Raw genomic sequence first — 72,089 nt, 5'->3', positions numbered from 1 at the left:
TTGGGATTTACTTGTATCATGTAGTGACACTTTTTTTGTGAGAGTTTGTTGGATGCACAAGCAATAATGAATTTATATTGTTTGGGTAGATGTGAAATAGTAAGAGGCAGGATCTCTGGTTTCAAACAAAATTTCTTCTATTTGACAAGACAGGAACATAATTTCTCTGAAAAATACCCCTAGTGTATGGAACCATTTTAGTTTAATGAATCCATCACACATCAATAGAATTAGCATACGCATATCATCCTGTATACAAATCACTATCAAGTGACACATTACAGACTTCTAAACAGATTTTTTAACATAATTTTACAGTTTCAGATGCATGCATACATGCATGAGGTACAATCCAGAACTCTGCACACAACACTGCCCCCCTCCCAATTGCAACATAGATGCAGTGGGTATGAACTGCCTTTGGGGACTAACGTTATCTCTGACTTTTTCTTGGCTGATGAGTAGAATACGAGAGGGCAGAACTGAAGTGCCTCTGACCAAGCCTGTGCCCACTGGTAGCTGACAGCTCCAAGAGGACTCTTTCAGCCAGAAAGTAAAATCTATATCCCACCTACCCCACCCCAAGGTTGTCCCAAAACCCCGAAGAATAAAAACATGACAAAGTCGGGAGACTTGATCCAATAACGACCTAAGCAGAAATCTCTCAAAATCACAGAATCATAGAATACCAGGTTGGAAGGGACCTCAAGGATCATCTGGTCCAACCTTTCTTGGCAAAACCATGGTCTAGACAAGATGGCCCAGCACCTGTCCAGCTGAATCTTAAAAGTGTCCAATGCTGGGGAAAAGGCAGGAAAAGAACTGAAATGAAAACGAATGTATCAGATAACAGAAATAACCTGTCCCTTAGATTAATTATTGACTTTGTAGGGGGGTGTTTATTATTACTGATTTTAGTCTTTGATGGTGCAAAGATACCTGTTTTCTCAGGATACATAATTATAATAGCATCAAAAAATAGTAAAGAATGCATTATATTTCCCTTATCCTGCCTGGAGCAGAATGAGAATGCCTATTTTAAACTGTGCAGGAGCCCGTAAAGAAATTAGTGGTAAACTTATTTTTAGTAGCAGTATTAGCAGTCACTGGAATGAATAATCTGTTTTCCTCTGGTTTTAACAGTTAACTAAAATTCATAAGCGTTCTAAAAATCAAACCCACAGTTTATTCAATTAAACTGTACACATAAAAAATATCCATCAGCTGTCGACAGCATGAATTTAAATTGGAAGCAGAATAAATGCAGTATTTCAGATGCTGGCAGGCAGTTCTTCGTACACATGAGGGCAAGCAGCACACTAAAAAGTATTTCAATTTTAGCTACTAGATTTGAGTGAAACCCAAGTAGCTGAGGGAATCCGTTACACACGGATAGGCCCATTGCAATTCAGGAGAAGTCAGTGACACATGTACTCCTGAATCACTAGGAGAGTAACTTTGATGAGGACAGATATCAGATATTCAGTTTCTGTATAGAAAACTGAAATAACATATTGCCCTGTCTTTTGATACAAGGAGACAAAAGCACACGACAAGTTTTTGGTTTAAAAGAAGAAAAAAAGAAAAGACAAAAAATCTTGTTTTGTTTCTATGAATATTTGCATCATATTAAAAAAAGGACATGAGAGCATGCCAAGTAAAAGTCTTGAAGTCAGACTCTGGAATACAACTAGGAACTCTCACAAACTCAAAGGATATGGGTATGTTTTCATAAGATTATCATAATTAGGTCTATGAGCCACACATGTGAGGTCCTTCCATCAAGTTACTGTCCCTCTTCCCAGGCCTTGATATTTTGCATGGCAATCTGAAACAGTGCTCCACAAACTCTCTTTGCTTGACAGGTGTAACAGCAGAGCTGCGCAAACTTAAAATACACACTAGTAAGATCTAGTATTTGACAACTATTAGAAAACTATATATATTTCTGCTCTGTCACATATAATGAATGATCACTAAAAGTGAATGAAGGGTCTGTTGTGTTTTATTTTTTGACAGAGAAACAGAAAAAAGAACCTGACATGAAAGCACATTGTATATTTTCCAGTTGTCATAGCAGTCTGGCCAGCTTTCTTAAGTGTTTGTTAGTTAGCTACTGGTTAGCTAATAAAGTCACCTGCTGATTAAATCGGATTTAGATAAATTTCTTAAATATGTTTTAGATGATTAAGGAGCTGCCTGGATGACACAAATGGATTTTGATTAGCGCAGTACTAGTAGCTGCCCACATTTTAGAAGTAGTATAAGGAGTATAAAGTATAGGCTATGTTTGAAGAAAGAACTATTTCTCTCGCTTTTTTCTTTCAAACTGTCTGGAAAAGAAATCAGAGGGAAGGTCTGTGGCACATCACACACTTTTGATGCAAGTATTCGAGGATTTATTTTCACAGAAAACTGGTGATAGATTAGAAATGCAAGTAAATTGATATTTGTAAATTTAGTTTTTTAGTTTGTGGGTAATTAAACAAGATTTTTAATTTTTTAAAAAATGTTATGTTTTAATGAAAGTAAAGGTAATTTATTTCTCTGTGGCTGACATTTTCCCATGCTGTTGTAGTGAGGGGAAGCTGTATCTATCTCCCTAAAACACTTGGCATGTTTATACCAACATTAGTGATAATTCACCAGCAACTTTGTTCTTTCCTTCCATGTCTTCCTTACCATGATATGTTCTATGTTCTTTTAATAGTGGAACTAGAATATGCACTTAAACAAGTTGATTGTTAAAATTATGTTAGTTTTATTGCAGAATGTCTTTCACATGATAATGAAAGGGTTGATTATTTTTGGTTTTTATCCAAAGGTATTTAATATATGTAATCTCATAGTAGTCCTCAAGGTAACAAACTATTAACTCTATTTCATGGATGGCAAGCCAAAACACAGACGGGATAACACCAATTTGGTCCAGGTTTCCAGCATGGTAGGGATCTGACCTCAGTCTTGCAAAGTCCTAGCCTAATGCACCGACCACATTTTTGCCTTTTGGACACCAGAATAACAAAAAGGCACTAGAAAGAAAGCGAAACAAAATGTTTTATAAAGTTATTTCACCAAAAATACATTGTACTTTGAAGGAGGATGTGTTTTACTGCTTTTCTTATAAATGTGACACTTTTAAATTTTCTTCAGTTGTGGATATTATTTTTAAAAATGTATTATTATCAGTTGAAGAGTATGTCACTTTTTGTCACGCTGACTTCACCACAGAAAAGTCACTAGAAAGCTCTAAGAAAGCTTCAAGATTATCTTCTTTAATTTTCTTGGCTAAAAGGACTTGAGCCCCTCAGTCAGCATGGCCTATTGAAGTACATGTGCTGAGTCACATGAAGAGCCGTCTTCCCTCCCTGCCCCTGCCTTGCAAGCACCTACTCTTGGTGCATCAAGCTTTCAGCACCATGGATTCATGGGTCTGAGAAGAGAAGAGTCACCAAACCAATGTTATGAAACACATGTAAGAACTGTCTTTTACTTTTGGAGCAGCTCTTAGAAACACATGACCAGTTCAACAGAATGCTGCAACTGGGAGCAACAGCTGAGGCAGGGTACAGGCAACTGCTCAATGGCAACAGGAGCTGGGCAGCAGAAGGCAGCAGAAGTTGCCCACACCGGTGAAGAGGGAAGCTTCTGAGCCCTACGTTTCCTTTTCACATCTAGCAAATCTCTTCTGAGCACGTTCAGAAACTTTTCAAAGGCTGAGTATTTCACCAAGTACGGATGGATTTTCACAGAAATGGCAAAACATGTATTTCACACAAAAATTTCCCTCCTCCTGCCAAATTGCAAGCTTCTGCTTTGTAAAATGTAAATCAAAGTGAAGTCAGACCTTCCATTTTCAAAATCTCTTTGAATTTCCCTTGACAGTTTCCGACTCTTTAATGAAATAAAAATGAATCATCTGAGAACTCCTGACCTATACTGCAAGTTTGTTTTGGTTATTAACTGTTTTTAAGATAACTGGGTTTTGTTTTCTTCATGCAGCCAGTCTGTCAAAATTAAGTCACCATTTTTCCAGTTGTATTAATGCAAATATTTCTTGGAGAAAAACATTTAGAAACAGGGAAAAAGTAACCTTCCTACAGCTTTTGTGACAGGCTGCTTTCACAATACATCTCTGAGCAAATTAAAAGTCAAATCTTTAAGAAAAAAACCCCTTCATTTACAAAAAGATACATTAATGAAAGCACAGACACTCTAAGAAAATAAAATCATGTACACATTCATTATGGGTAAAGAAAATCTGCCCGTACATACATTGAGCACTTAATTCAGAAGGCAAGAAAAAGGGACAGGATGCAAAGTCTCTCAGCCTTTGAAACCAAACATTTGGCATTAATGGGATTGCAACAGAAAAGGGATGTAGGGAAAAAAACATTTAAAATATATTAACAAGTGGAAGTATACAATAGATATAAGATAACTGAATAGACAGATACTGAAACATTTACTGAGATGTTCACTCAAGGGACAGAATTTTTTATTTGGGATAGAAAATAGCAAAATAATTTTCTGTGGTGTTATTTCGTATCAGTTTAACTCACATTAATTAAAACACTACGAAAAGGGAACAGTTAATTCAACAAAACAATGCTGTTTCTCTCTGCTTCACATTATATCAGAATGCTCTCTTTGGCTGTAGGAAAAGTATTGAAGAGTCCAACTTTCTTCACAGTTTGGGAATATGATCAATCAATAAACAAGTATTCTTCTATCACTCTATGCTTTTCAAAGTACCGAACAACATTAATATTTAATGTATGAAAGAGATAAATACTGTTAGGGATCCAAGATGGGCAGAGGTTATGTTATTTTCTAAAGACCACATAGTAATTTAGAGGCAAAACTAAGCTGCAAATTTGTATAATCTTGTGTCCTTAGTTTAGGTTTTTTTTGGAGGGGTGTGGATTTTTTTTTTTATTATTATATGTATATTTTAAATTAAGTTTTATATTTTAGTTCTTTAGTTCTAATTTTCCCTTGGCCTTTGATGTAAATCTACTGTAGAGGTATTTGTAAAGAAATTTTCTACTAGACACCAGCCTGAGAACTGCTGAATATTACTTCTTCTGTCATGTATCATCCTTCAGCATAAACCCCAATCTCCCTGCTCTTCTTTCTTTCTTTCCTTCCCTCCTCCTCTCTTCCATTTCAAAAATAGGAATGACAATTGAAAATACTTTATGTTCTTTTCCCCCTTCTTTTCATACCAACATATTTACACTGTCACTATCCTTCTACACTGCATTTTCTTCCATAACGATCACAATTTCATTCTTTTATCCTGCTATAGTTAAGTACTTTTGAGGCTCATCTAGCTCCTATTAAAGTTAATGGATGCCTTGCCATTAACTTTGATGGAGGAAAGATTAGCCTCTAACCTCTCTACCCTATTTAGTTCTTTCAGGAGAGAATTCAACTCTTAACTCATTCCTTATTTATACAGCTACTACATACATATGGTATATTCCCTCCATTTCATTTCCAAGTGCTCTCCTAGTTTCTTTCTCCATATCATAAATTTATTTTTACTTATTTTTTTTTTATATTTCAAAATGTGTATGTGAAAACACGTAAACATGTTCACGCCACAGTTGTTTGTTTCTCTGTGGTCACATATGGACATAGAGAAACTTCTCTGCTAATACCAGACAGCTCTATTAACTTCCAGGGAATTGTACAGGTACAACCAAGGGCAAAATTCTAGACTTTAACAGAGCTGAAAGCCACAGTAGAGTAGTTTATGGCAAATACGGCGTAGTAACAGATAACATTACAGTACGGCTTTCCTATCTCTTATTGTATGTATCCATAACAATTAATATCACAGCTGTCAGATAAAATTGGCCTGGATAAATCATTTTCCCCAATCAATAAACACAGTGGCACGTTCATGCTGCTTCACTCTGTCGGTATATCTTACACACACAAACTTATTTCACCAGGTACTTTAGGGACAGTCTTAGGAATGTGCCAAAGACATCAGGGCTCATCTCGCTGATGAGTAGCACTGACTACAGTAGGCTGAATTCACATAAGTAAAGTCACTGAGTGTGTGTTTGGAAGATGTGGCACTAAAGGTGCTTTCAACATACTAGTGGAGTAAAACAAAACTAAAAACAGTAAAACAATAGATTACAGTAGACTCAGTCATGTATGTACATACATTTTTGCAGATGTAGGGTTTATTGTTTCCAGGTGTAGAGGAGCAATGCTGACCACTGAGCAGAACTGGACACAATTAAATAATATTAAGAATATTTTAAAAATGTACCAAATGGGATGTTTAAGTGTAAGAGTTCTTTTCTTAATGCACTACTGGGATTTCAGAGAATTTACACAGTAGTTATTTACTATACTGAGTGTATAATGTGTGATGCAGTATTGACTCTAGGGGTAGCAGTAGAATTTCTAACTGAACACTCAGGTTTCTTATTGCTTTTATCCTTAAATAGCATTTAAGTATCCATAGTTATTCAACAAATTAAAATTAATTTTTCTTCACTTTAAGAAAACAATAACAATCAGGAAAATTTTTCCCACATAACCACAAGGACTATATTTTGTTTATGTGAGCAGAATTGAAGTTAAAGTATTTACAATGTGCTATTGCTTCTGTTCCCTTTTCCCTTTTATCTACTGGCATGCCTACATCACAGAACCTGTTATGAAGATGTGTGAGTTAGCTTGGCCTAAAGCTGTCCATGTTTCCAGATCAATGTACATTTTTGGGGTCTAAAAATGCATAGCCACTTAGTTCAGGAGCCCCGCCACACTAATCCCAATTCCAGAGCTGCCTGAGATGTTGACAGGTCAGGCATTTTTGCATGATCATCATTGAATCACAGAATGGTTTGGGTTGGAAGAGACCTTAAAGATCACCTAGTTCCAACCCCCCTGCCATGGGCTCAAAGCCCCGTCCAACCTGGCCTTGAACACTGCCAGGGAGGGGGCAGCCACAGCTTCTCTGGGCAACCTGTGCCAGGGCCTCACCACCCTCACAGGGAAGAATTTCTTCCTTGTATCTAATCTAAATCTACCCTCTGTCAGTTTAAAGCTGTCACCCCTTGTCATATTGCTACATTTGCTGATCAACAGTCCTCCCCATCTTTCCTGTAGCCCCCTTTAAGCACTGGGAGGCCACTTTAAGGTCTCCCCAGAGCCTTCTCTTCTCCAGGCTGAGCAACCTCAACTCTCTCAGCCTGTCCTCACAGGGGAGGTGCTCCAGCCCCTGATCATCTTCGTGGCCTCCTCTGGACTAGCTCGAGCAGGTCCATGTTCTTCTGATGTTGGGGGCCCCAGAGCTGGACACAGCACTGCAGGTGGGGTCTCACGAGGGCAGCAGTAGAGGGGGAGAATCCCCTCCCTCGACCTGCTGGCCACACTGCTCTTGATGCAGCCCAGGACACCGTTGGCTTTCTGGGCTGTGAGCGCACATTGCTGGCTCACAGTCAGTTTTCCATCCACCAATACCCCCAAGTCCTTTTCCACGGGGCTTCTCTCAATCCACTCCTCACCCAGCCTGGGTTTGTGCTTGGGACTGCCCCAACCCGTGTGCAGGACCTTGCACTTGGCTTTGTTGAACTTCATGAGATTTGTCCAGGTCTCTCTGGATGGAACATCCCTTCCCTCCAGCGTGTGACCGTACCACACAGCTCGGTGTCATCGATGAACTTGCTGAGGGTGCCTCAATCCCATTGCCCATGTTGCCAACAAAGGTGTTAAACAGAGCCAGTCATAACACCGACCCCTGAGGAACGTCACTCATCACTGCTCTCCACTTGGACATTGAGCTGTTGACAGCAACTCTTTGAGTGCAACCATCCAGCCAATTCCTTATCCACTGAGTGGCTGATGTGTCAAATCCATGTGTCTCCAATTTAGAGACAAGGATGTCGTGCAGGACAGTGTCAAAGCTTTGCACAGGTCCAGGTAGATGACGTCAGTTGCTCTTCCCTTATCCACCAGCGTTGTAACTCCATTGTGGGCCACCAAATTTTTCAGGCAAGATGTTTTGCTGATGATATATATGATGTGTCTGTGTCATTCATAACACAAGAAAATTCTGGAAGCTAAAATTGAGGCTCATATCCACTGTTCTTGAAAATAAAAGTCCACATGGAGATTATCAATAAATACCCAAGACAGAGTGAGCTACTGGGTGAGCTGGCTGGTGAATGAAATGCGAGTTGAGGAGGGAGGAAGATGGGCCTGACATTACCTCCTTGATCAGCTAGTACTTTTAGAAATACACAGCTGAAGAAACCAAGACACCAAAATTTGAGCATCGTAACTAACCCCAAGTAATCCACTATGAAAAGTAGTTAGACCTCTATAATACGGCTTAAAGTGTCTCTCTGCAGTTGGAAGTCTTCCCCTTCGGTCTTCAACTAGATATAATTTTCTTGGAAAATTAGTAGCTGTAGAATCATCCATCTCTTTCTGTTGAACAGCTCTATTTATAATTACAAACTCGTGGCCTTTTCTGGATGAAATATTCATGTAAACTCAACTGCCAAGCTGCACTTATGGCACTTATGGCATAGTAAACTGCAAAACATTATCATATTAAAAGCAATTCAGCAACATGCTTCATGCCAACTTAATAAAAATGTCATTTTAAATATTGTTTAGGAGCACTAGTCTATTTTACAATGCAGGATCCCAAAATGTGTTCAGGAGCCAATATACCTTGAGAAAATGAAATCAAAGTAAGAGGCAAAGGGTTGAACCTGGGTAAATAATTTTCAGGTACTGGCAAAGTGTTTTATTTAGTGAAAAGCATCTATTTTTTCCAATGGTTTCCTAAGACCTACTATAGATATTCTACACTTTTGTATGTTAGGCAAACTTGTAACTAGTTGTTAGACATATGAAGTAAATACAGATAACTGAAGATTATTTAGATGGCACTTAAAATGAAACACAGTAATATTTACAAATTTATATGCATATATAGCAACTTCAAAGATTTGTAAAGACTGTAGAAATCTTTTAGATCTGGTAATTACTCAAACTGAAAAGATTGACTATTTTTAATAAAAGAGGTAATATGTAAAACCAAAGAAGTATGTATGTAACAATAAAGATCTTTTGCACGGTGCAAAGGGATTCACAGATTTATAGGGTCACATATCAAGCTTCATTAATGCAATGTTCAGAAGTAGCATATTATATTTATTCCTATTCTGAGAGTACTAATTGTTAATAGCAATAACCTGAAATCAGAAATTCTGAAAATGAAGATTAAACTGTAAGACTGGATAGTGGAAAAAACGTCTCTAACTCAGAAATTACTTTTCAAGTAACAAGGAGTTATCCTGTTGTTATGAAAAATAGGGCAAATTCGAATGAAAACAGAATGATTTTTCCTTCCACCAAAATAAAAAAAATAATTAAAAAATTATCCAGACTAAATGAAATATTTCTCACTCTTTTAACAAAAGCAAAAACTGTTCAAATGAATGTAAATCACAATTTACAACATGATAGTAAATCAGCCCTGGGACTTACTTTACTTAGTAGCTAGTGCATAGGGTCCCCAGTCTCTGCTTTATTAAATAAATATTTTTTACAACACAGAACAGTACAAACAGTAGAGAATGATGTGAATCACTCCACGTATTCTCAAGGAATAGTCTATATTCAGAATCTCCTATGAGGTTGCTGCTGAAAACTTGAATAGCAGAAAAATGAACTAAATCTACCTTTCACCTCCAAGCTAAGTACACCCTTAGCTGTTTTGCAAACTACCTGGGGTTCTGCAAAAACCTGCTGGTTTTGTCAATACTCACCCTGTTCACACCACACAGCCCACCTTAATAATCTTTTCAACCACAGACACTGTGCTATTTTTTTTTTGCCTTTCTTTGCCATCCTCACTCAATGTGTCCTCACGATCAAATTTTGCCTTTTTTTTTTTTTACTGTAACACAAGTGACATGCTTAGAGCTTGCACAGATTTATGCTGATACTAACAAAACTGAAGATAATCTTTGTCTATCTTGATAAATTGTTCTCTCCCATAAAAAGAAAAATCTACAGGAGAGTTGAAGAAAAAGGAAAAGAATCAAAAAAATCCTTTTTCCTCAATTATCCCATATCCTTCCAATGGGGATATGAATGAAGTTGTGTCTAGGGGGGAATAAACCAAGAAAGTAAATGAAACTAAGAAATTACTGACTAGGTCCAAGAAGCTTAGTATAGGAAGATGCTCTCCTCATAGACTCCAGCAGTTCTGTACTAATTTTTAAAATAATTTTCTTTCAAAGCCAGCGAGAGCTCTATTCCCTGCTTATTTGTTAGCAGAGCAATTATTTGTCCACAGGGAAGCCTTTCCTGCTCAGGGTGGTGAGGACGGCATGCAATGTGTCCTAACATATATTTGACAATATTCTGATGTTATTTTTATAATTGCTATGTTCCAACATGTTTTATCTGTAGGAATTTTATTTTAAAATGTTTCAGTTATTCAGTTCCAGTGGATAATTTCTGGATGGGAAGCATTTCAGATGGATGATAGAAACTCTTAATTTTTAATAGCACACCTTCCTAATTTATGACAAATAACTCAACTTTCTCTTTTTTTCTCCCTAAGAAAAAGATACTAATTGCTGAAATGAGGCTTTACTACTGATATTTTACTGTATAACAAAATAATATTTTCTACATGAATATTTTGTCTATAAAACTCTTTCTAGTTTAATTACTTCAAATTAGTTACTACCATTGCAGCACTCAGTAACGCACAACAGCTTTCTCTGCAGCAATCTCTGAAATTGCCGTATAGATGTTACTTGACAGCAGAAAAAGTTTACTACAATTATAAAGTAACTCCAAGGATTTCAGTATATTGCAGAGTGCTGTAGAATTTCTTTGAGACAAATACAGTGCAAAATGTATACAGTTCTGTGGTACTGGCTGAATGCCTTTTCAGATACTCCAACAATATTGCAGTACTTAATCAGTAGAGAGAGATTGTATTGGCCATAAAATCCAAAGAGCATGGTCTTCTAACTAGAGCACGATATGTTTATTACCAGAAAAGAAAAATATATTTAGTCTTGGTACTCCACATTATGGAGAGAAAGAATGATTTGCAATTACCTTTAGATGTTTGAACCATTTCATTTTAACTCTGGAATATACTAACTAGGTAACAGAATCAGTGTATATAAGGAGCGGGGGGCATAAGCAGGCTAGGTTAATGCATACTGTAAAGTATTTATATACATATATGTGTGTTTGTCAGTAATAATCTACAAAATTTGCTTACAATTATGTTTCCACATAGATTCAAATTTTTCAAAATAATTTTCACACTAAACTCACAACAGCATTCCATTAAATGCCTATAAAAATCTCAATCCAGATAACTGTGATTAAACTATGGATTAGATTACATGCAAAGTATTGGATTTGCATGACAAGGTTTTGGTAGTGGGGGACTACAGGGGTGGTCTCTGTGAGAAGCTGCCAGAAGCTTCCCCCGTGTCCGACAGAGCCAATGCCAGCCGGCTCCAGGATGGACCCACCGCTGGCCAAGGCCAAGCCCATCAGTGATGGTGGTACCAGCTCTGGGATAACAGATTTAAGAAGGGGGGGAAAAAACCCTGTGCAACAGCAGCCAGGAGAATGGAGTGAGAAAATGTGAGAGAAACAACCCTGCAGACTCCAAGTGAGTGAAGGAGGAGGACGAGGTGCTCCAGGCGCCGGAGCAGAGGTTCCCCTGCAGCCCGTGGTGCAGCCCATGGTGAGGCAGCTGTGCCCTGCACCCAGGGAGCTCCATGGGGGAGCAGACACCCACCTGCAGCCCGGGGGGACCCCACGCTGGAGCAGGGGGATGTGCCTGAAGGGGGCTGTGACCCCGTGGAGAGCCCACACTGGAGCAGGCTCCTGGCAGGAGCTGTGGCCCCATGGAGAGAGGAGCCCATGCTGGAGCAGGTTTGCTGGCAGCACTTGTGACCCCGTGGGGGACCCACGCTGGAGCAGCCTGTGCCTGAAGGGCTGCAGCCTGGGGGAGGGACCCACGCTGGGGCAGTTTGTGAAGAGCTGTAGCCTGTGTGCGGGAAGGACTCATGTTGGAGAAATTCACAAAGGGCTGTCTCCTGTGGGAGGGACCCCACACTGGAACAGGGGAAGAGTGTGAGGAGTCCTCCCGCTGAAGAGGAAGGAGTGCCAGGAACAACATGTGATGAACACACAACCCCCATTGCCCATCCCCCTGCACTGCTAGGCGGGAGGAGGTACAGAAAACTGGGAGTAAAGTTAAGCCTCAGAAGAAGGGAGGGGTGGGGAGAAGGTGTTCTTAAGATTTGGGTTGTTTTCTCATTATCCTACTCTGATTTGATTGGTAAGAAATTAATTTTTCCCTGAGTCTGTTTTGCCCATGACAGTAATTGATGAGTCATCTCTCCCTGTCCTTATCTTAACCAACGAGCCTTTAGTTATATTTTCTCTCCCCTGTCCAGATGAGGCAGGGAGTGATACAGTGACTTTGGTGGGCACCTGGTGACTGGCTAGGGTCAACCTACCACACAAAGTAACAAAAGATTGAGATATCTAATTGAAATTTACCAATAATTTTTTTAAGCAGGTTGTCCAACATATTCACTGCATAAATTTGAATGCAGAAGTGCAATAGCAATAGCATTTTTTTTAGGCCAAGATCATAGTGTCCAATATTGAACTCAGAAGTAGATTACTTTAGTGCCCGTCCTTATTATAATATATACCACTCTCATGGTATACCATTATCCTCTCCACATCCTTTACTCTGGTTGCTCAGTAGAGGAGCGGGTTCTGCTGTGAATGACTGCTTACAATACTAATAGTCAGCATCAGCAGGTGTTACATCAGGCTGTTCTGATTCAATCCAGAGTTTTATAAAAAAATTATGTGATTTTCAGAGTCATCAAAAAATCAGCTTTAATCCTCATTAACTTGTTAAGGAGACAACTATGCATCCGCTTTACTCAGGCCATAAGGATTAAAGCTGCTCACACTTTGAGCTCTGAAAAGATAACTTTAGAGACGATGCACTTTGACTTGGAAGGGTTCAAAAAGATTTAAGAGGAAATTATGGCTGAATGCTTTTTAAATTTCATATAATTTTCAGGAATACTCAAGGACCAAAACCTAATGAGGTCAACATAAAAATTGTTGTTCACTTTAGTGGGTTTTTAACCAGGACTCAATAATTTATTTTTATAAAATGTCATATCACACTGAATGCATAACTCAGTAACAAGACAATAGGGAAAACTCCATTATTAAAAGTACAATCTTTCAAATAAAGTGATGAAATTATTTCCTTTTTGCTAATCTTTACTGTTCATTTTAGAAGGATTGGCAATATCTTCTCTGAGTTTATTAACTTTATTATGACTCCAAGGAGATGAGTATGCTTTTCAACACAAATTGTCCTGTGTATACTCACTACAGGTTCTTGATTATTGGGTTAGTAAAAAATGTTAGCTAACACAGTTATGTGCTCGCTGTAGACATAACCCAAATGAAATGTCTACAACTTTGTAGAAACTTCTAGCTGGTGAATACATATTTTCTATACTGTTTTCTGAACATATCTAAGTTACAGATGCTGGGTTGCATCAACAAGGACATCACCAGTAGAAGTCATTATCCCACTCTACTCAGCACTTGTCAGGTCACACCTGGAATACTGTGCTCAGTTTTGGTCTCCACTAAACAAAAAAGCTGTGGACAGGCTGGAGAGGGTCCAGAGAAGGGCCACAAAGACCATCAGGGGACTGGGAGCCTGCCCTGTGAGAAAAGGCTGAGAGAACTGGGTTTGTTCAGCCTTGGGAAGAGAAGGCTTAAGGGAGACCTTATCACCATGTTCCAGTATTGAAAGGGTGGCTACAGAGAAGTTGGCGTCTCCCTTTTTACAAGGAGTCACATGGAAAAGAGAGGGGTAATGGGTACAGGTTACTCCCGGGGAGATACCGACCGGACACAAGAGGAAAATTGTTCACAATGAGAACAATCAGCCACTGGAAGAATCTCCCCAGGGAAGTGGTGGATTCCCCAACATTGGACACTTAAGATTCAGCTGGACAGGTGCTGGGCCGTCTTGTCTAGACTGTGCTTTTGCTAAGAAAAGTTGGACCAGGTGATCCTTGAGGTCCCTTCCAATTTGGTATTCTATGATTCTATAATCTCTTCTCACTGAAATTGTCTTCAAAATGGTAGAAAGGCACATGAACCCCAGGTGTGCAAACCCTGTAGGGTTCCACACTGCAGTGCAAATGGAGGTAATGCCAGTGGGCATAACTTCTGGGGACTTTAACATAAATTTTATTTCTTTTCTTGTTTTCTTGGGTGTTTGGTTGCGGGGTTTTTTTTTTTGACATTACAAATATAAATACTGCAGCTCTAGATGCCTATTCACCAGAGCAGAGTATTTCAGCAATAAGCTCCTGAAACTCATCAGCCTCCTGACTTTCCCACAGAAAGCTTACATTTTACCTGGGGCCTGACTCTATGATGCAGACTAAGTCTAACATAATGATAAGAATAAATCTAAATAACACCTTCCAAATCACTAGGCCTTTAGGAAATTCGCACTTCTCTTTGTGTGAAAAAGCCAACAGACACACTCAATAAAATGCTGCTTTACTGACAAAACCAGTAAGTTGTTAAGTTCTCTTTCCAGGCATAACTCACAAGAGAAAGGTACTTGTCTACATACAGATAGAATATCATACTCTCCTCTGTTGTTACTGTTTGATCGTAATAGAGTCATAACAGGGATTAATTTATATCTTCCTGCTCAAAATTTATCTGTTTCTCCTTTTAGGTTGGGTTTTTTTTCCATAATTGAGAAGAAACTCTGGTGCTGGTGATGATGTCAAAGTTGCTATACTGCCTAGTAAGGTCTTATAGGACTGTATGTTCATGTCATCATCCAATAAAATTGCTCCCTGAAATCTTAAAAAATTTGCTTCTAGACGTGATAAAAGTAACAGCTCAAATAAGCAGTAGATCTATTTAAAAGCATATAAAATGATTACGTGATCTGCAAGGCCAGATGAACCAAAGGTATTCCCCTTCTAGAAATAAACTGCACAAATTACTAAAGTGTCAGCATTAGGCACCTAAAATTAGGAAACATCATGATTCAGATGGGCTACTTTCACATACCCAATTCAGTTCATAGTGTCCCTGTGATAAAACCCCAGATTAATATTTCTGCAGAAAAATTGCCCTCAATCAGTGCATAACATGGGAATAAATCACTTGGTGATGCTTATTTAATATTATGTTTTTACCCCCACTGTTTACTCTATGGTGTCATGCCTTGTTTATTGTAGGCTGTTCAAACCCCGTAGACTAAATGATTAATTTCTTCAAAACCTTTCTATGATACTCATCAATGAAGTATTTAGGTTCTTCACAACACATTCATAACAACTCTCTGAGATAAGTGCATATTGTTATTCTTACTCTAAAGATAGCAGATGCAATGCCAGAAATCTAAAATCTGATTTAGTGTTATATTATGCTTTATACATCCAAGGCAGAGCAATTTACTTCAGTTGCAGCTGCAAGGTCTCAGCACTGGTATATATTACAATCCCAAGTCAGATGTCCAGAATATACACAGCTAAGGTAAACCCCTTATCAAGTGTGGGTTTAGTAACCAGCATAGCATTACTGTGTGTCAGGAGCATGAAGAAAACCAATTCTCCAGGTCACTAACCATGAGGACATCTTTTTTTCTTCCTGCAACACTCTGCCTCATTCACTGAATCCTATTCAGCTGCTGAAATAAATGAGATGGGATCTAAACAGTTTTCTTTCTACACAGGTTGCTGGGCCACAAACTGCTTGAGAATTGGAGAGTTTTCTAGATGAAATCACAACATTCTGCTGTTCTGCTCTTGCCTAAGCATCCCCTGTAGGTAGTTACCTGTCACAGGATACTGGGATAGATCAGCTCTCTGCTTGGACCCCAAAAGTATCTTCTTTTTTTTTTTTTTCTCTTCATCAAACCCCCTTTAAATTCTCTTATTGCATACCATTTTCTTTAAAACTGTATACTTCCTTACAAGTGTTGGGACCCATCACATAGATCAAAGTGCTGTAAACTTCTTTGTGGACCAGTTCTGGAAAAAGATCCAAAACTTCCACAGTGGGTTTCAGGTATGTACTGACAGCTGAAGAACAGGGAAGTTCAGCTATTTCATCCACTCTGCTTAGGGGCTACAGAGGACACAGGAGGGACACTTTTCCTGCCCGTGTCATCTAACTCTCTCCTGGCAAAACCTACACAATCAAAAGTTGCAGTTGCAGGAAAACTCTTGTTTGGCTCCAGGGCTGGATCATACCCACTGTGAATAAAACTTCTACAAAGTTTGCTGCAAAAATGAAATCTGAGAAAACTGAATTTACCAGAAGGTTTTAAAGTGGATTTAATTTTCAGAGTTTCATATTAAATCTTCTAGAATACTACCCTGGATATAACATCTACTCTTCCTCCTACCTACTTCTAGGAATATTTGAGGATGGCATTATGAGGTGGCAGATCATCTTTCAGTCTCATTCTGGACATGTATAGTATTTTTGCTGGCATCTTTTGAACTACATTCAGACTGAGGCAGACAGTTTCCACACGCAAATTCAGAGTAGTTAAAGAGTGATATGGATGTGTGAAAACTAGGTCTTATGATGAAGCTATTTAACGTTGATTTTTGGGTGGTGCTTCCTGCTCCACTTACACAGTAAGGATGCCATACATTTGTCCATGCACCTGGCCTCTCAGATTGTCACTAAATTATATTAAAGTGGACATTTAAATTCACGTTTATCAATATCTAAATGCCTTCATGAAGATTTTAAGAAAATATATAGCAATTCCCAGTTGAAAATTCAGCTTAAGAAAAAAACCTGGAATATCAAGAAATCTGAAAAAGAATAAAATTTTACTTAAAATGCTGAATATTTCAGAATAACTGGTGTAATAAATCAAAATTGTGTGGAGGATATCAGAATATCACAGAAGAATATATCTACAAAAGCACAATATGTGAAATTTGACTTCCAAAACTGCAGGGGAAAGAAGAGAGAAAGAAAAGAAGAAAGGACAATTTTCAGGTTAGTTTGTTATAAAAAACCCCACGTCAGCTAATCTTTCTTGTCCCCTCAATATGTATTTAATGATTTATATTAAATGAATAGAATTGGATTTTTTATTTTTTGTGTTTGTTTTCTTTTTTCTTTACAAGAGAGCTTAAAGTTAGGCAAATATTATTCAGGAACAATTTTAGTTTAATTGATCTTGAGATATAAGAATGAACTGGAGGATCTCTTGAGACCACTCCCAGGTCTAATCGTCTATGATGAGTACCCAGAGACATCTGTAACTTGATGCAACTTATCAATCATAAAATAAAAAAATGTGCAGACTTCATAATGACCGTTACAGCACTATTTCTCAGCATGCAGTCATTTCAGTACCGGTATGTTATTTAATTGTAATGTGATCCTCACTCTAAAAGAAAAATGACACTCAGATGCATGAACTTTTGAAGTTAAAGTGCAGAGACACAGTCTGGGAATCTCCTCAAGCCTATTGTTTACTATTGTCAATATTCCCGCAGCAAACATTATTATTATCATGATACAAAGCACTAAATGTTTGAAGGACTGAGATTTCAGTAAGTCACCATATGTCCAAATAAATCATGTAAGACAAGCATAAGAAAGGCAAGATATCCCAAGTCTTACAACAAGCAATAAACAACAGAATTTATGCAAAGACTAGTGTGCAGGCGAGAAAATTCATTCATTCTTTTTTATAATTCCATACATTTCCTCACACATTTCATGTTTCTTGTTGACACAAAACATAGTATTGTTTTATCTCCTTGTCTATGCATTCTTTTATAATATAAAACTTTCCCTACCTCAGTAATATCAGCTCAATCTATCACTTCACCCTAACGCTCTCATCAAAATCAGGCAGTCTCACTCCATTTCTTGTTTACAGTATGTCACTGATTCATGCATCTTAACCTTCCTTCAGAGCTCAGGGAGCATTCCTATATCTGAGCAGAATTTTAGTCCCTTCAGTCACTACACAGAAGAACAAAGCACACTGTGCAGATGCCACAAAAGAAACGCCAAACAACGTGCCACTGATCTCACACTGACCTCGCTTGCTTGCTTCCTTCATGTTTCTTTACTGACTTTCTGTAACTGTCTCTGTAACATTCGCTTCTCTGCTTTCATAACCCTATTAATTAAGGCAAGCTCAACTAAGTACCCACTATATATCCAGAACCAATAAAAAGTACGTGTGAAGTCTGAAAAGAAAATATTCGGGAATATATTTCAATAAACCCCAGAAATCACATTGATAACAAACGCTTACTCATCTATCACCGCTTTTGGGAAACTGAAATTAATTTTCATGCACACATAGTTTACAGAGCAAGAAAAAACACAGCATTTAAGAAGTGTCTAATTAACATAAATGAACAGCTAATTGCGAACAATAAACATTAGATGAAGAGAATGAGAATGCAAAAAGAAGTGGAGGATGCTAATTTGATCACATAAATCCCTGATCAAATATTTCAGGGCAGCTAACATTAATAGGAGCAAACATCTATTTGCTGCAAAGTTTTCTCAGGTCTATACAGATTTCTTTCCTACAACAGCATCTTACCCTAGCCCTGCATCTTACAAAGTAAGCAGACACAGGAAAAAAATGATTGGTCATTTAGGAAGAAAGCTTCTGTTTGTATCAAAATATCTATATGACAAACAAAAAGGTAAAATAACTGAAAAAATGAAACACACATGAAACTTAAAAAAATATTATTATTACAGATCTTACTGTGGTGTGCTGAAGTCTCTTCAAGTATTGTCTTATATCCCAGCTCAAACCCTCTGAAAATGTTTGGTTTTGTTTGGTTTGTTGTTTTTTGGTTTGTTTTTTTTTTTCATTTCAGTGTTTCTTAGTATTTCCCAGAATACTCTAGAGGTATTCTCCAGACTACCTTTCTTTCAGTGTATCTGAAAACTGTTTCTTTTCCCTTAAGGCAGCTGTGAAATAGCACGCTATAAACCTTATCCAAAAGTTTTGGAAGATTGAGCAGATCACAAAGCAATGTTTCATTTTCATTTTGTCTTAGTCCATTAAGGGATTACTAAATCAGTAAGCTATGTGTAGCTAAATTGCTGAGGGGTTTCCCAATTAAATTCAAATTTTTACCTCTATTTATTACTTGTAAATGTTCTGTCTAACATTTAACAGTTAATAAAAATCTCAGACAAAACAAATGAAGAAATAAAGAAATGGTCAACACTTTGCTTGACTCAAGAACAGCAAAATCCTTGAGTCAAAATGCTCTTTAATACCATGTTTGCAAATCACGACTATGTGCTAATATATTATTCCTATATTTTTGCCATGAGATCAATACCTCGTATCTGTAGGCATGTTAGCTAATGTGCTTACCTGAAACATTAAAATACCGTGATTACTTGAAAGAGAGAGAAAACTACTTTCTCATGTGTTAATACGTGATAAAAAACTGATAATGAAATACTGATTTTTTATAATACAATCAAAGCAGAGACATTTATGGTGTTTAATGCTGGTTCTAGTTACAGGGTATACCTAAATATGTAACAATAGGGGTGATACCCACAGCAATTCAGATATTCATAAAAAAAAAAATGCAAGCCAGCTTGGCACGTATAAATGGACATGCTTTCAGCAGCTGAAAACCATAAACATTGCTGGAAGTAGCACCCCATGAGATTTTAAATAGCTGCTAAGCTATTACTACAGTCAAACACAAAGGCAATCAATTTGGAAGCTTTTCCGGGAGGAGTGTTCTGCTCAAGGTTTGGGATCTCAAACACGGATCTGCACAACCCCCTCTGCCACGACAACAGTTCTGCCATCACCTGGTGGTGCATCTCTCCCTGGCGTGCTTTGCGCTGGCGTGTCTGCACGCCTCCCAAGTCAAGGCTCACTCCTGTTTTATGGGGATAACGTACTCATTTGTGCGTAGGTATGTATACACACACACACTTTCCCACCCCCCACTAGGTGCAACTGAGTGGGATATAGTACTTCACAGTTGTGTTTTTAATGCTCTGTAGCCCACAACTTCATCTGTTCTCATAAATATTATGTCACATATTTTACAGATAGCTCACATTAAAAACATTTTATAATATAAATTATTAATGCAATTCTTATTTTCTTTACCTGTCCTGTGTGTATGTATTCACATCTCCACAGAAGAAAAAAAATTAACAACAACTTAAAATTAAAAGCATCTATGTTTTATCTTAAACAGCTTTGCAATCTTGTTGAGGATTTTGGTTTTTTAACATCATGCTTTTTTCCAAATCAATATGTATAGAATCACAGAATCACAGAACCATCTAGGTTGGAAGGGACCTTGAAGATCATCTAGTCCAACCGTTAACCTAGCACTGACAGATCCCAACTACACCATATCCCTAAGTGCTATGTCAACCCGCCTCTTGAACACCTCCAGGGATGGGGACTCCACCATCCATATAGTTTACCAGGATCAAAAATTGTTGTGACGCTAACATTTATTGCTAAAATAAATATGTTCACTGTTCTCCACTGAACAGCAGTATCTGAAACACCCCAAACCATGCAGACAACAGGAAATATGGATGGTAATACAGACTATAACATGAGGTAAATGTGAACTTTTAATTAGTTTCAACAATGTAAAAATAAAAGTCAAAATCACAGTTAAAAAGCATAAGAAATACTCATCTCTATCCGTGACCATTTGTAGGTTATTCTAACATGAATCTTTCTCAGCTCCACATGGTCATACTGCCTTACAGCAGTGTGATGTATGCACACTTTTTCATTTTTTTATGTGAAGGTTTGAAAATTTCATGTCGAATATTTTTTATTTTAAACATGCAGCATCGATTTAAAGGTGAGTATAATTGTTTAGAGTTGCTCAGGAGGAGATGAATTATTTGGCAGATTGAATTTAAAACTGTCAAAACTGCACAATAAGTGTAGTTTATCAGATGGGTATCAATACTGGATGCATTGTGAAAACAGGAAAATTTTGGAAGTGTAAATTTCTATTTTATATACACCATTAGATTTTGAAGGCACAACTATCCCACTGCACTCCTGTCCCTGGGATCTCCTTACATCCTGCTTCGTTTCAGCAACAAACTGAAAGTTAACTGCAAACAGAAACCAGATCGAAGTTACATGCTAAATGTATCTATTTAACATTTGGCTAAAACACCGGAAGATAACTCAGAAAATAATAAAACGGTACAATATTAAGAATAATTTTCTCTCTAGCTTTTGTCTCTTTACGTGAATGTTTAAGTATGTGTATAAATAGACAAAGGGTACACAGAAAGTTCATCTATGAATATCAGACTGCTCATGCATTAATTATATATATATATATGCCTAATCCCTTCTTGTTAAATAAGAAACTTGACAAGAGGCATCAGAAAAATTCATACTGACCTAGATGTGCTAGACTGCTTTGTTTGGTTGCAGTGTATTGCAGAAAGCCACTGTATATGCACCCCAGAAACAGCAGACGATATGTGCAGTGCCGTAAGGCAACCACCAATCAGTTGCAGGGACTTGTAAAAATCTTGCCCTTCTTATGCTATTGATAGATCCTGACCTTATTGCTGATTCTTAAGCTGTTTTAAAAAGGTTGCAGAAAAGATTTGACACTCAGTCCAGAGGGTGGGTAGATGACAAGCTACTGAAGCAAACTGATAGCATGAGAACCAAAATATAGAGGTCAAAATCATAAACTATTTCCTGAAAAATATCTACTCATTTGGTCATATTAAACATAACCTTGAAGGTCTGTTTAGTAGAGTAGAGCAAAAAGGTCAGAATGCAAAAATCTTGACGCTCTCCTGTGTTCATGTTTTTACTTAGTCTAAGGTCAGGTTTATACTGCTGTTACTGGTAGCATTACTGCTTTTCACATGCCGTATTTAGTGAAAAAATAAAAAATCCCCACAACAACCAGAAGCCACTAACAATATATGTTAAGTATCACTGAACTGCATAACTCTCCGACTAGGTTTCAAATGGAAACCGACTTAAATGAACTTGCTGCTGGTCCTAGAAAGTATTGCGCAGTAACTCTTGAGCAAGCACAGTGAAGTTAAGCTACAGCAATACAATACATTGAGCAGAGCTTTTTTCCTCCCTGAGCAGCAAATGGTTATGCAGCCCGTGTGGCACAGAGCGCTGTGTCTCTCTGAGGAGTTCTCGTCTGCAATTTAATACTCTAAGTGTCATGGGAACCTGTATGTTATTAGACAAGTAGTTACAATAATGTTTAAATTAATTCATATACCAGTACAAGTTCCTGTGAGTGTAATTACATACGTGTGGACAGTGTTTAGATGAATGTGTCCCATACCTGTCCACACCACCACTGTAAATATCAATGAGATTACACAGAGTCACACATTAAAAGGCAAATGGCTTACCCACTTCCACCAATGCACCACTACAGCCTTTCACCTTCCCCCTCCTCCACATCAGCTAACACTCTCAAAGATGTGTCCTGGCAGTTAGTAGCCACAAACAAGCTCTGAAGGCTGTGCCATGGTCTTAACAACAAGCCCTAACCCTGCCTGGCAACTTCTGATAAATAAGTTGTTAGAAGCCATCGGAAGTTGGATCAATGCAAAGAAACATCACCCCAAAGAAATATGCACAGAAATTTTGCAAAGCAGGAAACTGCTGAGAGAGAGATATGGCATTGTCAGTGTGTTACAGCATCCAAGCAGCTGCGCCTGGGCCTTGGCAATACCAGTGAAATGTCAATAGAGTTACTGCAAATGTTTCAAAGACTCTTAGTATTGCAAAAATAACTATGAATGATACCATCTAAAAATACAGAGTAATTCACGCTTGTTTCCCCTTCCTCACCCCACCTGGACTCCTTAAGTTGAATTTACACATTCTATTTGTGTTTGGCCAGTTCAGGGGGCCACTTGAACCTTTTCTTTGAAACATTAATAACTCTGTGTTCACAGGATACTTCTCTGTCCTTTTATAATTAATTGTATAGCTCAATTACTTGAAAAAATGAAAACTAGCAGGCTCCTATTTGGACTGTACAGAATGTAATATACACAAATCCTAAAGATTTGTCTTCCACTGTGCAATCTCTGGATCGTACCAAAAAGCACATGTGCCACGTAGTTACCTTGAATTTGATGGTTTTGTACTGGATGGTGGTAGAATTAAAAATGTAAAGATTAAGGTAAACATTCACCTAGAAAAACTGTGAACTGAAGTGCAGGGCTCTCAATCTGTTTAAAAATTAAAAAAAAAGTAATTGTCAAGTGACTGCGTAAATGAACTAAAGATTGAACAATGTGAAAATCTCTAAGATATTTTTTCACTCCCAGCTTCCAAGTTTTGCTTAGAAATAAAATAGTGGAAGAAAAAGAAAATGGTAAAAAGTGAGATCAAAGTTTTTGTATCAAAACATGAATATTTTTTAAGATGTCATGCATTCCTTTATTAAGACAGATTTCAAAATCCATCTACTTTCAGGTCTTTGCGTGATAACTGGAACTTTTAAAGAATTCTGAATTACACTGAAAATATTCTGCACAGCTCTATCCAGAATACTCATGAGTTCTGATTCTGTCTCTTCTATGACAGTTTTTCTCTCTACACCTTTTGGCAAGTGATTAAGGATGAAACTTTGTCTAGTAAAGTCAAAGGGTATTTCAGTGCTGCTTTAAATGAGACCAGCATTTCCTAACCTGATCATTCCCATACAGTAAGGCAATCAGAAATGTTTGAAGTGTAAGATCGTGTAACCTAATTGCAATTGACATATAAAATCATACTCTAAAATGCAACATTTTCAGTCCTAAACTCTAGTTGCTCTAGTAAATAGGTACTTCATGATCATCAGAGATCACCAGTATTGTTTTTCTTAATTACATTTGCAAGTAATTAATGCCATTGCTGCATTTCTAGATTTGTAGTATTCCCTAGATGTTCCTATACTGAGTAAAAGGGGAATACTGTGATAGCATAATCTAATTGCAAAGTCAAATTGTAAAGATTTTTAATAGCAACCACTCTATAGCACTTTTAATTTTCTGTCTGCTTCATGAGCATTAAATAATTATTTCTCATATTACCCATGTGAGTAGATTACACCACTTCTGTCTCTAAGCTTGGTAGCATATATTCTCATTCTGCTGTAATGCTGAACATGTCACGCTTGAGAGGCATGTATTTCAGATGCAGAGGCTGACTACCGGTGTTTCAAATGAGTCCTGTTATTGGGTTGTATAGCGTCTTTCTAGCATCATCCATGGAAATTTGTTACATGATCTACCTGCAGTACCAAATCTGATTTCTGTATGCAGAGGTTTGAATGAAGATCTTTTCAAATTAGCAGATGAAAACATAGGAAATCTGATGCCATCTGCTTTACTCTCTCTAAATTTTATTAGTTCATATTCTAAATACCTGCTATCAAATGCATATTTTATAATGTTATCGCTAGGAGCCAAATTAAGGTCAAATTTGATGCCACAAGAAGAAAGAAATGTAAGAACATACATGAAATAATTGCCACTATATGAAAAAGGACAAGCCTTCTTGCACTCCACTTAAAACATATTCCTTAGAGGAAAATACAATGCTCTTTTGCAGACCAAGTGAGGGAGGATATATCTTTAATCTTTCACAAGCCAATGACAATTTTATTAGCAAAGGGAGCTATGCAAGACTACCTACTTTCTCTTGGAGCAAAACCTTTTTGAACCAGATACTACTATGTGAACTTCATAATAATTTGCTATGACACGGGCAGATTAACAGAATACCACTAGCTGCCCTGAATCCTAACAGGAATATGGGCTGTAGCAGCTCAATTTATGTATGGGAAGGTGGGAGACTCACAGAATGGATTATCTCCAGGAAGTCTGAAAGTTTTTCTTCAGCACAGCTGAAATTTTCCTGAGAAATGTCTCACAAATAAGTAAACAAGTAAACTTTTTTTTGTCTGCCTATTTCAGTTCTTATATAACCATCATTTCCCTAATTATTTTGATTTCAAAATCTTTAGTCCAATTTCTAAAATGACAGATTTTAAAGAAAGGGAGCCACTGTAATCATTTACTTTGACTTCCTGAACAACACAAAACACTGGATTCCTTGAATATTTTTGTGTGTGTGTGTGAATACAGAATGCTTTACAAAAAAATTCTGGTCTTGACTTAAAACTACCATGAGAAAAGTTCTTCCAGCGCTTAATTCTTTTACTGACTGCATCTGGGCTTTTTTTGTTTTTTACTTTTCATTTCCAGTTAAATTCAGTTCCCAAAAGTTCTTATTGTTGCTCTTCTTCTGGGAATGCTGACGGGGACAGACACATATATAGATGAAGCACAGGCACCACATAGATGAAGCAATGGATTTGACAACCATTTTGGAATTAATATTTTCAGCTTTCACGTAGCTTTAACAACATAGAAAGGATGGAAGATATGCCCCACACATGCAAGTTAGTGTTACAAATGATTTAATAAACTGCTTACAACTTACATTGGTAAAATCCAAATCAAAAGGGGCAGATGGTTAATAGAACAAGAGAAAGTTCTTGATTGAGCTCAGTATGTTTTTCCTTGAGATCTTACAATATTTAAGTATATTTTATGGCATTGATAATTTGCCTTTTTAAATGCTACAAGCATTCATTCTTGAAAATTGGCTTAGGAGCCCTTTGTTTCTGTTCATCAAAGGAAAATTTCTATCACCTGGACAGAAGCCTAGTAAGCCTACTCAGGTGAAACCTGAATTTTTTTCTGTCTATTTAGATAACCACCCCAGTCATCTTTCAACAGAGTCTGCCCTATTAGGTTCAGACAAAAATAAATGAATCAGGTTTAGAGGGTGAGTTAAGAAAAATCAAAATGAAACAAGATTTACTATGTGTTCTAGTCCTATCAAAGAAAGAACCTTGAAAAAAGAATTTGAGGAAATTGTTATTAAGAGGTTAATGTGTTTTTCAGACTCTTAAATCATATTGCCAGTAGACTCAATGAAATGACAAATTGAACTATAAAGAAACATACAAGAAATCATTCTTTAAACTAAATATTGAATAACCAGTTCTCATTGCTTTCTGCAGTATTTTTGTAGACTTGAAAGATTCCAGTACATACTCTGGATCACCTGTATCCTATGGGAGTTTAATAAAAGAAAGGATTTCCTTCTCAATTTTTTAATGCTTGTCTGAGACAACTGTCTGAGCTCTGATACTCACGAGCCATTTTAATTTTATCTATCCATCACATTTATTTTTCCAACAATGATCAATATTAAAGATGTAGGAGACCTTTTCTATGAAATTAAATTAGAGCAGGTGGAATGCAGGAGGAAGGAGGGGATAAAATTCGAAGCTAAATCATTATTGGTTTAAACAAATACAGAGATAATTTCTCATATACGTGAGATATGCAAGGCCTACCTGTATGAAATACTATACAATGGGAAACTTTTCAGTATATTATACTTTTAGGTCTGCTTCCTATTCCATTTTTCTACAATTACTTTAGAACAAGCAGAATACTCAAACACGTCAATACAACAAAATTTGGCAAAGTAACCTTATTGTAGAAAACTTTTGGCAAAGAATAATAATAAACTATTCAAACCTTAATGTACTTGAAATCTTCTGAGCCCATTCAGGCCACCTGTATAACACTGTCTCTTCCCTTATTTCTGACTAATGACATAAGTCTTTACTTGAAAAACAAAACTCTTCTGGTCTCTCATTTGTCTTCTATCAGAATTACGCTGCCCTCTGCATTCCACCTGTCCTTTCAACTCAGGCAGTCTCATATGTTTCGTATGTTTTTAATTTCTGTTCCTCTTCTGTACTCTTTTTTTTTTTTTTTTAAACTCCCAGCTCTGTTCCTTTTACTCTATGTTTTTGTGCTCACTGTTGTTGAGTCCTGATTCCACAATGTTGTGCTAATTAAAAATGACAAAATTCCTATGAGATTCATGATGAATGACAATGCCTGATAGATAGGTAAAATTAAAGAAAGAAAGTCTAATTAGTTTGATCAGGTCCCTGCAGGATTCAGAATCAGGGGTGCTATTAGGGCATAGATATCCCCTAGTGATGTTTCTCATTCCATGAGTAGAACAGGCAGGTAATGCAGCTCTGGGACTGTTAGTATTGGTGGCAGCTTGACAAGTACCTTCTCCAAAGCTACCATTGCTCTGTGCTTTTGTCAAGGCTGTACAAAGCTGTAGTGTGGACAATTTATGATTTCTACAAAGAAATCAATATGAAAACATTTTATATTACATGAGCACATTCTATATTTATGGCTTTTCAATAGAAGGACTCAATCATTACTTTTAAAACTGGAGTTTCAGGCTCAAAGTACTGAAAATCACAGTTATAGCAGGGACGTTGAGCTAAGAGAGACATAGACTTACAGTGTGAAGGCCAACTCCACTTATACATCTGCTATCTGAATAAACTTATAAAGAACCACTGCTTGCATTGGAATGTCCTGAGTTTGATACAGATGAGCAACAGAGAAGCCAAACAAGAATCATTTCATTGATGGAAGACAAGACCCAAAGCATATCAAGTGTTATTCACATACCCACCAAATGTGTTTGCCCATGTAAACCTTTCTGTGGCTTTGCCACTGTTCCCTGACTGCAGCGAAGTCTGATATTAAACTGAACAGGACTGACTTCAGTAAGCAAATACAAAAGGTTCTGGGATGGAGCGAAACACTCTTTATAGCATGTATCATTTTATCTGGAAAGGTTAATTTTAATGGCTGTATAGCATATATAGAAAAAAACCTGTTACTAATTTTTACCTGTAGCTTAATGTTGGTCAAGTTATGATCCTTATTTCTTATTTTCTTCTTATTTTGGGGACATAGGGAAACAACACACACTGAACCTGTAATTCTCTTGAGTACGAGAAACAGATAGCCATTACTTACACCTTCATTTCAAATACCCCATCAAATGGCTGATTAGGGAGAAAAACTCATAATTTCATAAGGGTAATTGGATACATTTTCTTCTATTGCAAGCAAATTGCCCCCTGGCACAAGAATTTTAAAATGTTTGGCAGCAGACCTCCTGAAACCCATCTGTGTTGGAAATTAATTTTTTGCTTTTGGGTATACTATATTTACATATTTTGTTTTATTTCTCAATATTTAATCTAGTGAGAAAAGAGACTGTTAGTGCAAGCATTGAAACTTCTCAACAGATTTTAAAAAAATGTAGGTCTCCAGAAGAAACTGGCCATACTAATACAGCCAATATGCCAAACTGGAACTGACTTGACTTCTATTAGGCAGTCAAACGTTAATTTTAAGCACACCTATTTTTAAACATCTATTATTTACGGTACACTGAGAGAGTATCTGATAGAATTTGCTACAAATGCAAACTGATGACTATTCTCTCATGGGCTTGTAATTTCCCCAGACTTTCCTTTGGTGAAATCTGCCATGCCTGGTCTCCTAGCAACATTGAATTCCCATTGTTTTCACACATTTTATTTATTTTATATGAAGAAATTATAAAATTTGATGACCAAAGCACTGGACACTTGGGCACAGACTCATCACTCCTAATTTAGGACTGTGGTCCCCTGACTCCCTCCCTAGCACTGGCAAGAGATGAACACTCCAAATGGTAAACCCTAAGGTAAACCTGTATTAAACTCAGCTGGGTTGAGTCAACTTCCTTGGTTTGCTTGTGGTCAACATTCTTCTTGAAATTGTGGGGTTGCAATGAAATATAAAGAGCAAGTTATAATTTCACCAGTGTAAAAGTAACCTTGAAAACTATGTTTAGTGTAAAATATTCATGTGGATTTTTGGAAAAAAGCAGTAAGTGCAAATTCTTTGAAAGTAAAAGCATAGTTGTCTAAATAAATAGCATAAATGCTTAAAGGATTTGCTACTATGAAATGTCTTAGACCCTCCATACTTCTTAACACAGAAACATGTCAACATACAGAAAAGCTTCTTCATATTAAGTGCTATGTGTGCAAAAGAGAAACACTGTAAAAGCTTGACCTCTGTTGTAGGAAACTATCACTGCTAAGACATAAACCACTTTAAAAACTAACAAAAAGTGTTCAAGGTTATCAAGGGTGCAAACTATGAAAAACACAGGCTATTAAAAAAACCCTGAAACTCAGATGAGCAAAGATGATTTACAGAGCTGACACAACTCTAAAACCATAAGTGGAAAAAGCAAATGCGACATTTCAAAGGACACATGTTGTGAAAACGATGAACTTCAGGGCATAAGCTTGTTCCCAGATGAGGATTGGAACAAATTATTTTCTTGTGCAGCATCTGGCACGGTCTACTGCTAAAGAAAAGGATACCCAAGTAGCTGAGCTACTGTTCTGCTTGGCAATTTCTGTATTCTGAATTATTTGAGGAGGTGATACCTATGTACCCTGTATAAAGTATCCATGGCCAAGGACAAAAGGAAATTCCTCTGAAGGACAGATATCAGAAATTACTCATTATTACAAACATAAAAGGGCAGAATAATCAAAATTGTTATAAATAAAAAAATGAATCATCATAGAATGAATCATAGAATGGTTTGGGTTGGAAGGGACCTTAAAGATCACCTAGTTCCACCCCCCCTGCCATGGGCAGGGACACCTTCCACTAGACCAGGTTGCTCAAAGCCCCGTCCAACCTGGCCTTGAACACTGCCAGGGAGGGGGCAGCCACAGCTTCTCTGGGCAACCTGTGCCAGTGCCTCACCACCCTCACAGGGAAGAATTTCTTCCTTGTATCTAATCTAAATCTACCCTCTTTCAGTTTAAAGCCATTACCCCTCGTCCTATCCCTACACCCCCCAATCAAGAGTCCCTCCCCATCTTTCCTGTAGCCCCCTTTAAGTACAGGAAGGCCGCTATAAGGTCTCCTGGGATCCTTCTCTTCTCCAGGCTGAACAACCCCAACTCTCTCAGCCTGTCCTCACAGGGGAGGTGCTCCAGCCCCTGATCATCTTTGTGGTCTCCTCTGGCCTTGCTCCAATAGGTCTATGTCCTTCTTATGTTGGTGCTCTCAGAGCTGGACACAGAACTGCAGGTGAGGTCTCACGAGAGCAGAGTAGAGGGGGAGAATCCCCTCCCTCGACCTGCTGACCACACTGCTCTTGATGCAGCCCAGGACACCGTTGGCTTTCTGGGCTGTGAGCGCACATTGCTGGCTCATAGTCAGTTTTCCATCCACTACAACCCCCAAGTCCTTCTCCGCAGGGCTGCTCTCAATCCACTCCTCTCCCAGCCTGGATTTGTGCTTGGGATTGGCCCGACCCATGGGCAGGACCTTGCACTTGGCCTTGTTAAATGCCTAAAAAATAAATTCCAGCAGTGAAATACATGAGCACTGTGAAGCTGTCTATTCGTATGTGCATTGGCTGGCTATGGGGTACTGCTGTCTAAACGATATTTATCAGCCAAATCTTGCATTAGCCTCCCCAGGCAGACACAGTTAGACGTAACTGCTAGGACTCACATGGAGATGACACCACATTAGTATTTTTGGAGTACATTTTCTACAGTATGACATGACTGAAGTATGATAAGATTCCACTCTAAAACATTGATCAAAGTATGTGAAAGCCACAAAAACGATTGACCCCCAGGGAAGGCAGAGGACAGTGTCCACAGATGATAAAACAGTCCTGATAAGCTAAACAGTAGGGACAAGAGGGTAGCTACCAATATCTCCCTGTGATGGCCAGACTTAGTAAGATGATATGTATGCTCTTTTTGTTATCTTTAAACCTTTCTTGGTCTCCTCATTATTTCCCAATGAGTAAGTAAAGCACTTTGTTTCAGCTCAGGCATTTTCTTCCATAGTCCACAGGGTGGGAGATAAAGGGAGAGCTGTTGTTTTGGAGAGATCGGAGCTGAGAGGAATGGTGGGTGCTGCCTGCAGGGACAGGCAGATCTGGGCTTGGCACCACCCACCCGTACCCTCAGCAAAGTGCCACAGGTGCAGATAACCCCAAGGCATAGCTCCAGGGTGTGAAAATCATCAGATGGCAAAATGAGTATTGTCCACCAATTTCTTTTGCTATTTTCATTTGTATTTGGTATATATTAATTTCCCTCATTTTCCAAATTCTGGATAGCATGCCAATATTTCAGTCTTAATATGTCAAGTTTCTGGCAGTCCTTCTCCAAACTTTAACTCCTGTTAGGCCAACAGTGAGCATTAAAACTGGATGAGACAGTGGTACTAAACGTTCTTTTCCAGTCTTCTCCCACAGTATACAAAGCAGGTAGGGGGATAAGATAAATTCCCATTACACATCATATGTGTGAAACCTAAGGGTGTATCAGTAACTCTTTGTCAGAGTCACACAGCAAGTAGCTATTTTAGCCATTCAAGGTGGAGCAACCTTCAAATCCATGGAATAAGAAAATGGAAGTAAACTTTAAGGCTATTAGATTGGATACCTCACTAGCACCTAAGGACACAAGATAAGCAAACACAGAGAGAGAATCCTTCCCCACTGTCAAAACATAGCGCTGAAGGAGTAGAAAAGGAAAACTAGTTTCAGTCTCTGCATCTCGAAAAAAGCTGGAACCTGATTCAGAGCAGGAAGTACTCTGTTAAACTCCATGATGAAACTAAATTATCTGCTACAAAATAGGGCATGCACTTCACTGAGAGCAGATGTGCTCATTTTTGGATGGAGAAGAGAAGAATGGTTCCTCATTCAGGATGGCCAGAGCAAAACATTCCAAAGGTTTTCTGGCTAGAGTGATCATAATGATTATCTACTGGTTTTGCATAAAACAAGCTGTAGGATTTTGTAGAGTATTTTCCACATCAGGCCTTGCAACGCAAAAGCTAAACATAACAGAAATAATGCTGATCTAAAAAGAACTTTCTAGTTATAAAACTGAAAGAAAAAATAATCTAAAAAATATATTCAGAACATATTAATACATTTAGAAAAGAATTTATTAAATAACTAAAAGACCTAATTTACATCAAGTTGACAAATATAAGTGGTAAAATATATTGGCGAAAATTGAACCACATTTTATGACATAAAGTAGCTTTATGGCACCATATTAATATTTTTTAACAAAGTAAGTAGATTGGAATTCCTGCTTCTCATGATAAGGGAAGCAGGAAGAAATACAAAAGTAAATATACCTTCATTTGGAGCCAAACCAATGAAATATTCTTTGTAATGTGTTGCTATGCTGGTGTTATGCTATGAATATTAAAAGAGCCTAGGAAAATTCCTGTTTTCAAAAGATGAACTTCAACAAATTCAGAACTGCAGAAACTTTTGGTTTATGAATGTGATGTTCAAAATCTAAAGGGTGTTTTATATAAATCTTAAACAAAAATATGTACAACATAACAAACCAGATGTGTGGTGAGAAAGGAAAGCAAATTTCCCTCTGAAAGAATAGTTGCATGTTATGCATATCTTAAGTACTCTAGTAATTCATTTGCATTTTCATAGCATTTATACTCATAGCATAAGCCCCAAAAATAATGTAAGAAGGAAATTACTGTACCTGCAGCTTTTTGCAACGTTTGCTCGTGAAAAAGATTAGGCTTTTACTAATTCTTCAATAATTTAACAGCCCCAGTATCCTGCTTCTTTCAAGTAGGAGAAAACCATTTGTTTGGTTTTTCTATATTGAATATTTTTAAAGAGGGGCAATATACAGTCTGTCAGTAATATAATTATTAAATAATATTCCTGAATTTTAAAGTTATGAAAAAAGAAACATCGATTTTTTTCGGCCAATCTTCAGTGAAAAAGAGATAGAACAGCTTCTGTGAAATAAACCACATAATCAGATTAGCTTCAGAGCACTGATTACTGTACTTCGCATTCAAATAAAAGCCAAAGAATAATTTATTTGATGTACTAGTTAACTAAAAATGCAGAATTGACAGAATATAGAAGTTCTTTGATCTTTTGTAGGTGTTCAATATACTCTCAATGCTGCTTGATAAGTGACAACAATTCATAATGTTTTAAAAATAAACCTCTATGCACAGGGGGGTTTTTTTTAGCTTTAAGCTTATGCTTTCATTATATAACAGCTGCTTTGACTTTGAAGATTTTTTTTTTTTCTTAACTTTTTATTCTCATCTTGGAATTCAGAATTAGGAGCTGAAATAGGTTTGTAAAAGGGAAACAAAAGTTGACTCAGATCCTTTTTAAATAAGATATTAAAAATATGGTCAGCAGGGTAAGGTTCTCATTTACTTTCTTTTTCAAAGCTGATAAAATGTGACAAGAGCAAATTTGGGTTCATTCTTGTAATATCTAGATACATTTTTCTGAATGTCACATTCAGTCAGGCCTGCCTTCAAATTTGTCTCCCATTCCCTATTCTCTCTTTCACCACAGAAAAAAATTGCGTGAAATATGAAAGGAGATTACAAATTGGGAATAAGCTGACCCCCCTCCTTTCCTAACACATACCCTGATAGGTCTTGACATCTTCTAAAAACAAATCAAAATTTTCTCAAAAGTACAGGTAGTCCAATATTAAGATAGACAGGAGGATTTACACTCAGAAAATTTTAACAAAGAAGCAAATTGTTTTTTTACAGCTGGAAGAATTTTTAACTTTTAGACAAGCTTCTTCTATCACTTTCTGTAAAAGACCAGAATTGAATCAAGCTGTGTTTCTTTAAATTGCAAAACCGTGATTCATTCCATTGGTGATTTCTGGTCTGCAGTGGACAAAAGGGTTGTTTATTTCAGATTTCCCATATAAAATTTCAGAGATAGGAAGCAGGAATCTCCAGTCAATAATGCTAGCTGTACTTGTCTCACCAAAGTCTGCATCAGGACAATTCACGTAGAGCAACCAGGCTAGCAAGATAACGGGGGCAAGACATCCAGCCCAGCTGAAAATCCATTTTCAGGAAGCTCTTGAGGTTTGTAAGATAATGGAGAGAGATTGTATCTCACAAACTGTTCTTTATTTATTTACTTATGCTTTGAATTTGCCCCCATAGGAATCTTTCATATGAAACAATTCTGTTGGTGCTGCACTGTTGAAATATGGTCATCAATTCAGATAGAGCAGAATGGACTGGGTCATTCACATTCAGCAAGGACCTGAATGTACTTCAGAGAAAGAGAGATTGATTTACATTTTCAGAAGACATGATTTTCTTGCTTTTATTTACGTAATTCTTAATGTTGTTTCCCAGAACAAAAGAAAGCAACCAACAGCTCTTATAAAATCTGAACTTTTAGTTATATTCTAGAGAGAAAATAGTAAAAACAAACTGACACTAAGTATGTGATTCCAAGTGCATTTTACATGCATGTAATCATAGTTTTCTCAACATCTAAGGTCACAATACAATATTGGTATTTGAAAATAACTCAGTGTATCTTTAGTTTTTCTAATTTCTTGGATGTCAGAACTTAATATATTTTCATCACAGTTTGTTGTGTTTTTTTTTTTAACCAACACTGAAAGTGACTTTAACAAGTAAAATTTCTGCTTGGTAATATAATTACTTAAGCATCAAGAGATCAGGATTGCAGCAAATCAGCCAGCTAATTTGAGGGGGGCAAAAATCCCAGTGATTCCAAGATTTTTACTGCTTCTGAGTTAGCATGATTTTATTCTAAAATTCTACATCCCATGAAAGAGGTAGAGAGATGACTAGAATGGGATTAACTCAAAAGAAGATGTCTCAAGAATCAAGTAATTCTGTAAGCTGTTGTAGTAATTCAACCACCTTCCGTCTGCCTAGCACATACCTCGCAGCTGATCAGCAGTTCTCTTAGCTCCTTTTTTTTAACTTGCCCCTGCTGCATTATCCTCCAGGCATTTCCGCTCCTTCCCTGCTTTCCTCCAACAGGCTGCCACCCTCCAGAATCACGGTCCCTGCAAGCCAGAGGTTTCACTCCAAAACCTCATCACGGTGTTTTCAATCAGCCCCTCAAATCTGCACTTCTCAACAGTAATATGCCCCAGGGATAATTTCTAACATAGGCGTGAACATGTCCCAGAATAGCTCTTGAGCTGGAGGGCAGGAGGACTGTCCTAGTAAGTGAGCCCAATCAACATTTTACTTTGATCATCTCTTTAGGATGTGAAGATCTCAGGACTGTTTCTCTCAGAAATCACAATCCAAATGATCAGCTCTTAGTAGTGGAATACGGTGTCCAGGTGCCTGCATGTTCTGGATTTCATTTCATCCCAACTTATGTTGAAACATAGTTTTCATAGGCTCCCTCAACAGCACTATGAAGAGATATACTAAAGATTCCCAATGTAGTATTATGACATTTTGTGTCAGCTTGGCTGTGTTTTCTATTCATATAATTTTTAAATTTGTTACGGTTTTTCACTCTTTGGCCTCCTTGGCATTTGGTCCAGCATGCCAAAATACATGTTGGTTTCAAGTTCATGCTAGAACAAAACCTCAATCTAAGTAAACTGTAAAAGGGGCACTGGTGGCTATAAATGCTCAGCTGGACGTTTCCGCTCAAGTGTTAGCATCAGAAACAATCTCTTTCCATGATTAACTGCTCTCACACGACCCTGTAAATTGAGCTCATGAGGGATTTTGTGAAAAACTGTGGTCTTGAGCATGCAACAGTGACTAAATTCCTCACAAATCACATATGATTTACATAAACGAGCATCTCGGCTCTCACACAGTCAGCACTAGACCTAGTTGCTAACACATGAAAAATGCAGTCTCAGACTTGGCACACAGCTTTTGCAGCTGCCAAGTATACCCCCTGTGAGATGAGAGCAGGTTGATGAGGAGGGCAACGAAAACATTTTCAACACTGCTAGCGACAGGAAGAAGAATGAGAATTCTGTTTATCTTGTTAGAGATTTTCTGATCATATTAGTGATTTCATTATGCTGTTCCTAGAGACCAAACCTTTTAAAATGGCATGGAGCTCAAAAATGCCCTATGAAAATTGCTGCTATAAATCAGACTCACACCATATTAACAGCGCAGGAATTATATAATGTCATGAAAATACAGACTCTCCTTGCAGTTGGTGTTTGAACACCCTTTTGCACTGATATTCACACAGGTGAACCTGTCTCCATCCCATAAATTTATTATGGTATCTAGTTTGTGACATGGCCTGACTTCACCATAGGGTATGGGCACATTTGCTCCTCTGCTTTCAGGCAAGCCCTGAAAAATGAGGTAACTGAGCAATTATTGAAGAGAAGGACTTCAGAGCAATAAGTGAAGTTCAGTCATGATTGGAAAAGGCCCAAATTCTTTTAAATGCCCAGAAAATTTCCATCTGGATAGAAGAATTTAAAAAAGGCAATCTCAAAAATCCTGATGGAATAAGAAAACTCTACATTGGATGTTATTTGCCTATTAAGACACAAAAAAAATGACACATAATCCATCTTTCATAATCAGGTTGATAGGTGTATGTAATCAGGTTAGAGGAATGCTAACAATTAATCTGCATATGTTTCTAAGACTTGCTCTCTTTTTCTGCATGTGTTCATATTCAGTTTCATCTCTTTATTCAGATTGCTTGACCTTCTCCTCTTTCCCTCTCTTTAAAATAATAAAAAAATGCTGCTACACCTGCACATAATCTCTCTGCCTAGCTTCATGTGCCAGATGATCTCATCTACTGTTTATCAAAGACTTCAGAAAAAATAATTTAAAAAATCACCTTTTGGAGCCATCCCAAACCACTTCTTATTAAAACACTTTCTCTCACAACATTTGTGACTTACCTATACCGATGATAAATCCAATCTATGTAATATAAATGACTGCAGAAAACTGTGTACCATTAGTAAACCTAAATATATTGTTAAGAGACATCAATACATTCAGAAAAGGAAATACAAACTGTTTGTCAATCTATCTTTTAAACTTCAGTGTTTTTACCCAGTCATACTTTTAAAAGGGACGAAAAAGTGATCTTGTACTATATATAGCTAAGCTATACCATCTCCTCAAAAATTTGAGAAGAGATGCTAGAATGTCCTGCACTCTGTATGAGAAAAGGAAATCTCATGTGTCAATACTAACTTACAAACTTTAGAGATCCCATTCTTAACTTTATATTAGCTGTCCAAAGAAAAAGCATCTAATCTTCATAAAGGGAGAATAAACTGATTTCTTTTTTGAGATTCCCAGAATTCTTTTGTAGCGCAAGAGGGGTAAAGATAGAAACAGACATTTGGCTTAATTTTTCCTGTATTTTGACAATCTACAGAAAAAGTGGCAGAAGGATTTATCTAGAATAGAAAATCCTGTCATCCTGGACAGATCAGAAGTACCATTCTGCTGGGGTTTTCTAACAAATGCTTGGTTTCTGGATGCTATTAAAAGGGAATATCTACAGCAAGAGGGTATGGACTAACAGCAGCACTGAACACAAGAAGGGAAAATCAAGACTATCTGATATTACTGAATAGTAGTGCACAGAGAACATTAATTAGATGTGTTGTGATACACAAGACCTGCTCAGTAGTCTTCTCTCTCTGAATTGATGACAACATTAGTGGGACAGCATTACGCAACTGCAAAACACTCCCCAGCCCCTTTGATAAAAATTATTATAGCACATCCCACAGACTGATTATTTTGGCATTGTATATAGGTAAAACGCATTTGAATGTCTCAGTTGGCACGCCCAGATGAATCCAGGTAAATTTCCCATAAAATATGCAGGAGTATTTAAAAGATTACAGTAATTTCATAGATGACAAACAAAGAATTTACAGTCTCAGTAGTCTTACATACAGCCTTCCTGTTAAAACTTTCTATTTATTCATTTTGTCTATACTGTTTCCTAATTATTAGGTGTCTGAAAAGTCTTGCCAAGGACCACAAATATACTGTGAGTGTACTTCAAATTCTGTAGAAGTATCTGAGCAAACATCTCCTCTGTCTCACCCACAGTAAATGCAATAAGGATGCATCCAATGCTCGTTATTCATTATCTTATTTTACTGTATCAATGCCACAGTTTCTGCGGCTTCCCTGATATCTCTCTGTAGTAAGCATTGATGTAATTTTTCATGTTGTTGCCTCAGTTTATTTTTCTGATTTTCTATAAAATTATGAATATTAAAGATCTTACCAGAATAGCGGTACCTTGGTCTTATTCTCAGTCACTCTCATGAACATGGCATACTGTCTCTTCACTGTGCTGTGCCTTAACTTTACTTCTTGACAGCAAGAGACCTCTCACTACGATGTTGTATCACATCCAGTAAATCCTTGATTCTGGTATGATGCACATCACTCTTCTCTGCACTTGCAACACAAAAGGTGCCCTTACAGCTTTCCAAGTCTAAGCAATTAATGTCCCATGATACTGCCAAATTATCTAGGAACTCAACTTTGTATCTGAAGCTGCAAACAGAACAACAAATAGATTGTCTGATGTGCTCTTGGTTCAATTCTGTATAATAATCTCCCTCTCTCAAGAAAAAAATTCTAAGATAAATAAAACACCATAGCAATAGAAGCGAAAGGAAAATAAAGAAGTGATATAACATATGTTTTGATGTTGTAGATAATTGTAGTATTTTGAAACTATTACTCATCCTAATATATAAATGAAATATGTGGTAGCTAATATGACTGACTGGTGATGATGATTATGATGATACTTACCTGTTGCATGGTTTATCCTTGCCCCTCAGGGATTCTACAATTCTGCAAATATCATAGCTATATATATTAAAAAAAATACACAGAACTATTTAAACCAACATTTAATGGATAAAAACCAGCTTGTTGAAGTTAAACTTTATGAAAACAACAGAAAAACTCCTGATCTGGATTTTCAACTCAATAGGATAACTTACTGAAAATAAACCACATGATAGTCATCTCAAAAAACTCAGCCATAGGATTGTCAACTTGTCTGAATAATATGCATCCCATGAGCACTGTAACACTGGTGATGTAATCCACTGAAATAAATACCTTTAATGGTACAGATCAGGTAAATAACTGTTCCTTAGGCAATGAACGTAGGACCAGATCTTGGCAATTTATATTGTATAATTTACAGAACAGATTTTTTCACTTGTTACATTTCAGCCCTCAATTGCTCAATGTGAAACTTGTCGCCTTCCAGCCCATAAAAATTCAATAGGCCTTCTCAGAGAAATCCATCCTTGGCACTCTTCAAAAAAGAGGAGTTGTTTTTCAGGTAGAATTATATATTCCCTACAGGAAATATCATTGTGACTTGTCCCTTATGATACAGGTGACTTTAGTAGTCAGATGGTCATACTTATGTTCATGATCTACTTGTGTATATACTCCATTTTATAGAGAGGCTACACAGTAGCCAAGGAGCTATTTAGGACTATGCAAATATATTCTTTATCACAATCTTATAAAAATTTCAAAGATACATATGATCATGGAAGCAACAACAGTTACTTGACATGCAAGATGAAGTAAAAATAGGGACACCATATGTCAACGTGATATTGGAAAAGTATTCAAATACATCAGAAAGTACTGAACTACCTAAATATCAGAACACAATATTATCTGAGAGTGCAAAATGGGAAACACAAATGGCAACTGTTAAAGTAGAGAATGGGTTTTAAAATCTGGATTTGTAAATTTATTTAGGCATCAAATACCCTTCACAGAAAGTACAGTGGGATCTGTCAGCATCACAAATTCTCCACTTCTACGCTGTGCAAAACTACCATTCTTTTGACCATTTAGTGTTCAAAAACATGAGGAAAGCTTCATCACCACCTTTTAATGACACTTTGGCAATAGGAAGCAGTAGAGAGACAGTAGAATGCTTCATCGTGAAGATAAAAGATAAATAGATTTATGTCATGCTTTGTTTTTGCAACTTGGCAAAAACACAGTTATATAGCAAATCATTAAAACCCTCTTAATTTTATTACAGAGACCTTGATCAAGATAATTAGTTTCTAACACAATGATGATGTTGCAGGGTCCTGTAGTGCCTCTTTTTTTCTCCATTAGTTTTTTTTTAAACTTCTTTCTTTCATCATGACTATTTTTCCTTTATTTCATGTATAGCAAGCAAATATAATAAGCTTCTTTCAGAAAATCAGGCTAGTATAGAATTGTGCATTCTTTATATAATTTTAGGAGGAAAATGGTTAACATTTTAGCCTCATGACTTGCAAATGAAAGAAAATAATAACGCTTAGCAAAAGACATTAGAAGAACACATTCACCATGAATTATACTGCCCTTGAAGGTGCAGCTTAAAAAAGCAGAGAAATAGATTTGACACCACTTGGACTTGCAGCTCGGACATGCTGCATTAAACTGTTCAAAATTAATTTAATCTGAGCATGGAGAATAATAGCCTCTCAGTTCAAGGCTTCTGATAGCAGTAATTTGCACTCGAAAGTACTTCCAAAGGGAAAGAATAAATGAAGGGCGACTCTCCAAAACTGAGTGAGCAAATGTATTCACTAAATGAAAGCCTCTTGATCACCCTGTAAAAGAGCATTCAGGAAAACGACACATTCTATATCATTTTGTGGGTTAGGAATTTTTCCTTCAAACTGCTCACTGCTACAAGGAGAGATACTGTTCTTCCTGGACTGATGATGGGATAAGAAGCTATTTACTTAGAGATTTTGCATTTTAAGTCAAAAGCTGTGAGATGCATTTGCCTTGGAAACAAGCAAGTAAGACAGGCATAGTAAAAAATCCTCTTGTCACATTTGTAATAAGGCACTTTGTAGACTAATTGCATATAGAGTATTGGCAGTTCCCCTTGCTTTTTCAGCAGAGGACTAAGAGCTAACTGTAATAAAGTGTTAATACTCCAGCCCTTAAAAAGTAACTTATCAACCCAAAACATTTTTATATTTCATAGAAGTCATATTCTCTTCACTTACACATTCAAAACTTTCAATTCCATTCACCATGCCTGCAACTAAAATCTTCTGATACCTGTTTCATTTCCCACTCAGCTCCTAGGAGGCAGTGTGGTCTCATTGAAAGGGCACTAAAACAGGAGGCAAGAAACAGTTTCTCTGCTTTAGCATAAAAGATGTAATTGGTGGTTCATAGCAGCATTAACCCAACAAAAACTGCTCAGATCACATGTGGCAACACACTGGACAACCGAATGGCCAGACCTCATTACCTTCAAAAACCATACGCAAGCAGAGATAGTCAACATGAGAAACTGCAAGACTGTACCACTGTTAGTTTCTGGCCTTCATTATGAGTTCTTCATCCCCAAATGACTATATCCGAAGTATTCTTTAAGACCAAAGTCTGACCTGTATTAAGTCCAAGATTGCTGGGGAAGACTGTCAAGAGAATCACAGGGGTCAGAAGTTAATCAACACCTTTGCAAATGTTAGTGCTGTAGTGAGAACAGGGGTGAAAGAAGGGGAAGGGGACTGATACTGCTGAAGACTGTAGATTTGGTCCAAGAAAAAGGTTTTATGACTTCCAAAAGACTTCTTTTAGTTTTAACAGGGAGGGGAAGGGAAGAACCAGAAACTACAATAATCTTCAACTTCTCATTCAAGCTTCTGATTCTTACTGAATTATGCTCCTACCCCATTTAATAATAAAAAAGAAAAAAAAAGAAGAATGTATTCAACAGTACACATAATCTCCATTTATTAGTAAAGCAGACAAGCCACATATCCCAGACACAGTAGCTAATTAAGCAGTTCTGGCAAGGAAGCACTGAGATACATGTGAGAGCCTAAGCAAGCCTGGGAACAGATAGAATAAGGAGGTGACTCAAAGCCCTAAGGCATGGTCCTGGTGAACAACAAGCTCAATATGAGTGAACTGTGTGCTGCTGTGGCAAAGAAAGCCAACGGGGTGCTGGGTTGCATTAACAAGGGCATCACCAGCAGAAATAAAGTGATTATCCCCCTCTACTCAGCACTTGTCAGGTCACACCTGGAATACTGTGCTCAGTTTTGGTCTCCACTAAACAAAAAAGCTGTGGACAGGCTGGAGAGGGTCCAGAGAAGGGCCACAAAGACCATCAGGGGACTGGGAGCCTGCCCTGTGAGAAAAGGCTGAGAGAGCTGGGTTTGTTCAGCCTTGGGAACAGAAGGCTTAGGGGAGACCTTATCACCATGTTCCAGTATTGAAAGGGTGGCTACAGAGAAGATGGAAACTCCCTTTTTACAAGGAGTCACATGAAAAAGACGAGGGGTAATGGGTACAGGTTACTCCCGGGGAGATACCAACCGGACACAAGAGGAAAATTGTTCACAATGAGAACAATCAGCCACTGGAAGAATCTCCCCAGGGAAGTGGTGGACTTCCACTTCTAATATTCAGCTGGACAGGGTGCTGGGCTGTCTTGTCTAGACTGTGTTTTTGCCAGGAAAGGTTGGACCAGGTTATCCTTGAGGTCCTTTCCAACCTAGTATCCTGTGATTCTATGATGGTCTTGGGCTGTCTCTTTCAGAGTCTCTTTTAGGGTCTTGGGCAATCTCTTAGGCTGTATCTTTTTAGCTATACCTCTAAAGGAAAAAGCCAAAAATATGCCTGGGGGTGTGTGTGTACGTGCACCAACGTGTATGCACATACCCACACAGATACACACAGCATCTTTCTTTTAGTAAATCTAACATTGTTAGGAGCTGTATCCTGCAAATGTATAGCACGAGGCAAACTATGTGCTTAAGTAATAGTAAATAATAATTAATAACATCCTTTCTAGGCAGAGAAGTAAGGACAATGGTTTGCACTACAGTGCACTGACAGAATGAAAGAACAACTATAGTCAATGACAAATAAAATTACCAAACAAAATGAGTTCTTGATGTTACTTCTTTGCATTTATTCAAACAGTTTATTTCCCTTTTCTCTTTTTTTTTTTTTTTTTTGGTAGAAATTACAAGAAACCATTTTTTTTGAATGAGCTTAATGGCTGCGAGAAAGTCTTAGGAAGAGATACAAAGAAAAAGTTTCATCAAACTGTGTGAGAGTAAATAATGTATTAGTATTCAAGTTTCATTTCCAACCCCACAGTTGCATTACTTTTGCAAATTTACAACAAAGCAAGCCAAAAGGTCTTTTTAAATTCTCTGGTACCGCTTAATTTCTTCTGAATAATTTACCTGCCACTAGCTGTTTGTTCTATAATAATTCAAAGAAAACTGGTTATGCCAAAAGTCTAAAGAAAAATGAAAAGTGCTTGTAGAATGTATTAAAAAGTTAAAATAAATCGAAAGCCTTCAGGATATTGTAACTCACACACAGCTGGTATGAACAGAATTGTCGATTACTGGCACTTAGAAGAATAAAACTAGTCTAGACATGATGCTTCTGGTACCTCTTACCATATCAAAATTGGAGGATAAACTGCAAACTTCCATTATTTTTATAAAAATTTTTCTTTGGAGAAAACGCAGGATGCAAATAAAAGTAATCCAGGTCTTTGAGGGCTCATCCTTCTATATCCAACAGCTTTCTTAAAATACCTAGTTTTCTAATGCTCTGTGATTAAAAAAGGGAAGGATATCTCAGTTTTTAAAGTTTGTGCTTTCCAGCACACAGCCCATTTAGTTGGCTAAGTTAATTTATCGAATTTCATTTGAAGTACACTAGTATTTAACCCTTGCCTTTGCAGATAAATTAGTATATTGATATTGAGTGACTTATGGGAAAACCACCCTGCAAGCTAACAAGTAACTGACGTTAGAAAACATAATAAAGTATATTATCCCACAGTTTAATTCCTTAAAAATATCAGCAACAAAGAATACCATTTGGAGAATGACTGGTCAACATTTCAACTCATTTCTGTCTTTCAAAACTCAAGTTCAGTTCTACATCCACTGCTTTTTACAAGGGAGGAGTACTTAATCACTTCTGCTTCAAATCACTTTTCAAGAATAAAAAGGGATGCCTACTATAAAAATTAGCTCATAACTGAACTGGATTTAGGTCAGGAATATATCTTTCAAGCAAAGAATAGAATAATAGCAACCTACAATCTTAAATCAAATTTGACAACATATCAGGAATAACAAGTTGAATGGCAATTGATACCAACTCCATTTTTCTTTTGATATAATGAAAGAGTTTGTAGAATTTGGAGTATCTCTAGGATGAAAAAAATAAAAGCATTTAGTCTTATAATATTTTATCATTTACATAGATTTTGCATATTTACAGTTCTCAGAGATAAAAATAAACAGACAATTACCAAACATGACACTTTAATTTTGTTATGCCATAAAGTTTCATGGCCCTTGTACATTTGGAAACTAAAAGCTCTACTACCTTTGTGAAGAATTAAATGGTATAAAAAGGGTTTCGTCTAAACATTATATCTTTGCTTTAAAAGATAAGTGCAGGCAATTAACCCGTTCAGTGACCTCTGACTGCATATCCAGCTAAGGAGCTCCCTCATGCCCCTACCACTATATCACATTTTTAAAAGATGAACAAAGAAATTTGGACCCAGGGTTCATGCAAGGTTTATGCAATCAGGAGATTAACAATGTTTGTTACCGTAAGAAATGAAAGTCTCTCCTTGGGAAAGTGAGATTACATATAAAACTTCTGTATATTCAGTCTGCAGTCATCAGCTTTCTGCAAAACCATGGTGAAAGAGGCTAGGTAGTTTATCCTAGCCATGCTGGAAGGAGGTGATCTGTGGCCCTTTCTCTGCCTCACATCCCTCCCACTGCACAGGCACAGTGTAGGGAACTGGAGTATGAATTCACAGACCCATACTCCTGAAAGGCTTTTTGTTGCATAACAGGGAAAGGCCAAAAATCTGTTCCTGTTAAGAAGTACTTTTCATAAAATAAAATCAGAAGACTCAGTTTTGTAAATCCTTAACAAAATCATTTTTCTAAAATGAAGAAATATTGATTGATAGCTCCCGATCTGATGCAGAAAATCAACCACACAGAAGATCTGAGGAAGCCAAATTATCATCCCTAAAAACATTTGGGTTCTTCTGGTTTGTTTTTTCATTTGTACAAGGGGGAAAAAAAAAAAAAAAAGATGATAATTCAGAATGGGATAAACATCTTTGTGAACTATCTCTGGCACTGCATATCAAGCTTTCTGTGTTCAAGAGCTCACTAACAAGCGAGTTCATAGAAATTTAGAAAGTTTATGATCCATTACAAGGAAGCATCTGTACAAAATGAATCCTGAGTGTAGGAACTTGCACAGGGAACTTGAAGAGTTGTATCCCTCTGTTGAGAGAAAGTATTAGATCACAAAGTAACTATTGAACCAAGACCAGGCAGAACTACTTTCATTTCTGGTGATTCCACCCAGTCCACAAACCACTAAGTATTTCCATGTGTGAGCAGTGATAACCAGTTACATCAATGTGGTAACCAAGCCATAGAGATAGATGCGTGCAGGAGAGAACTGAGAAACTGAGGTGGGAATGAAAAATTGCTTCTGGCATTGCATTATACAGAGAACTAAAAAATCCACAAACCACTAAAGCCCAATCAGGCTAGTAGGCTTGTACATGTATATCTTACTATGCCACAATTTTCATAGTTGACAGAGGATAGAATTTTTTTTACAGCACCTGCAATTATTTATCTGAACTGCTAGTGAGCACGAATTACAAAGACAGAAATAATTAAAAATAATACAATGCTATCAAGCCACAAGCTATTATTCTTCAACTTGGCAAAATTAGGATGCCTGTTTACCGAAAGCCAGTCAACAACTTCCCAACAACACTCCAATACCACCAGAGGCCCTGTTATTTAAAATAACACATGGGGGTTGCAGAAGCTTTGTGGCACCTGCAGGCTCATTTCTGACCATGTCTGGATGCATTCTGTGGCAAAATTACCAGCAGTACAGGTGATACAGGTCACCCTGCGGTTCCTCCTCACAAAACGTCTGTGAGTACTGAGAGAATGTGATGAAAGTACGATGTAGGTGGATTCTTTAAACAGATGAAATTGCATTAAAGGGATAGAGAAACTAGGAGGTCATTTTTCCATCTCAGGAATAACATTAACAATATAAGAAATAAAGTAAGGTAAATAAAGCTACTGATATCTTCATGTCACCTAAAGGTAGTGTAACAGTTGGGTTAAAATCTGCAAATTAGATAAACAACAGAGAAAAACAGATAGTATATTTTTAGGCCTGCAAATAATGTTTGGCCCTTCTATGAAAATCAAGTGATTTTTTTCTTCTGAGATACAGTCTGCTTTGCCAGACTAAGAATTACAGTGTCAGTGCTGTGGACTTACGAAACTAGACCAACAGGTAGTGAAAAAAATCAACTCATATCACAGCAAAAGAGTAATGTTACTTTTGTAGAATGTCTCAGTTTAAAGAATAACGGAACAAAACCAAAAACATGAACTACGAAAAATATTCAACAAGCAGATGGTGTGAGAATAATTTGGGAAGCTGATATCCAGTTAAAAACACTGCCTAATGACTGACAACGCAAGGGATTGGTGGCATTTGTTATGTAAGTGGATACACTGTGTTATGCTAGCTGAAGACCAGCTGCAATGTAAAATTACAGAAAGGAAGCAAAAGGAAAAGAAGCAGAAGCAATTATTGCAAAGACGAAATAGAGCAGAAAAGTGGAAACATGGAATTGAAATGAAAGTGTGGCAATCAAGCAAAAGTAGTAGGAAAGTAAAATGAAAATATTTTGTTTCCAAACAATTAATTAGAAAACTAATTTAGGATCTTCATCAACCATATCTGAAGTCTACTGGATATGGATCACAAACTCATATTGCTATTATTATTGTGTTAGTCACCATCCTTTTATTAACTCTATTACTTTATATCACACTTTGTTCATGCACTTACCTATAATTAAGCACCTCTCTTATGCTGCATCTTTTTAACAGCTCAAATCACCTTGAAAATGCTGCAGGGTGAAATACTGACATACTTCTCAGCACAGGTATCAGAAACAAGTTTAAGAACATCAAATTAACTGTGACTGATTTTAAGAAGGATTCTTCAAGAGCAGATCTGCAGTCAACATCAGTCTGAGCCTGGTTCTGACAATGTACTTTTACCTTGCAGCATATCTGGCAAACCTTGTTAATCTTTCTACAGGGCGTGTATGTCACCAGATTGGTGATAACACATGAACTGCATTTTAAGAAGCCAAATGTCATCTCTCTAGAGGCCTCTTAGTACTTTTGAAAATGTTGATGGACAATCTAGTCCTTTCACTATGCCCTGTCTTGCCCTCTCAAAGCGATTAGCTCCTAGGAAGCCTGGAGAATTGCAACTCACAAAATATCTATTCAGAAACTCTCCCAGTTGACCAGATATTCATGGACCCTTTGTCAGAATATTCAACAGGGCTTCTGCAGAAAACCAAGCTTTCAAAATCTTTCGACTTCCCATTTTCTCCAAGGAAATGCACTATAAAATATATGCCACAGTAGTGACCAGTAATTACTTGTATAAAATACCAGCTTTCAGTAGAACTACCCTCCACTTGTTTGGGTTTAGTTCCATCTTTATTTAGTAAACATTTTCATAGTAAATATCCCTCATGGACATTCAGATTTATTATTGTTATATTATTTTTCCTTGCAACTATAATGAAGACTGATTTAATCTCAACAACATTAGCCCCTTGCCAACTGAATACTGTGTTGTTCTCATAAGTCAGTCACAAAATTCTTTATGATGGTACTATTTACCATTCCACTTCCTAAAATATTGACTTTCATAAAACACAATGTATTCATTTATAGTTAAAAGATCTCTTACACTGAAGAACCAAAGATGATGGGGAAAAAAACAGAAATATTTTTGCCTCTTCTTTGAAGGATCATCTAGCAAGTAATGAAGATCTCACTGTTAAGAACTCTAAGGGGTTAAATAATTTATCTTTTCAAGTGCACCTGAATTAAATGTCACTTTTCTCATTCAGTTGATGCAATATCAATTGCATCAAGACTAGAGCATACACTCAACAGTGTGTTGCTAATGATTGCAATCATTACGATCTTCTCACAAAACACCGTGTATGGGAGAAGTGGCTATACACCACAGCTTTCCGAATGAACAGGAGGTCCCTTTTCTGTCTTTCTCTTTTAAATTTCTGTCCATCTAAGAGGCACATACCCATCTGCTAAGGTATTTAAGGAAAGAGTCAATTTTTCTGTTTCAAACACATTTCTCCCTGCAGGGATCATTAAATGTTTGGATTCATTGCTAAAATGGAAGGATTTATCAAGTTTCTCTCCTGGACTTAGATCACCATTGCAACACTTCTTTCAACTGTTTTAATTACACTTTCTTAGCTGAACCTTGGCTACATGACTAAAGCACCACCCACTTCAGCCTATTCTGCTTTATCAGGTCTTGGAGAGTAAAGGCTAAACTGTGTGTTCATATTTGACAGAACAGGGTAAACACAAGCACATCCCGAGATAAAACATTTAGACATAATAGTGCAGATGTTTGACTTCACTAATACAAGTGTTCCCAAACTGCCTTTAGAACTTCAAATAAATTCACTGATAACAATAATTAAATAATTCTGACAAAGCTGGCATATGATTTATGGCATATGCACGATATAGCATATGCAAAATACTATCATATGCAGGAATCTGCATATGGCAGTATTTTGAGATCACTAGCTGAAAAAAGATTGGACAAGAACAGTGAAAGAACAAGAAAGCAAACAGTGTGGTTGATGTTACTGTAGCATATTAATTAGACTATGATGACTTTTCAAACCATTAAATGAAGAGCTGATTATGTTGTCATACTGTGTCTTTAATGAAAGACCTAATTGTAAAATTGCCCAGTATTTACTTTCATTTATATAATTGACATTTTAAAAACATAGTGCATAATTATGTGTTGGGCAGAAGTTTATGTGTTAGTGAAGATATAAACTGAGTGTCCTTGTACTGCTGTCAGGTGATTCATGGCAGATATATTCAGTTCCTCAAAAAACTATAGAACAGTTGTATGGAGGAATGCATCTGTCAAGGAATATGACAAAAAGGCTTTGTTCCAGTGTGGAATTCTCTGTAGGGATCCCTGTTTGGCTCATCTGCCTTCCTCTGCACAAGTTGCTATGCTGTTCTTCAAAATACAACAAACAATATATTGCATTAAGTACTGTCGTAAAGTACATTGGAATCTATTAATACAATTGTACTGACAGGACAGAAAGTATTCCTTTTGCTCAGTGAGCAGAGAGGACAAATCACACAGAGGAAATAGTTTCTGTACCTTCTAGAAAAGATTGGGCCTAAAATTAGACAGACAAAACCTTTAAATAATTGACTGAAAATAAAAAGTAATCTCTGTCCAGGTTTAAATTCTGTAACGTTCCTGATATCCTAAATTATCTTCAATTTCAAGTTAAAAGACTTTTTGTATCCCCATATAATTTTGAAAGGTGGAAATGAAAATATTTCTCAGCTTGATTCCTTGTATTTTTACAGTATTTCTAAATCTATCCTTTCATAGGTCAACAGAAATACCTGTCAAAATATTCCAGCTTCAAATAGATCTTGCCTATGATGTACGGTCTCTACCAGAGGAAGAGCTACACAGTGAAAGTGAATTATGAAAGCTTAACTTTAAAGAATAATTTTTCATTTGCTAGCTTGAGATTATTTAAAGTTCTTGGTATGACTCCAATACTTTCAGGAGACTTGTCAACAGCATGGGTAGACATATGCAACTTAGATTAGATAACAAGAGCTGTGAAGATGTAACAAGAGCAACCTTGAACGTACCAGGAACCTAAAGTACTTACTGAAATGGTTAGCCTGGGCTGATGTTCGTGCTGTCACGTCTTTGCCATTACCAAAATAAATTAGATTATGGCTTGGTTATGTAAATTTACTCATGCAGCAAGCAGAACTTTGGATAGAGGTGGGAGCTTAACAAAACATAGGACATTTTTTACAATTTTTAGAGCATTATTTTCTATTTGAAATATTTGGTTAATTCACTATTGATTCATAACTGGTTTAGTTGGCTAAATCTGATTCGTGTGTGGAGAGAGTTTCACATGATCATGCAGTATTCCAGCGTTTGCTGCAATATGAGAGTAGTCTTTGACTGGAGTGAGGCAAGGAACAGATCCCAGCTGGATTCAGCAGCTGGGCTGAGAGGACCCCAGGCATTAGCTCTGTGTGGCGCCCTGTGTACTCTTTGCCCCACGACAAGGCAGTGACTACGTTTTTGTGCACACTTGGACGTTGCTGCACTGGTTACACACAACTGTATTATAACCCACACCAGAAGAAGTATTTTGCGATTACAATCGCTGTGTTTGGTGGGAGGGTTGCAAGTGCTGTTATACTGGTAGATACACAATGGATATATTTATTGGTGAACACAAAACGTTTGGCACAAGAAATGTATCTGTACTGCTCCTGTTGCAGCTGTGACCTAGTGTATACACACCAATCTGGCTTTAAACAGCTGGATAAAAAGCAGCGCTCTTGTGATGCCAAGATACTTACAGGCTTCTGTGGATTTTGCTACCAAAAGACTTAATTGCAAGGGTAACCAATACCTGTTATTATTAATGTTGCATGTGGATACAAAATCGTACATAGATGAAGACTTAGCACATGAAGACTTAGCACATGAAGACTTACTGCACTCAGCATACTTTAGCAGTATAGCTCCTGGTATTTATGATGAAATGCTTGTGTTTAGTATGCATACTGAGTAATACATTTGTTTACAAGCCTAAAGCCTGGAATAAAACACTCAGATATTTATCAGCTCATATTAAAACTATGCCAGTGTGGTGGGTTGACCTTGGTGGGATGCCAGGTGCCCACCAAACTGTTCTATCACTCCCCCTCCTCAGCTGGACAGGGGAGAGAAAATACGACAAAAGTCTCATGGTTCGAGATAAGGACAGGGAGAGATCACTCAGCAATTACTGTCATGGGCAAAACAGACCCAACTCGGGGAAATTAATTTAATTTATTACCAATCAAATCAAAGTAGGATAAATGAGAAATAAAACCAAATCTAACAACATCTTCCTCCCATCACTGCCTTCTTCCCAGGCTTAACTTTGCTCCCAATTTCTCTACCTCCCACCCCAAGCGATACAGGGGCACAGGGAATGGGGTTGTGGTCAGTTCATCACACATTGCCTCTGCCACTCCTTGTTCCTCACATGTTTCCCCTGCTCCAGCTGGGGTCCCTCCCACAGGAGACAGTCCTCCAGAAACATCTCCAACATGGGTTCTTCCCACAGGCTGCAGCTCTTCACAAACTGCCCCAGCGTGGGTCCCCCACAGGGTCACAAGTGCTGCCAGCAAACCTGCTCCAGCGTGGGCTCTTCTCTCCACGGGGCCACAGCTCCTGCCAGGAACCTGCTCCAGCACAGGCCTCCCACCGGGTCACAGCCTCCTTCAGGCACATCCCCCTGCTCCAGTGTGGGGTCCCCCCCGTGTAGCTCCCTGGGTGCAGGCACAGCTGCCTCACCACGGGCTGCAGGGGAACCTCTGCTCTGGTGCCTGGAGCACCTCCTCCCCTCCTCCTTCACTCACTTGGGCTCTGCAGGGTTTTTTCTCTTCTCTCCCAGCTGCTGTTGCCCAGCAGTTTTTCCCCTTCTTAAATATGTCATCCCAGAGTTGGTACCACCATCACTGATGGGCTCGGCCTTGGCCAGCGGCGGGTCCACCTTCACAAGAACGTGAAGGTATAACCCTGGAAATACTATTTTAATGCTATTAAAATTCTGCCAGTCAGCCATTTCATTTGTCTTCAGTTAATCACTGATTTTCACTCATTCAAATTAGATTTAATGTTTAATTGTGCTGTCACTTTCTCTGCAATTTTTTAACCTGTTAATATTTTATACATATATTTTCCAAACTCTAAACAGATATTTTACATAATATAATTCTTTATCACAGTGTACTTATGCCTGTATTAAATCTGTGAGAATATACAGTACCTGATCTGAAAAGTGCTCCTCAAGCACAAGAGCTTGCACTGTTCAAGTCAATAGGCAGAATACAAACAGAGCAAATACCAGATTACTATCTAATCACACTCAGAAATCCACAGATTTACTACTACAGTCCATTAGTTTCCTCCTGTCCTTCGTTCTTTAAAAGCTATTGGCTGAATTCATGCAATACAAACAAATGCAAAATAAATACATTTCAATATACTGACCTAGTTACACATATTTAAAATAATTAAATAATTAGATAATAAAATAATGGAATATATTGTGATTTTTTTCCATGTGTAGCTAGTAGTTTGAGGGGCCATATTATTTCCTTCAGACAGTACTCCCATACCTCAGATTCTTGTCATACCTATTACTGTGCTCAAGTTATTTGCACTTACTACTGACCTAATGTTATTGATGTATCTACTGCTATTGATGTTCTTACTAGAAGAACATTATGAACATAGCCTGCTCCTGTATAGGCTGTCAACAAATGCCTGAGGAAAGCAGTTTCAGAGACCAAAAAACCAGCTTGTTGTTCCTTCATCTGCTTTATCAAGGGAAGCAAAGTAAAAGTTAGACCAGAATTCAGTAGACCAGCTTTGGGACTGACCTTCTATTTTCTTGTGTAGCTATTTCCTGCATGGTTTAGAAATCCAAAAGGATATGAAAATTATCAAATATACAGTTTGAGAGACAGATAGAGCAGGAGGAATATAATCAGTACAGCCTTCAGGTTTACTGAAGGAAGTTACTAATGTATTTGCAATAATTAATCTCCAGACAAACCTGTTAAATAAATTCATAACAAAATAGTGGAACAGAAGGCCACTGGTTGTGGATCTAGTAAAATTATTTACTGTATTCTATTTTGACAGAAGCTAAGTGATTTTCAAGACCTTACAAAAGAGCCTTACTTTGCACAGTAATTTAAACTGCCTAGAGACCAGTTTCCAAAAGTGGTGTGTTGGTTTTTTTTTTAAACTATATTCCCTGACGCAATGGAACAACCAGCTGTCAATCCATGCTGTAAAAAGTTCCTTGGGAAAACAAAACATGCCCAGATATCATCTTTAAATTCCATCTACTGGTGTGTAAAAATATTTTTAGAAGCAAAATGAAGCATATTTTTATTCCCAGAAGCATTGGCACCTTCTTGACCGTTCTCATGTTAATTAGGTCCAAATTCTGCAAAGCAGTTACAGATATGCACTTTGACTTTTGAACAGGCATATTCTGGTTCCAGCTGAATCCATATAATTATCCCACAAATTAGTCAACCATAGACCATGAAGTCCTGACTATTTAATAAAAAATTAAATGTGCATGCAAATATGAAGTATACTAAAAAAATGATATGTAAATGTCAATCTAGGAAGAACAGCTCCAGAAAAATATATATTATGAAGACTGATACAAGAGAGAGCAATAGTTCACATCTGCAACAAATGTCACCTGACTTTATTTCAGTTTGCCTTCAGTCTGTGGGAGTTTACTGAAGCAGTTGAGGAACCACTCTTTATTTTGTTGACCAGATAATAAGTATATTTCTAATATTTACTATATCTTAATGAAACACTGTTAGTCATAAACTTCACAATAAACACATAATTTATGATTAACACATTACTAATTTAGAAACAATTTATAAGTATTGAAGTACGGCAATTTTTAAGGAGAAGGCTCTGACTGTTGAAGTACTTTATTGCACACTGCATTTAAAATAGGATGTTTAATGCAAAAGTTATGGATTAGATAAGAATTCAATGTGAAAAAAACTCTGTTTTCATTTAAGGAAATCTAAAAGATTCCTACTGACTCATTCATTTTCTGGACAAGATGTATGTCCTCACTGAAAATATGTGTACGGGGCGGGGAATTTCAGGACTTCACCCTGAAATTGAACAGAAACTGAAATTTGGGGCATGTAGGGGGCGTCATCTAGATGTAGTTCATGACAAACAGCATCTATAAAAGGCCCAGTGAAGAGTATCTTCACTGTAATTTTGGTCTCCTGCGGCTCTGACTCATCACCTCAGGTTGTATTTTCAATGGATTGTTGATCCTAGGAATTTAAAGCAATTTCTGGCATCTTGTATGTCAGGAGGGGTCTCTTAATTCCTACTTGGGTGGCTGGATATTTTCCTCTGCAGTCCTGTTGTCTGTCATTTATGAAGTAAAAATAAACAGAAATATAGGACCTGTAGGATGACTGTGAAGCAATGAAAGGACTTATAATAGTGAAATAAAAGTTGCACATGCAACCTTAACTTATTTATTGCTGAACTTCTGCCCACATAACTGTTGTAAGTTAAGTAACTGTTTTATTGCACTTCTCTCTCAGAATCTCTGCTTTCTACTTCCATGTTTTAACCAGTAGTCTGAAATATATCAACTTGGTGAATAATGTGATATGCAGTTCAAGAGCCACTTGACGCTTAATCAGACAGGATATGTTCTTCTCTTTTTAAGTGCCTAGCCAATCTGCTGCTAAATTTGGTATCCCTGCTATTCATGGTATTTATAAATATTTGTTGAAAACAGATAAACTTATCCCTTCCCTCATCTTCATAAAACACTCCAAGAAAATGGTAGGTTTTAATGATTTCTTGAGCAGAGTAACAAATAGTCTGTGACTAGACTTCTGTATATGGAAGTTCTTTTTGAAACTGTGCTGACATGAAGTGAATGTAAACTAGAAATAACCAATTTTAAGACCTCCACTGAGATTTGTTCTTTTACAATTGACAGAAAGACTGAGAAATTAGCATTTTGGTAAAACCTTTATTTGTTTAAGATGCCTCTTAGCCAAAGAGACTGTCTGTACAAAAGGATTAACCTATTGACAATGACTTTCTAAATCCAAACTCATTGAATAACAAGTACTGAATGTGTTTACCTTCCTAATGCACCCACAATTCACAATGAAGCAGGCTTTCTTGAAAAGGTCAAAATGCATGAAGAGCTGAATTTCAATAGGAAAACAGAAAAATTTAGAGCTGAATAGAATGGAATTTATTTTGTACAAGAATTGGTGGGATTAAATGCATTTTGTCTTTCTAAATGAATGAAAACCTAAAAAAAAGGATTTTAAATGACTGTCTTTGCAGACCTTTTAGGTTTACCTGATCCATATTCAATTGCCTGTGTCTTAAATACAACGTCCAAGAATTTCTCAATTATATGAACATGTGAGGTGAAATGAAGAGTATTGTAAATTACTTACACCAATGCATACATGCATTTATATTTTCATGTTCACCACAGCTGTATGTCCCCACTGGACAGACAGGTTTAAAAATGTGAAATCAACCACTATAACTTATTTAAGTTTTCTTCTGAGGAACAAGATTCACCGTGTGAGGCAAGTACACTTGAATGGTCATTTTCTGAGCTGATTCTGGGCTGAGTTATATGTTTTATATATTTTACAGGGTAAACTGAAACAAGTTGATTATTCACCATAAGGCATACTGAAGAGATAATTATTAAGATAGATCACTTATACACTGAAACATTTTTTTCAGGTAAGACTGCAAATGCAAATGAAGCAGTTTAGATTCGGCAACTGTCAGTAGGTTGCAGATACCATAATGTGAGTACTATATATATGAAAGAGAACATTTTTATAGAACAAGTCAAAAAATGCAGTAGAATCAAAATAGAACATTGTGTCTGTAAGAATAAAATCTTCACCCCATTGTAAAAACATTAGCTTCTCTTGAGTACTTTTGGCAACATTTTCTTAAGGCCCTGAAATTATGCGTGGAGTTTACAAGCAATGCTTAAAATGTTACTCAGGCACCACATTCAGGTGTGGTTTTAATGGCACATACTGACAGGTAAATCGTGTTTGAAAGCAATACTTAAGCACTTAAGTCAATTTGAGGCTTTTGAAAACTTCCTCAAATCTGTATTCTTATAGTTTTTAGGCAGATTCTTTTCTCAAAATTGCAAACTTTTCACTACATCCAGAATACATCTGTTAGGACATATAGATCTTGTCCTGCACCATCACAGCTGGATCATGAATTCTGAACTACTCTGAATTAACGCAATCTGATCAGTATTTTATGGTGCTAACAGTGATGAGACTTAAGAACACCTTAAGCATGCAAAACTGGCAAGGATATGGGTCCCTAAATGGAACTGTTTTGAGGTGAGTCAATCCTGGAAGGATTTAATGACCGGCAATGTTAAGAAAGAGTCCCCTAAATTTCAGACTATTTCTGTAACTTGGATACCACGATCACAGAATAATGCCAGCATTTCACATTGCATTATGAATATGAATGATAATTTTACTATCTCATCTTGGCCAGAAGACTCTTTTTCTGGTGGATGAAGACATGACCTCAGTCATTCAGTTTTTCTCACTTCTGTGTCAAACAGCAGTAATAAAATCTTTCCAGAGCTTTCTGCTGTTGGGAAACCCCAAACAGTATGGCATGCAGCATGACATAACATTCTCTTGATTATGACGGGCTATTGCAAACACAGCAAATTTGTCCTGTACCTTTATGTTTTGTTTTGTTTTTGTTAGTGGTTTTTGTTTTTTAAAAAAAGAATTTTAGAATCTACTTCTTCTCTCAAGCTCTTAAATTAAAGGAAAAAGAAAAGGCAACCTGCAAGCTTCAGCCCGGTGGCAGTAATTTTTCTGTTGTAGAGCAGGAGTTTCTATAGTATAAATAAAATTCACTTGTGTTTTAGACAAAGCTTTGTCAAAAGCACCGCTTGAGAACCAGTGGTCAGCACATCAATTAAGCCTCATCAACACCTACTATAAGTAGAAGGAAAAATTCAGTGATGCTTTGTCCCACATTTTTATACATGAGCTACCAAAAAGACTACATTCCACTGCAAGCACCTACATTCCTGGCAGAAAGATGGTGGAATAAACATGACAGAAACACTTGTTAATGTGTTATTGAAGGTTTTAAAATTTGACAAAGATAAGTGTGATAAAAGAATATGGAGAGAAAAGCAACATTATTGTTTTATTAACTATATGCCACAGTGCCCAAAGGGATAAGAATGCTAATGATAAGAAGAAAAAAAAAAAAAGATGAAGAAGCACCTTATTCCACTTATAGGAATACTGTAATGAAATAGGATATAGCAGATGACCTCATTAAAATTGAAGCAGTGTTCTTTTGAAATAATAATTCAATATTTTTAGAGAGAAGCTTGAAATGAAGCTTGTGTGTCTGTATAAAACTACACTTATAGCTGTGTATATACTTCTATATGTACATAGCTAATCGTAGCTAAGCTTGCCCTTCAGGATATGGAACATCAAATATGTTGGGAAGAAGACGAGCTCAAATTATAGCATTATGTAGAACTTGTGTATTTTCTTGGTTTGTAGCATAGAGACCTGGATCTTTATATGCAAAGTGAGTATAGTGCAGTACAAGCTCTGAAATGTAAACTGCTCAAATAATCAGACTGAAGCAGTCTGATTTTCAGAAATGTGATTTGGAAGACAAAAGCTAAAGATTTAGAAGATGACTATTGCAGTGTTAATATATGTAAGTGGCAGTAGATCATTCAGAATATTTCAACTAAAGCATGACTTTCCATTAATACCACCTGAGACAAAGACAGAAATTTAACATATGGTAATGACAATAGAAGGAACAGATGTAAAAGCCATTCTTAGCCATGAAGCACAAGGAAGTGACAATGTAATAAACATATGCAATACATGTTTGAGAACACTGCATCAGTTTCCTCTATTATTTGAATGGAGACCCACACCAATATAGAAATTCTTAAGATCCTTTCAAAGTTTTGAATATCAGAAAGGATGACTGTTGTCAGGGGGAAACGATTACGAGATCATTTCTGATGTGTTACCTTGCACAGTATCACTTTTTTTTCATTCTTCAAAATTGTGCACAATTGTCAGGTGCAATTTTCATTAAGTCAGTTTCTAATATTAACTAGAATTATTAGACAAAATGGAAATATCTATAGTTCTTTAAACTACATACTGGTTGACTTCTGCCTTACAGTATATAGCAGGAAAAAGTCCATAAATGAATTTATTTAGGGACAACTCTGCATTCACACATCATCTTACTGACATCAACAAAGGCCTGTGTATGTTTGAAGGTCTAATTCATGAGGATCTGTGTCCAAAATTCATACCTAAGCTAAAAGTGAAATCTGCTTAGGCTATTACACTCTTTTTACATGACAACTTACTTTAAAAATACAGTCTATTAACAACAGATTTTAAAAACAAAGGGTTCAGTAATGCAGCTTTGGAAAAAAATCTTTTATTAACCGATGTCTAAGAAGTTCTTAAACAAGTCTTCCCATTGCAAAAATTCATCATAATGCTGTAACTTTGTGGCATTTAAAGAAAAAGTCAGTAAACAAGCTATGGAAATTAAGCATCTGGATTACAAGTTTAATGTTAGAAGCTAAAGACATTTAGAATAAAACCTTTTTAACTTAAAGAATGTGTTTATGTGCATATTTAATTGCCCTCTTCTTATTACACTGATTGTATATTCAAGGTAGGTTAGCACAATTTTTGATCCTAGAACTGATTCTATATTTTGTTGCCACATCAAAATAAGAAATGCTTTCCTTTAATTTAAAACGAGTGTAATCAATTAGAAAATGTCTTCTATGCTTGACAGATGAGAAATGTTTTTCAGTAATTGTAGAAATAGTCAATAGGATTAGAATAACTTAACAAAATAATGAAGAAAGTGTTCTGTTCTACTGGGTAGGTATTTTTCTTCTTTTCTGTGTGTATTTAAAACAATGTATGTATGACTCTTGTCATGACTCTCTTTTACTGTTTTTATTTTAACAAAATCTTCCTCTGTCACACTTTTATTTATGATAAATCAAAGAGAAATATGAAGTGAACGTGCAGTGTTTCTGACCCATTGAGAGCTGTAACTGCACACGCAGGAGAGCTGTTGCAACACTGCATTTAGAGCAGGTCAAAATTGTGATGCAGTTGAATGTGTTTGCTTTTTCCTTGCTTTCCTGGTATGGTTCAATGTCATTTTCACTTTATTTTGCTTTTCTATTATGGTAGATCAGTTAAAACAATGTTGAGGTGGAGTGTCAGTGCTGAAGGTCATACTAGATATTAACAGTCATATTGCAACCAACTGTTCACCAGAAGAGGATGTATTATCATCTTCCGTGTGCATGTAACCCTCTGTACTCCTATCTTCATGCAGTCTGAACTGTGATGAGACAAGGAGCAAACCAAAAAAATTACAAAATACTTCAACGGCAAAGACTTTTTTTAACTTCTAAAGGCACATAGGTTTAACCTCTATGTTAAAGAATACAGTAAATTGTGCTTAATTGTTTTATACAGGTAGGGCTTCAGTGAGTTAACGTTGTGTGTGTGTTTCTACATCAATGCAAGAAATCTAAAAAAAGGAGGTGTGATTTGGTATACCTGGTTTTAAATGAGGATATTAACATAATAGGCATGTCAGGAACTTGGTAAAAGGTAAATAATGAGTTGAAAACCTAATATCAACAAACATTATATAGAAATAACACAGTAAATCACTCTGCTGGAGAAGTGCTCTATGTTAAAGAAGGCTTAGGACCAAGCAAAGTGAATAAGTTAACCTGTATCAAGGATTCAAATTCCAAGCTTAAATAGAAAGAAGATTAATATTAGACCTATAATAGTGTCAACTTGACCAGGTGCAAAAGAGACTGTGAAATGCTAAGGCAGATTAAACTGCAAGGGCAGAAAACAGCAGGATTGAGAGACTTCAATTATTTCTAGGCAGACAAGGTAAATGTCACAAATGGGTTTTGGTTCTCACATCAAATTCACTTTTATAAAGGACACAATTTTCACAGAGAGGACTATCAGGATTTTCTTATGCAAAACAATGAATGTGCTCTTTGCTGTCAGGTGCCTCTCAGTGTCCCTTTTCCTCCCACCTTTGGAGCTCAGGAACTAAGCTTTTTCAGACTCATGCAACTGAATATTGCTAGGCGCATTACACAGACGACAAAGAAAATTACAAACAATCACCAGCTGCAACTGCACTCTGACATAGGAAAAGCAAAATGACATCTAAGGAAATTTTGTGCATGAAGACATGGAAATAATAACAGTTCTTTGGGTGGGATTTAGGAATAGTGAGTCACTGAAATTTGGTTTCAGGCTGAAGTTGTAGCCTTATGCTGGCTATATTGGATATTGTTATCACCTCCTGTTCTGAGTTAACATACGGAAGGGAGCTCAACAGCATACAAATTGGCTAGTAAGAGAATAAAATCTATAACAAGATAATCTTACTTCCCAAGGATGCTAGGGGAATATTTTGCTACAGATGAGGCACACCTTTATGCACTCCACTGAAAATTAGCTATACTGTTTTACATTCATGATATTGTTTCATGTACACAGAATTGTTTAGAAGATGTAAATCATAGCCTGGTTTGGATTGTTTTATCTAATCCTTTACACATATATTAGTCACATTGTAAAACAGAGATGTAATTTTCCTTTCTCAAATCCTAACTAAATCTTAACATTATGTAAATAGACATCTGCTCTTTAAAACACAGCTAGAAAACAACCCACATTTACGACAGGATAACACAGGATTAAAGGGTATTGTAACATAATTTTGCTTTTACTTTATTTGCTTCAGCAACGTCAAGGTCTAAAAGCACTGGATTTCACTATGACTAATGTCGCAATGAATAAGTTTCTTGAGAGTGTAGGTACCATAGCAAGAACCAACGTACAGCAAATCACCACCGCTTATACACAGCATATTTAAGATAGCAAATCCCTTTAAAAGAATATCCTCCAATGTGATCTGATTACCTAAATTTTAATTATCAGAAACATAAGGACACAAGAAAAATATGATTGAACAAGATCACTTAATTGCAATTCAACTATCTAAATCAGGTACTGAGGAAACACGTCTCTCTAAGTGTGCATTTGCAGGTGTATGTGCTTTGCCCTCACACTTGTTTATCTTTCTATAGTTGTTTCCCAGTGGAATGAAATTTTCAATTTTTTATTTTTATTTTTCTCAAGGAGTTTGCTGAGATGTGGAGCTGGCATTCATCTACTTCAGTAATGTCAAGAAAAGAAAGGGGAAAACAGAGACTAAAAGCAAAATGTCCAAGTATTTTAGACAGAGTTTCTGAAGGATTAATGAAACTCCACTCAATAAATATTATAGAAATAGCCCAAATTAAGTAGGAATACACTAGCTACAAACTTTGAAATACCTGACTGGCCAATAAATAGTTCTTAGATTATATCACTGTGGTAAAATGAAAGTTGGTAGTCATCTATTGTAAATCAAAATTCAAGATTATATATTCAAATATATAATCATTATAGCATGAGATCTTGTGTTTCACACGTTGCAGCTGAGGACAGCAAATACCTTAAGCTGCTCATGTGGGTGCTATTTACCTCTAGTATAAGGCACGGAAATTTGTACAAGGTTACATTATGGGAAATGATACTCAAAAGCCCTGAATCTCTAAACAAAATTCACAGATATGCTGGTAGTGTTGCATAAAGACCTGATAACCAAAGCAGTCTTTTAGAGATTATGATGACAAACAGAAATATAAAGTTCCCAAGAGAGAACAAAACACAAATTCAGATTCTGAAGTTCTTAATCATGGGCAAAACGCAAACTATTCTAAGTAATACTCCTGTTTGAATGAAGATGATTGTAAATCACTGTAAAAATCTAAAGATATGTCTAGTAGTTGTATTTAAAAATGCTACAGAAACGGTATCAAGGTTTCTAAACTCAAGATAAAGAAAAATATTATTACCGTTTGAAGGTTCCATGCAACAACAGAAAACAATGCTGCTTGTTTAGTTACCATACAGTTTTCTGATACATTTGGGATAGTAGGGAACATAAAAGAAAAATAGAAACTGCTCATAATTCTTGACATTATCATGCATATGCAGCAAAACAACTCTCTGGTCTATTCTTTATTTCACTTTTCCCTGGACAGAATGCAGACCATGCAGCTTTCCAAACACAGCAATATTGCATGATAGACAGGAAAAAAAATTTTTTTCTTCTGTTTTGAAGAGATGGGACTTTAACCTAGTATGCAAGGGGTTGCTTCAACTGAATATCAGATTTTCTTTATTATATCCATAAAAGCTACGTGCTTATTTTGAGGATAGGTCAAAATTGTTTGAATTCCCTCAAAGAGCTTTGGATTTTTGAATGCTATGTATAAGAATACTGGACTGTTATTTTCTTTACATTTCAGATGGTAAGAGGAAGAAGCAGAAGGCCAAGTATAAACAACTTAAGGGTTTGTCAATACTAGAGCATACCTTTTACACAGTGGTTATTTCTGATGAGAAACCAGATGAGATCATATAGCCAAAAAACCCCCATCTTAAGTATAAAGCAAGAAGGCAGATAAATAACCAACTATTTAAAAAATATGTAATAGTTGTACACCTCTCTAAAACAGTTTTCTATGATTTGTCTTGGGTTTCAGTGCATTTAGCACATTTCAAGTACTAGAGCAATATCTTTCAAGCTTTCTTTGGTTTATAACCTCCAAACATTTAATGAGAAAGGTAGAGTTCTTGTTTATCTAAAAGCTGGATTTATACATTCTGAAAATAGCTCTACTCTTTTTTCTTACTTATTATATTTTTGACAATAAGAAACAGAAAGAATTTGGTGTATTTTTTCTTACACCAGTTAAGGACATTATTTCTATTTATGGCGTCAAGTCTTGCTGTGGGGATCTTGTACTTCTCTGTATGCTAAAATATCTGAAATTAACGGTCTTCATTAGAAATACAGCATTTTGTAACAGAAATTCATGGCCTCTTTTGATGTTCTTTCTCAGCCACTGTTCTTTCATACAGCCTCCACTTCCAACATACATAACAAAAACCTAGACCAGAACATAGTAGATCTACACTATCTACAGGTTGTCTCTACAGGGACAAAATGGGGATACATTTATTTTTCTGTAAACATGGTAGCATCAGTGTATTTCATGAAAGGCTATTTCATTCCAAGTCTGAGTGAAATAACTGCTCTTTCACAATTACTAAAAGCATTTCTTTGGTGAATAGTTGAAGTAGAATGTAATTGTCATGCTCCAGGATCTTGCTCTTCTCTCACATTTCATTTACTTACAACAGGATTTTAGAGAGCAGAGGACAATTGTTGCATGAAAACAGTTTTGGTCTTCGCGGTATTTTAAAAAGTAAAAATCTACAAAATTGACCGCTCCTCCACCCCACCTTCAAAGATCATTTAAAAAAAAAAAAAAAAAAATCACATTAGAAGCCCAAAAATGGAGCTTTACTCAGTGCTGCTCATTGGCACTGTGCAGCTGGCACCACTAAGGAAATTGCAAGTGCAATCCCAAAGGCAAGGCTGAAAAATTCTCATTCCACACAGCCAGTTATTCTAATGGTAATCACCACACTAAAAGTGACACATAAGAAGACATGATGCTTTGATACAAATCACAAAATAAAAATTAATTTAAAGTGAATGCTGATAGGAGTTTTCTTTATGGTTGCACAGCAGTCAGAAAATCGTGGCTACTATATTAAACAAAACAGCAAACAATCTGCTATAAACCATCATTCAATTGCCATTGGGAACAATGTCTTGCAGTATGTCCATTGACTGAGGCAGGTTATGGTGAAGGTTATGATGTAGTACATAACTGGCAATCATGTCTGGGACATCGTGAACATATGGAACTTACAGAATCAAATATTCTTAGTTCTACTGTATGGACCTCTCTTCTTGACAAGCTATTTTTAATAACTTTTGGTGAAATGTGTCTAAATTCAGATCACTTTTTCTCTTTTCAAATTGATCTTCCATATAGCAGAACACAGCATACCTGCTGTGCTTACTTAATACGTATTAGCCATTCAAGTGTAACCTGAAGTGACTTGCAGCTACTCCACATGCTTTATCTCCATCCACAAAACACTAAGACAGTTGTCTAGTCTGAGAGAAGACCGACCACGTGATATAAGAGCAGAATGGAAGTCTCAAGAGAGTAGAGAAGAATAAAAAATTATTGAATCTTACCCATCGTAACACTCCTTTCTCTCCACTTCCTGTCTTCCTTGCCCCAAACCCCCAAAATTCCAAACAAAAGCAAGCTAGTTTTATTTCTCTTTTTTATTTGAAAACTCATGAAATAATTTTGCTGGCAGTGATCCACTCAAAGCTGAAGAATTCAGGGGAACAGCATTTCTCTGCCTAATTCTGAACAATGGATCCACATGAGCTTGAAATAGCGATTAATAGATAGAACCCTATTAATTTATTAAAATTGCAAGTTCTTAAGGGAACTACAGATCTCCCAAAGATGTTACTGGAGCCAATATTTCAAAGGTCAAAATCCAGCTCGATGGCAGCCATTCCAGCTTAACAATACTATCGCCCAGCCTTCTTTAAAATGCTAGTAACCTGAATGACTTCCCAGGCAGAAATAAAAGACAGATAATTTGGTTGTGAGTACAGGAGACATATGAGACAGAGGAACAGATAGACATTGGCACTGTAGTAGGATACAGAAAAGGCTCCCTTAGAAATCTTTTTTGAGGTAGTTCTACTAACGAGAAACCTGTATCAGCTGTTAAGTGAGAAGCAGTCAAAAGCATTTGAAAGTGTTGTAAATAGAAACAAAGGATCATGTCCAAATTTCCAAAGAGTAGGATTAAGCATGCTTCAGTAAAAGGACTTTCAATATGGGGATATTATTTTGATGGCTGTAGTTATTTCATATTTTGCAATAGACACTGCTGCACGAGGTAACAGATATTAAATTGCTTTCTGTATGTCATTCACTACATTTGACTTGCTTTTTCTTTATTTATTGCATTTTAACAGCTTATAGAATGATACAGCAGTGGAAAATAAAACCCAAGATTTTCAATGGCTTCCACATTGTTTCCAAATACAATTTAAGTGAAGGATTTCAATCCCTAAAGTGTTAAATATTTTGCACTCCTTGGACCTTGGTGACCACCTGTTCCCTCATGTTTACAGAGTTACTTTCACATAACAGCCCTTATGCTTAAAGCTGAGATTGCCTAAAGCAGTGTATTTCTGGGAAAGGGTTTTTAACTTTGTAATTTACTTTTCTTTCTCCAATGCTTTACCAGAGGTTTGTGTCTGCTTTTTTTTTTTTTTTTTCCAAACTGCAGATCTGGAGGTAAGCATGAAAATAAGCAATACATAGCATTATAATGATAGGGACATTACAAATGTTTGTTTCTATATGGGCCTAATTTATCTATTATGCAGGCGTTTATTGTATGCTAATCTTTGTAAATAGGATGCATTTTAAAGTCATCAAGGACCTGAATTTTATAAGAATGTTTTAGGTGCAAAAATTAAAGTCTAAAATACATTTTTAATATTTAACAATCAACATATAGGATTAGCAAGTGAGACACACTGGTATTTCAAACTTCACTCATTTGCAATACCATTAGTAGGATTCCAGTTGCTGAGCTATTTAGGTATCAAGAAACTGAGGTCCTGGCCTCCAGGCAGGAAACCAGCTGAGCTTCTGGACTCTTCAAAATTCACTAAAACATGGTTTCTCTAAGGAATTATTCTTATGAAGCCAAGGCCCTGCTGATCATTGCCTTTCACCAATTAAATCAACAGAACCACTTAGAAATACACAGAAAAGATTTCTACAAGAGGTGAATGAAATTTATATTTCACAGCAGTAAATCTAAGGAAACAATAAAGATACTAGAACTAGTAGGAATAGGTTCTTTCACATACATGGTACACACAGTTCAGGAAAATGCAGGAGAATATATTATTTTTTACAGTTTAACAGGAAGTGAAAAGAAATGAAACAGGCACTCAGAGCCTTCACTTTCTGGTATTGGCTTTTTGTGGAGACAACTGTTACTGTAGTGTGCAGTAGAGTTTGCATCCCTATCATCATTAGATTCCAGGTTTCCAAGGCTTTTGTTTCAGCTGTTGAAACAAATATTACCTTAAAGGGCAGGACATCAACACAATACCTTAATTTATAAGACTGTGGAAGGAAGGAAGATATGATTTTGCAACAAGATTTACAGGTAAGCAAGATCCTCCTTACACCAATGAGAGTACCAAACATGGAAATAAATAGAACTATTTCATTTAAAAGAAAGTTTAGTTTTCAAACTTGCCAAATCATTAGCAGGGTCAGAAAAATGAATTATATATTCATTTTGAGTACAGTACAATCTCTTACTTATTATGAAGTAACTAGAAAGATTAAACACAATAACTTTGAGGAAAATATAAACCTGTTCTGACATATACTACAACATAAAAAGGCATTACTATGGTGCCAGACAAACCATTCTTTCATTTGGCAAAATATTCCATTAAATAGATCTATTTTTTTTTTTAGACATGGTCTAATTTCTTTAACATGGAAACATGATGTCTTATATGCTTTGGCAAGCTATTATATTATTTATTATTAAATTTGCAAAGGGTATTATTAAAAAAGTTTAAATTCACAGCTTCTGGTAAACAGAAAATAAACTCAAAATGGAAATTCAGTGAGTCTGAATTATGCACGGAGGTTTTCAAAGCATTGCTCAGTAATTGTAAAAACTGTAGAAGTGACCATAAATAAGTAAACTCCATAGTTCTAATCCCTTTTCTACAGCGCACAAATAACTCCCTCCCTCTTATTTGTTGAAAGAAAGAGGAATCAAAACAAAAAGTAGGAGCAATATTGATGAAATCATAGTTTTAAAGGTTTCCTTATTTCAGATATTTATTAATATCAGTTACGTGACTAATTTGTCTGCTGTATACTAATAAAAGATAGCTTTAACAAAAACGTAGTTAAAGGAAAAAATTAGCAACATGTACAAATGCTACAAATTTCCCAAAACATCTGACCTCGTGATATTTTAGTCATATAGTGAAAAACTGCTCTGTTCCATTCCCAATCAAACTCTTCAAAATCTTTGAGACCTAATGGCGTAGGAGTCTAGGATTAGGTTCATTACTCTATCTTCTTGCACATTATAGCCTGTCTAATCTTTATTTCTTGCAATATTTACCTAGGAATGACACTCATCTGTGAAAGTTTTTGCATAGAGTTTAATGCAAGAATTACATTAAAAGAGACCGTGACAGAGCTTCCCTGCTATTTCACACTTTGCTTTATTTTTGCTGATAAATAAGAGAAATAATGATTAGGTGGTGAGTGAGCACAAACAACTGCTGACTTAAGGGAAGTAATAGTTAATGTTTGCTACTTTAAAGAATTTGCAGGCTGCGCTATACATAGCACAGTAACGGAACACTTTGTTTTGAAACCAAGTAGTAGAAGAAATTCCTGCATAAAAAAGGTGTATGGAATTTACAGAACACCTGGAAAATGGCAAAAAAGTGACATAAAATCATAGTTATTTTATAAGTCTAAAGACTTTAAGTAGTATTGTTTCATATTTAAAAACAATGTACTGGGTACTGAAAACTGCAGTGGAGATTGCTCATTAATGTGTCCGTGTTGGAAAGCCAGATTTTTATTCAGCTAAAACTCTCCATTTTCATAGTGGCTCCTGCCTTTACAACATGTACAGTTATGAAGTATTATCTGGATCTTTTCCCTCATTCTTTACGGAGATTAGATGAACATAATCTATTTTGTCTGGGACTCTTGTCAAGCTACCACATTTATGCAAAGCAAACAATAAGTGAGATTTGCGAACACTTTCAGTTTTGTGAAGGTACGTTTTAAAGTTTTAAGTGCCCTGTGGACATCCAGGAATGCAGTTTGTTGTCTGGAGAATCTGGAGGCTCTGGCTTTAGGAAAGGTAGAAGTATTTCCTCATTTGAGAGCTGGAAGTCACTTTTGACAAAAATCCCAGAACTATTCTTATTATTGCTTTGTTAGAAAAAAATATGTAAGATAGGAGCAGAAGAGCATGAAGCTCTAACTCATCCAGCCAAACACATAGCGAGCTGGAAGGCAGAGCTCAGGTCAAAAGGGTAAGAGGAATGGAAGCCAGGGTTGAAATGAAGAGTCCATCAGAAGACTCAGCACAACTTTTAGGTCCCATGATGAAAAATAAAAAACTCTTACGTGGGGTCATATGGAGGACACTGTGAAAAGACCACTTTAAGTTTGGATGTGAACAAATCTGTTTCCCTCTAATGCATCACCTACAACAATGGTAGAAATGTTTGCAACCTAAAGTACTCTTAGTTCCTTGCAGAATCTACAAAGTGTAATATAGAGGAAACTAAGTGTGTTTTATAGTAATCTGTTCCACACTTTTCATGAGAACTCTTAAAAGGCATGTATAAGTCTTTCTTAAAATGCATGTACAAAAGTGGAAGCGAACCCTAGATCAACGTAACTGAATATATATGGCACCTTTGGATATATGGAAAGTTTTGCAACATGGTTTCTTCATAGGATGTTCATGAGACTTGCAAAGCTGGTTTTTGATATCGCTAGGACATGTAGGATTGACAATTCTAATGCTCAGATTAGAGTTAGTTATGCTCTGAGACGGCACCTAAACTGCAGGTCCAGTGGTTTCTAATCCTCACAAACACAAACCAATTATCGTTAAATCCACTCAGATGTTACACAATCTACCTGCTTTATTCCACATTCCTGAACAAACTCAAATTTAGTGCCTTTTTCTTAGCACCTTAATAAATTTATGGATGCCACAGAAAATAATATTTTCCTGTCTTCCTCTGGAAAGACATAATTAAAACCCAGTATCTTTAATCTCTGAAAAGTAATTAAATTGATAGGCAAAGGGTTCTTCAAATTTATTCTAAATTTTAAACAATATAAAGTTTATACAACAATTTACCACTAACCTCAAACAGGAAGATTTCCAAGTGATTTAGCCATGAATACAAAATAGTATGGATCTAAAAAGTATGTTTAATCTATACATGACATGGATGTGAAGAAAAAAAAGAAACATATCTTGATTTATGTACATTTTCTAGGCCAGAGCATAGTATGAATCCATTATTCTTGACTTTAAGTTAATTTCAATAATGTCTAAGAAGGAAAAATAAAACAATATTTTATAGGTCAATAAGTTAAATACTGTTAAACCAGTGAAATGACAAACATGACAAGGGGAAAGGACATTTTGACTAATGAAAGACAGTATTTTTAAACTGAGATGTCTAAATTTAAGTTATGGTACTGAAAGACATGGCACGACAGATCAAATTAGTCTAGCATATATTTCCCTCTTAACTTTCAAAAGTATGAGAGTATGGCAAGATGGCTTAAAGTAGCAGCTTTCACCAAAAACTGGATTAAAAATCTGCATTACAACACAAAAAAATAAAATTGATTTTTTTCTAGTTACTATTTTTTGCTATACTTACTACAAATGACTGCATAAATAATCTTTGGTTTATGCTCATGAGAAACATACAAATAGATTTATAGATATCCTACCCATTAAGTTGTATTATGAAAACTGAATAGAAAAAATTGTACACTGCTCCTACACACAATCCAACCAATGTTGCTATCCCTTCTAAGCAGATTCAGAAACTCCTTTAAGAAAATGTGACTTTAAAAATAAATTGCAAAGGTCTTGCCACTGAAACATATAAATTATACTCTATTACTGCCAGCATTAGGACAAACATGTTATTTGCTGACCTGGATAGAATGTTTTTGCACAGCTAGGAAATTCCACATTCCAAGAAACATTGAGATTTTTAAATTAAATAATTTTACTGTGGCCACCACTCCTTTGTTGTTTACTTTCTACCCATGTTCCAGTCATTAAAAACTGCTCTTAAAGGGGCAAAGAATATTATTTGTTGGGGGGGAACCCCCTCCATTTAAAGATAAAATTCACATTCTATTCTAAGACTTTGTCATGAAGTTGTGAGAATAGAAGCCTAATATATGCAAAATCCTTTTCTCAAAACTGACATGAAAACTATCAACTTAGTGACAGTTCTTAACAAAGGTTACAACTTGAGTAATTGGTAAAGAAATTCACAAATGTGATTTAGCATACAGTCAAAAATAAGGAATTCACTTTAAGAAAATTCTAAATTGATCACAGATCATTCACAAAAAAGTCACCTGATAAATTATTTACTGTTTTGCTGCAGAACATTGGATATGACTGTATCTATATGTATTGAATAATAAGCTACATGGCACTTATGCCATTATTTAATTGATAAAATGAGCACTCAGGAAATAATCACTCTTTTTATGTCAAAGTGCTCAGAGTAAGTGATGACAGTGATGACAAAGGAGACAGATATTTTTCTTCCTTTGTAATTTTAGTTTGATAATACCAGCATTCTTTAGATTTATGAAATCTGACATCATTAAAATCTCAACATTTCATCATAAATCCTTCAGTTTAGAATAGATTCAAAAATTGTTTATGTCCTTCTACTGAGTGGCTTAGATATAAATGACACTGAAATTAATATATGAACTTCACCAAAGGCTTCCTAGCAGAGGCAGGCACTCCAAAGTCAATGGAGCAATGCCTGGAAGCATTAACCTCAGATGTTTCAAAAAATGTCCCTTACGCAGCTGCTCATGGTCCCTGGTATCCCGTATCCATGGTGTTGACCCCTTTATCCTGGGCTTTGATCATCTGTGCTTAGGAAGATCTGGGTCCACAGTCAATAGACCGAATTTTGGAGTGGCTCATCATTACACATGCCCTGTCTAAGAGCACATGATCACCCTTTATTTAATAAGTTTTGGGAGCCCTACCTTCAATCCTTCCCAGCTGCAGGGGTTTTCTAGGAGAAATCTCAAAGATGTAGGGCTTTTCTTGGTGTATATATTCTCATCTACAGCTCTGGAACTTTTCCACTGTGTAAAAAACCACATCTTCACTGAGGCAGAAAAAACATGACTCAGTGCTCTAGGTAGGCACTCAGAAGAGATGAAAGCCAGGCTGTAATATCCACACTCTAAGAAATTATTCTTTTATTTTTACGTTGGCCAATGTGGGCACAAGGACTAAGGTAGTCACCATGAAGATTTGTAGGTTTTCTCTGTGACTAAGCTAAAATTCCCCATCTCAGATAGGAAATGGCAGAGGGCCCAGAATTACAGCTTGCTATGATATCCACTGGAGCAATCCTGTTCCCTAAGCTGTGTACTGACAAGTTACTCAGGCTGATATGGACATAGGCTGGGCCAAATAACACTTGTTCCTAAGTCAATTATTTGAAAATAGAACCGGTAATGTGAGATTTACTGTGAAACTCTTAACTCTGTAGTGAATTGAAGTGTTTGTAGCATCTGTAAAATTGATGGATTGTTTCTCATAGAGCTAGCAGTTCAATAGCAAATACGGCTTTTATGTGCAGGAAAGCAGCAAGGTCAAACAGCTGCGAAGGGTGTACTGGAAACACAACTGATTTCTAGGGGAATAATGTATGCCCTAGAACTTACTGTTTGTTTCTTTGAAATGAGAGCAGATGTGGAAATATCTACAAATGACATCCATTCTTTTTTTGCCAGCTTCATGTACCTAAGATGAACAGAATGGCTAGGAAAAAAATTGCTAGGTTTTGGGTTTATTTTTGAAGAGAATTCAATAGAGAGAAATTCTTTTTCAATAGGATTTTACAACCTAAAATATATGGTCAGATCTTCCCAAATTTAGAAAGAATACCTAGTGTGTCTGTGTTACCACCACTAGATCTCAGAAATGACAAAAAGGGAAGAGGGAACGGTTCTTTTGTTTTTCTACTCAAGCATAAAATAATTGCCATGTGAGAAAAAGCAACAGTCATTTGAATTTTACTTTTTATTCCCTTCCCTCTAAGTCTTCAGTTCATACTTCTGTCTTGAATTGGGAGGGAAGATAGAAAATATAACTCTTCAGAGAATGTATTTCTCCATTGTATGGAAAAGTATCTTAACTGATTCAAAGTAAAAGTCCACTGAAAAATTCACTGAGAAAAAAAAAAAAGACAAAATACAACTTTTGATTTTAAAACTACATTAAATAACATTTGATCAGATCTTATAAAGA

Source organism: Strix uralensis, chromosome 13 (assembly GCF_047716275.1).
Source record: "Strix uralensis isolate ZFMK-TIS-50842 chromosome 13, bStrUra1, whole genome shotgun sequence".
Lineage (NCBI taxonomy): Eukaryota > Metazoa > Chordata > Aves > Strigiformes > Strigidae > Strix > Strix uralensis.
The sequence above is the reverse complement of the archived record's forward strand: the minus strand, read 5'-3'. Positions refer to the sequence as shown.